At 34.9% G+C, this 72,089-nt stretch overlaps 4 protein-coding genes and 1 non-coding gene across 6 annotated transcripts; all 5 read left to right on the top strand.

Annotated features, from left to right (window-relative positions):
* Window positions 1–5,972: 5,972 nt before the first annotated feature.
* On the top strand, window positions 5,973–16,564 carry LOC146141073 (solute carrier organic anion transporter family member 4A1-like). 2 transcript variants are annotated; one of them, XM_083391169.1, is made up of 13 exons: window positions 5,973–6,069; window positions 6,229–6,319; window positions 6,589–6,720; window positions 7,135–7,410; window positions 8,017–8,132; window positions 8,281–8,371; window positions 9,438–9,650; window positions 10,976–11,148; window positions 11,729–11,890; window positions 12,718–12,893; window positions 13,409–13,624; window positions 14,183–14,353; window positions 16,132–16,564. In XM_083391169.1, the coding sequence occupies exons 2-13, from the start codon at window positions 6,243–6,245 to the stop codon at window positions 16,378–16,380; spliced, it is 2,052 nt and encodes a 683-aa protein (XP_083247295.1). In that variant the 5' UTR covers window positions 5,973–6,069; window positions 6,229–6,242; the 3' UTR covers window positions 16,381–16,564. The 2 variants fall into 2 exon arrangements, with proteins under 2 accessions (XP_083247295.1, XP_083247294.1); XM_083391168.1 differs by having other exon boundaries at window positions 5,977–6,069; window positions 6,215–6,319.
* An 8,647-nt stretch (window positions 16,565–25,211) lies between these two features.
* LOC146141072 (solute carrier organic anion transporter family member 4A1-like) lies at window positions 25,212–33,858 on the top strand. Its single transcript, XM_083392803.1, has 12 exons — window positions 25,212–25,288; window positions 25,682–25,813; window positions 26,281–26,556; window positions 26,844–26,959; window positions 27,566–27,656; window positions 28,447–28,659; window positions 29,412–29,584; window positions 30,263–30,424; window positions 30,884–31,059; window positions 31,785–32,000; window positions 32,821–32,991; window positions 33,604–33,858. The coding sequence occupies exons 1-12, from the start codon at window positions 25,212–25,214 to the stop codon at window positions 33,856–33,858; spliced, it is 2,058 nt and encodes a 685-aa protein (XP_083248929.1).
* A 2,925-nt stretch (window positions 33,859–36,783) lies between these two features.
* LOC146141070 (solute carrier organic anion transporter family member 4A1-like) lies at window positions 36,784–44,694 on the top strand. Its single transcript, XM_083391170.1, has 12 exons — window positions 36,784–36,910; window positions 37,529–37,660; window positions 38,067–38,342; window positions 38,617–38,732; window positions 38,866–38,956; window positions 39,781–39,993; window positions 40,260–40,432; window positions 40,849–41,010; window positions 41,423–41,598; window positions 42,024–42,236; window positions 43,201–43,371; window positions 44,178–44,694. The coding sequence occupies exons 1-12, from the start codon at window positions 36,834–36,836 to the stop codon at window positions 44,379–44,381; spliced, it is 2,004 nt and encodes a 667-aa protein (XP_083247296.1). The 5' UTR covers window positions 36,784–36,833; the 3' UTR covers window positions 44,382–44,694.
* On the top strand, window positions 42,338–42,412 carry Trnaa-ggc (transfer RNA alanine (anticodon GGC)). Its single transcript has one exon. It is a non-coding gene; the product is annotated as a tRNA-Ala (tRNA).
* Window positions 44,695–48,814: 4,120 nt separating the features above from the next.
* Window positions 48,815–69,500, top strand: LOC146141069 (solute carrier organic anion transporter family member 4A1-like). Its single transcript, XM_083391922.1, has 12 exons — window positions 48,815–48,911; window positions 49,471–49,602; window positions 50,488–50,760; window positions 51,271–51,386; window positions 60,245–60,335; window positions 60,803–61,015; window positions 61,648–61,820; window positions 62,948–63,109; window positions 63,845–64,020; window positions 65,332–65,544; window positions 66,359–66,529; window positions 68,518–69,500. The coding sequence occupies exons 1-12, from the start codon at window positions 48,835–48,837 to the stop codon at window positions 68,725–68,727; spliced, it is 2,007 nt and encodes a 668-aa protein (XP_083248048.1). The 5' UTR covers window positions 48,815–48,834; the 3' UTR covers window positions 68,728–69,500.
* Window positions 69,501–72,089: the final 2,589 nt, after the last annotated feature.

Below are 72,089 nucleotides of genomic sequence, written 5' to 3'. Positions count from 1 at the left end.
CAATGCGATTAGCTTAACGGTTGAAAATAGTTTTTAGGATACTAAAATAGAATATGTGATTGTTTTGTTTCAGTTCAAGTCGAACTTGTTAGTTTCGGATTTATTATTAAGGCACACGAAGGAAGCTTGGAACTAAAAACACGCCAAATTTATCTAAACCGTTAAAATAAGCATTAAACAGGCACATAAACAATAATTTAGTTCTTAAAACGAATAAAAAGTATACCTAAAACAATAATTTTTTAATACACCTAAAATGTTTCGCTTAAATGCGTTTACACTGGGATACAGAAAATTAACGCTTCAGTGATTATGACGTCGCCACGTCTGGTCAAAGCAGTTGCAAAAATGCAAGCCGCGGCACAAAATTGGTAAATGACGCAATATTGTGTTACGTCTGACAAAGGCAAAACACAACCAGTTGCAAGAAGCACGCTTAAATGTCACGATAATATTTTACTTTGGGCGGCCAAATGTGGTTCACGATACTAGCACATGTTTTTTTTACCTTTTAGGGTATTTTTAGAGGTGGATCAACCTAACCCCACGTTTGTTTAGTTTATTTTGCTTAAACAAGCAAATGCTATTTTGTTATACAAATTTTACCTTTTTTAAACATTAGGCTACATTTGTTAGGTTGTCATACGTAGCACGTCAGGTCTATGTAGGCCAAGAAGGTCTTTAACTTAAGTTAAATAGCATAAAAATGAGGCAGACATGTTTTAGCTTACCATAAAAAGCTTGACATATCCCCTTTCCTTTTCTTTTTTATCCTAATCCACAAAAGTCGAACAACAACAAAACTACAACTGACGGATGTTTATCGCACTTCTCACATACAAAAAGCTTTGTTATTTGCAAACTAACGTTAAGTTTTAGACGCGTCGCTTGACAAAACGACATTTTGATGGCAGACTTTCGTGATGCTTAGCTTGTTTCAAACTGCAACCTTTGAAATGTTTTCTTTCCTTTTGGGATGAAGTTTTTTCTCAATGTTCCATTCGTCAGTGAAGCAGACGAGGCCGTGACACGCCGTATAAAGCTATTGGAGTTTACAGATCAACACAGCCTACAGTAATGGTTGGAGTCAACTAATTCGCCCGGTCGACCCATCATGAAGTTGGACATATGCATAGACTAAGTTTGGCATTTTAGTAAAGGTATAATGAAATGTCCAAAAACTCTTAATACGACCATGTCTTTATATTTTTTTAAGTTTATGGAACTTGGGCCTATTTATACAATTCTGTTGAGCTTTTATTTCGTCGACTTTGTTCTAAAAAATGCTAATGTGTTTGAAATGTGACAGGTGTCCAGCTGTAGGATTCTTCCACTATAGCCTACATGGGAACCAAGTTACAAACTGTTTAGGGTAAAATCAGCAATTCGACGAGGTCATGTCCGAAACGGAAGATACCTTTGCTTTGAATACAAGTAACAACATTGTTTTCAAAACACATGTTTATTGTTGCCAGTTGCTACGGTAAGCAAGACGCTGGTCCTTAGGGCGAGGGCTGGCGGTTGCCCAAGTCTCTCACACGTTCCTTGTAGGTATCTGATCTCTCCAAAGGAGCAGACCGACAAATATACCTATCCTGCAGAGTCACTTTATACAGTCGATATTGCTTTTTTAATACCGTACATTGACAGTCAAATCTCAGCAGGCCTACACCAAAAAGCTGTGATGCAAGCCGTTTGTATAAAGTCGAATATCAGCATCTTTTAAACTCTACATTTAAACTCTACATAGTGTTCAGCATCTTTTAACTCTACATAGTAAAATGAAAATTAGTTAAAATGCATTCTATTACTCACGCCATTTGAAACGTCATAAAGTGTTTGTGGCCCAAAGGCAAATCGCGCTTTACAAAAGCTTGGAAACTGTACTGCACATTACTTAACTTCGAAGCTACTATACTGTGGAGTACCGCACTGTTATATTATCTACACGTTTTTTCGCTAACTCGTTTAGTTGACCGTAAACTATACTAATTTATAATACAGTTTGATAATATATTAGAGAATAGAGATCAGACAGAACTTTAGCTGAGCAGAACAACTAACATCAGAACTAATGTTTATCTATATATAACTCTTAATAAACGGTTAATGATAATATTAAAACACGTTATAGTAGCGTTAAAGGGAATGCACCGCGAACGGCCGAGAGGGTTTGATTTTGCTTCGATTGTTGGTCACACGTCAGTGGACACCGGTCACGTGCATTATGACCTTACGCTGTGCAACGCAATCAGGTTACTATTAACGAATATTCCTTGATAAAGCTTCATATGCAAATAGATAGAATCGGGGTTCAGCTTCAAATCAAACTTTGGTTCCTTTATTGTTAGCTATAGATTACAAAATTATGAGCCGAGTCCGACTCCGGTCAAATGTGCGATTTTGTAAAGTCCCGAGTCCGGCCCAAACTCTACAGCCTGTATTAAGCAATTTACGAAACTAGATAAGTTGGATATTCGCAATCCACTCATAGGGGTCTCATATACTTCATTCCTCGACAACACGTGGGTTGAAAATGATTTTATTCCATCCTATGCTGTTTGCGGCCTTATTATCAGTTTTGAAATTTGGTACAACGCATGCGTATACGTCGATCTGGGGACTCGGGTGGTTTACGCAGTCGGACTCGCGTCCCGAAGACTCCCCAGGCCTGCGGTCCGTATTAGCTGTCTTAAGAGTAACCATATCATGTTTATTTACAGAAAGTAGCCTGGGTCAAAATTTTCGATAAAGTCTGAAACTAAACATAATCAACTAAAAATACTATTTTTATTTAGTTGACACGTTAAAAAACGACATTGGTTAGCAAACTAATGTTTTAATGAAAATATTATTTATGGTACAACAGGGTAGGATAGCGACGTTCGTTAGGGCGTCCTAGATTTTACCTACACATTATAATTGTATATTGTGTCAACGCCCCTTCAGTGTTCTCTGTGGCTTTAAGCTAATCTAATGTTTGACTGTTTAGCCAAGGTTTAGCACTAAATAATAAAATAAATCTGATGCTGCAAGTCCACAGGGAGCAAATGTACTGCATAAATGATTTAGTGGTGGGGACCATTTACAATCAGCTTACACCCTAGAACGCAGCGATTATCAAATTGTGTACCATTGCAGACTAGTGTGCTTCAACAAATCTCTATTGTTCGGCGAAACTTTGTTATCTTTACAAATAACCTCTTTGTTTTACAGAATGGATAATATTAAAACATTGCCTTTCAATAAATAGAGGGCGATATTAGTTATAAAATTGTTGTATTTTGTACCGCAAACTAAAAAAGTTTGAGAACTACTACCTTAGAGGGAACACCGGTGCCCACCCTTTTTATACTTTCCCCCTATTTCATTCATTTATTCATTTAAGGGCACAACAAAACGAGTGCGAAAGAAAGAAAAAAAGGGAGAGGTAAATTACATTTCAGAAAGCGACGATTTAGCAGAGAGACATTAACATTTTTAAATTCGGAACGGATTTGGCGTACTTACAACGGTAAATAACAAAACGCGCACACAACAACAAACAATTCAACATGGTTTCAGAATGATCCGCCACTATGCCAAAGAACATATGAACAGGATTACGGATATATTAATCGCAAGTTTCGCTGAGATCCAGGCAGTTACCTCTTCCCAGAAAGTTACTACTTTGCTACAAAAATAAATACACACTATGTTTTTTTAAATCGAACCTGACCAGGCTAACTCGGCAGCGACACCTGCCGACAATAATAATTTGCCACGACACCTGGCGGCAATTGAGTTCACGACACCTGGCGGCAAAAGTGTTCGGAAAATACAAGATTAAGTCGAATAGATTAGCAAGTGGTTGTCTTTCAGTAAATCTTTATGTAATTTAATTTGATTAGATCTGGTTAAAAAAATGCCTCATAAAAAATGGTGTAATGTAAATAAAGTTGATTTTAGCCAGTCCTAGTGGGATAGGCACAATACCTGAATAAATATACTCTAAAAAACTCAATCCCAAAAGGCCGTTATTTACAGAAAAGGCCCAATTTTTTACATAATAAAGAAAAAACCTTCAAAGGGTGCTTCTGTCTGAGGCGGAAAACCGCCTTGCTACCCAACCCTAGTATGTCATTCCAACCACTTATAAAGAGTATGTCGTTGGTCATTCCAAGAGACCTAGTACATAAAACCCTTCTTAATACGTGGAACAAACCTAGGGAAAAGATGCAGGGTGAATACCCTCAACCCCTTACCACGATTTACTGGAAATGAACCCTGGGCTCTCATTGGAAGATAAGCCCCCTTTTTCCTTCTTCTTTCATTGCTCGTTCTCTTCATTTTATGTTCACCTTTTCGCTTTTTGTACGATTTTTTCGCCAATGTCACAACAGTTACCTTTTCGCATTTCGATTCATTATGAACATATTTATCTCTTTCGTTGTTGTCTTTATTTATTCATTATTGTTCGTGTTCTATTTTTTCTTTTCCGCATAATATTCACCTCGCTAGTTTATTGTTATTTTCCTCAATTAATTCGTTTTTTAATGAAGCGAATAAAAAACATTGACAAATGTAGTATTGATTGGCTTATAAGCACTTGTTAAGCGGTTTTGTTATGCGGAATGACCAGTTCTGTGATGAGCTCTTTCGATAAATAAACATAAACCGTGTAAGGCGTATCTAAATTCTGCTTAAAGAGATGTGATTTTAATGACAGTAAATAACTAAAAACACAAAGGCTACTGTACTTTCAACCTAGGTTATTTGACACAATGACTTATGAAAATAAAACTTAGTCGAATCTGCCTATTATTAGAAAAACATTTGTAAGCGAAATTTGTTGCTTCGTTGCACGATAGAAACGCATCACTGCTTTTCTTGCACGCTCCATTTGCTGAAAAAATCCCCCCGTTTGCAACCAAATATATCGGCAATGACGTCATTACGTGGGTGCGTCACATAATGACCCGTTTCCCGGGCGAAGCACGAAAAAACGTCACGTTGTTTACGTTCATCAAGGCAATCCTGTTTGCCATTTTTACGACCCATTTACGTAAAGCTGAATTCGGACTTTTAACGCAAAGTAAAATCATAGCGTTTTGCGTTTTGGGTACTTTTTCACTTCTGTCTGTTTTGAATAACCGTAATTGGAGTTGGACATATAATTTCGTGTTTTTGTCGGATGTACTTTTGCAACGTCATGCTGTCGTATAAATTTAACGTTTGTCAGGACAAAGTTGCTGTAATAATGTGTGTTCAATTATAGCTTGTATTCAAAGTTTTTGTACCGTTTTATTTCATTTACAGTGGCAGTTTAGAATTCTATATTCAGTCAATTTGTTTGTAACATTTTAGGCTTATGTACATCCCTATTTTGCTGTACAGTATTTTAAACGACAAATACTATAAACACGTCTACTGAACAATATTTTTATTGTTTGATCTTTATAAAAACAGAATCATTATGTCGCATAAAAAAAAATTGCCGCCTGTTTATTAATTCTGCCCGCAATAGGTTATGCTTTTTTGAAAAAGCAATAGGACTCTTTGTAAAATTTCTCAGAAAACACCTATAAACTGATAAAATACAAGCCAGTAGGCACTATTTACTAGGTCGCAATTTATATTTTAACTATTTCTAACATCTATCTATAAAAATACGTGTTAATCAAGTATAAAGTTAAAGTTGTTGCATTCTGTTCTAAATTTTAGTTTTCAAACCAGAATTTTTTTATTTGTAGCTAAAAGTGAGTCATAGCTCACAAACCACTAGCTATAGTAGGGCAGTGATTCATTCAAGTATCTTAAATAACAGCCCAGGGCATTTTTATTACTATAGAGCTTGAGGCCAAACATAGTGCTGAATCTTCCCTATAGTCCAGCAAACCAAAAAGTCTTTTAGTACTTTTTCAGGTTGTTTGTATGTTGTTATAGGCAACAGATGTATCAAGCCTTAACTAAATATTTTATTTATTTCACAGAAAACAATGATTATAATATACTTTTAGGAACTTGATTAGTGTGGCCATCAAATATTATTCTCAGTTATATTTTCAAAAAAACGCAAAGAACTTTCAGGTTAATGTTGAACTTTTTTAATTTATAAATGTATTAAGGATATATATATATATGTGTGTTTTACAGTTACTGTAGTGCTTTGCCTTTGTACAACTCCTACAATTATGTATGGCTCCACCACATTTATGTTTAATTTTATATATAGGCCCATTGTTTCAGAATAAACATTAAACATGACTGAAATTGATGACCTGCCTTCCGAGGAAACTTGTGGTTTTGAAATTGGATGTACTCCAAGAACTAAGAAAAGGTAAACCAGTTTATATTTTACTCTGTTTTAAAAAATTGAAACACTTCGTATAAAATATTCAGCTCAAATTTTTGTCATTTTTGTTTACTTTTTAAGACATGGTTAAAAAAAAATTATAACACAATTTTTAGGTGTTCTAGTAATGGTTTTAAGTTTACCTTAACATTAATTTTTAATTTTGGCCGCATACTTATACACAATATTGTACATACTTTTTGTAGTAAAATTTGCTTTTTAAGGTCATTATATACACAACTATTTTGTTTCAGATTTCCCACTCGTGCGTTTCAGTGTTGTGCCACTCCTGTTGGAGCTTTGTTTGTTATTTCACTCGGTGGATTTATTCAGGGCATAATTGTCAATGGACTCGTGAATGCTTCCATAACTACATTAGAAACGAGGTAACTGCAATTGCTTTATTATAGAGAAAATATTTTCTCATTGAAAAAATACTAAAACAATTGAAAATGTTTGATGTTTGTAAATATTTTGCTTTTTTATGTAGAACTAGTCATCAATTTTCCTAAATAAAATGTTTTGTTTTGCAAAACGAAAAAGATATGTTGTTTTTTAGATTTTATTGTGTCAAACTAAAAGTAGTAAAAAAAATATGTTTTAGAAATGCTATTGTTTAGTGTAGTTTTGTGACCGTGATGGTATTGCTTATCCTCTTTACAAAGTTTTTTTTTAATGCTTTTACTCTCAGTTTAGGCTTTATGGAATTAGGTATTTTCACTTTAGCTCTAACAGAGTGAGATTTTTAACCATAAAGTTTTGCTGTAACCATGTTGAACAATATTGGATTTTTTGTTCAGATTTCAGCTGGGCAGTGCAGAGGCAGGATTAATTGCAAGTTGCTACGATATTTCCCAATGCATCATCTTACTTTATGTGTCCTATGTTGGGGGTAGGGGGCACAAGCCCCTTTGGTTGGGGTGGGGTTATATTATCATGGGTATAGGGGGCATTGTTTTCTCCCTACCAAAGTTTATCGCGCCGGAATACGTGATCGCAAACGCTACGGCCGGAACCTGCAGCTCTGTTGAGGTTGACAGTGGTCTTTGCACGGATACAACCTTAAGAAGCTTCAGGTATTCATGCTTTTAAATAAAAACCTCAAACCAACTAATTGACCTCGCATATTCTGTCCGATACTTTATTTTATGATTAAATAAATAACATTTGTGCACATGCCCATATCTTTCTAACTTTTATAAAATTTGAAAAGTAATTTATTAAACAACTGAAACTTTCATATATACACTATCATTATTGATCAAGCCTTTTTGGAGTCGTACTGGCCAACCATAATGGCACACATAGTACCCTAGGTGTTTTTAACAACCTTACCAAATCATTAAGCCAAACTGCGATTTCAGTGCAAGCAAGGTTGCTACAAAAACAACTAGCCTAATGCCTAGGTTCGTACTCACAACCTCCCACCATACATAGGTTGTATGTATGAACAGGATGCAGCAGGCAATGGTGCCACATTAGTTTATTATAGATGTGCCCCCCTTGTCCAAGTATAAAATAAACTTGTGAGTTTGAACCTTATCACAGGCTAGTTGTCTTTCTAGTCTGGCCTTGCTTGCACTACAATCCTCATTAGGCTTACACATTTAGGTGAGAATTATTTTTGATAACCATATAAATTTATACTATAAAAATATTATACATATCATTTGTTTTCCTAGGTTTGCTTTCTATGTTGCAATGCTGTTGATTGGAATTGGCGCAAGTCCCATCTACACATTGGGGGTTACTTACTTGGATGAAAATGTGAAGCAAGTGAAATCATCACTTTATCATGGTAAGCTTTGATTCGTCTAACCATTACTTACTATTTTAACTGGAATCTACATATGTAATTTAGATTATGTGATTTAATACTTTATGCCCAGAACAAAACAGCAACACTAGATATTTGCTGACCCTCACATTCTTGTTTTTATTTTTAGGAATCTACTATGCAGTGGCTTTGGTTGGTCCAGGAATTGGCTTTATTCTGGCCGGTCAATTTCTTTCAATGTACACCAACTTGGGAGTTGAGTAAGTGGGCATTTTACATTGACCTGCTAGTTATTCAATTAAGTAAAATAAATATTCAGTCAGTAGTGCTACAAAAATGGCTATATTTTAGACAATAATATGTCAAAACAAAAAGTTGTTACTTACTGAGTAAATTTAAGATGTCTGAACATATTTATGTGGTAATTAATTTCAAATCTGCTTGACTGGTAAAGTAGACTATGCCCTTGGGCTTATGTATTGCAACAAGCAGGTTATAATTTACTGAATAAATTGCTATGAATGTTGGAATCTTTTAATGTGAAGTCCAGTGCCAAACAATGCTTTGATTAAATATTTGCTTCAGCAAATTTTAAACTTTTCAGCATGTTTTATTCAGTAATGCAAATGCAATACCATGAACAGATCATTATAAGTCAAACTGTTTACATTTGTTGGACAAACTGTACATTTAGTTAATTATAAAAGATATAATGTTTTATTTTATCCGACAAAACGTTTAGTCATTACTTCATTACGATATGAGTCACGTTTAAACAACTGCATTTGACAAACTTTACAATATTATGGCAATTAATATAATAATTGAATTGCCATTACATTTAGTAGTCATAAGCATACTTTTTTCTTTTTTTTGAGTATTTACCCTAAAGATGTTACAATTTAAAAGCAGGTTTTTTTACTGTTCATGCTGCAAAACTTTTACTAAAAAAACAACCATTACTAACTGGCATTCCTAATCCTAATATTTATATATAGAAAATGGCAGCATATTAGGCAATATATGGACTATTAATAAGGATACAAAACTGAAAATTGGTCCTTAATGTAAAATAGAACATTCTACTGCCACACACATTAAATTATATATCCATCAATTTGTTTTGCGTGTTAAAAAACTTATGAATACCTCAAAGCAGGGTGTCCGAAAAAGGTTTTAAGTTCCGCAACATTGATGTATAATTTTAATAAATTGATTTCTGTGCACTATCTATGTAGTCTTTTTCGAGCTACTTGACATTCCTTAAACAGGACAAAATCAACGGAGCTTGGCAAACCTGATCAAAATTTTAAACATTTTTTACAGTCCTGGAATCCCCGTTGAAAGTCCTCAATTCGTTGGAGCTTGGTGGATTGGTTTCCTTGTTTTCGGGATTTTGTTTGTCCTCTGCGGATTTCCCATGCTCATGTTTCCACGGCAACTTCCCAACACAGAAGAGGTGAGGAAGAATAGAGAGAAGGAAATGCACCAAGATCGGATCGCGAATGAACTTAAGGATCATGAGGAGATTGGAATTAAGTATGTGAAAATCAAAATTCATTTTTTAAGATCCTATTGTCTCTTTCCATGCACGTTTTCTTCTCTCTCTTTATATTTTCTTTTCTGTCCTTTCTCTACTTTTCTGTTCTCTCTTTTTTTTCTGTGTTTTCCAACTCCTTTGTGTAGGATTATACAGGTGTATGTGTCAGTGTCAATGAAAAACCGTTTAAGCAGAACAAAAAATAAGATCTGACCGCGAATGAACTCAAAGACCATGAGGAGATTGAAATTAAGTATATGAAAATCAAATTTACATTTTTAAGGCCAATCCACTTAAAACCTTCTAAGTTTCTGCGCTATTTAGCCATTTGATTGACAGACTAATACTGCAAGAAAATGGCAAATCCTCGCGAATCGCCAACACATAGATGTCTGTTTGGTAAACAAACAATAGTGTGATTTTGTAGGAAGGTTGATTCTGAGTAAAAATTGATGATCTTTTATCTATCTTCAGTCGGTCTTTGGACCCGGGGTGTCCAACATGAGGCACGCATGCTAAATGTGTAATAAAAAATGGCATGCAAGCCCCCCCAAAATACAGCCAATTGTCATTGTTTATTCACAATACAAAACAATTCCAGCAATTACGACAACAAACAATTACTTCTGATATTATAACAGTATAATGTTTTTATGTTTTGTATAAAAGCACTTTTAATATTAGAAAAAAAAATAGTTGCTAAACTTGGCACAGGAAGAAGTTATAAGATAAAAATTGGCACATCGACATGTTTGAGTTGGACACCCCTGCTGTGGACTATTAAAATTAATTGCGAAAAATCAAAATTAATTTTTTTGATCCTACTGTCTCTTTTTATGTATGTTTTCAGTCATTTTTCTTTCCTTCTATACTTCTCTTTTACCGTTTTTTATTTTTTTTATTTGTTTACCTGTTTTTCTCTATACCTTTGTGTAGTTCTTCGTTATAAGAACCGTTCATGCAGAACACTACATTTAGGATAGGAGATAGACTGCTATTACTTTTTCTGACCGATACCAATTTTTTATGTACCTGAAATATGGTGAAAATTTGATTTAATTTTGAGTAAAATACAGCTAACCTTTCAGTTTGTCTACCTATATTTATTGAACCCTTATTTGGCATGATGCTAAACATAAAAAAAAGTTGTCAAAAAAAAAATAATTGACTTGTTATGGCTTGACAGGGACTTGACTTGTTAAATTTAAAAAAAATATTTGACTTGGACTCGAGTTATTTTACAAATGACTTGACTAGGGCTCAAGCCGTTCCAAAATGGCTTGTGTACAACATGGAAATGTAGCAGTGATTTTTTTTCTTACAGAGCTCGCGACCTTCCCAAGTGCTTGTACGCATTGCTGCGAAATCCATCGTTCCTATTCATTTCGCTTGTGGCCGCCATGGAAAGCCTTCTGCTGACTGGATTGTCGACATTCGGAGCCAAAGTTGTGGAATCGATGTTTAAGCTCACGGCGTCAGACTCTGCCTTTTACGTTGGTTCGTGTTTTTTTTTATTTTTTTTTTAACAAGTTCGAACCAACCGTTTAATCGGTATATGTGACGGTTCGCGTTTTTTCCTTTTTTTAAAAAAACAATTAACACGTTGGACGCATATCTCAAAAAAAAATCTTTAAAAATCCTGGATAGTTAAAAGCAAAAATTCAAGCATCGGCTGTCGCATGTCAAAATATAAGCAAATCTTGACATCGGCATATCAACTGTTACCTGACAGTAAACTAATTGTTATATGCGATATTGCTGAGTCGAAAAGCTGAATATGATTGTTACTAGGCAAAATATCACATTGTTTTAAAAAAGGTAAATTTACCAATTCCTTGTAATAAAGCTTAACCATTCGAAATTAAATGATCACACTGTTTTAAAGAAATTAGATTTGACAATACATCTCCTTGTAATTAAGCTCAATCATTCTGCATTCCTATAATGTTGTTTTGTACACATTTCCAAAAAACTCTTAAAATAATCAAACTTACAAATGGTCGAATTTCCCAGACAAATCTTTGAAACCGAGCTCAAACGTTGGAAGTTTTTTTAACGAAATAAAATTTTCCTTTAGGTTTGGTTGCCATCTTAAGCGGCGCTGGAGGTCAATTTCTTGGAGGTTTGATTGTGACAAAAGCAAAGTTGTCAGTTCGCCAGATGCTTATCTATTGCCTGTGTATGACGTCACTGGCAACAGTGTGCCTTTTGGTCTTCCTTCAGATCTGCCCTAACGTCCGTAAGTAATCTCTGAATGCTTTTTTTCATGTTCACTTGTATGTTTTTTCGGTGTGTGAGTATAAGGTTTACCATTCAACATGCTGTTGCTACCAGGCATAGTATACCAAAAAAAAGAAGCTCTTACGATATTTATTTATTTTATTCGGTGTTTCGGCTACCTATCAAGGATGCCTTATTCAGTTTCCCTGTATAGTTTGCCGAAACGTTTAATAAAATAAGTAAGTACCGTAAAAGCTACTTCTTTCAGCAAGATTGTATCATTTTGAATAGGTTGTCGCGTTTCCTAAACTTGGGTCAATGGAACACTTCGCGCTAAACTAGTTTTAGGGGGTCCATGAACGCCTAATTGAAATATTAGTGTTTATTTTAAAAAGAATTCATTTTGTAAAAGAAAAAGTTCATTAAAAAAAAAAAAAAAATAAAATTGAGCATTGAATGAAATTTTCAGTTAACATTTTTTGACTCAAGATAGAAGGTTGATAAGATCTACTTCGTTTATAACGTCAACTCATGACGCCAGCTCTAAATAGTTCACGCCCACCCTGGCCCGCGCAAAACACCGTTTTTCGAGCAAACCAGCCTTAACATAAAACTATGTTATAAGCAACAGGACTTTAATTCAGAAATTCGATCAAAAAGAATTAAATTAACATGCAAACAAAAACTATTTTTTTAGTCATTTGGAGGCGCTGACGTCAAACCATAAACGATGACGTTCATTAAAATAACCAATATATTCATTTTAAGACAAATGATCAACTTTATCACCTTATTGTATACAGATGGCACCACTTATTTTACACGTTTATTATTTGTTTTTTACAGCATTTGCAGGTGCAAAAGTTGGATATGCAGGAAATCCAATTGCAACAGGTCTTAACGCAACTTGCAACAATAACTGCTTCTGCTCAAGCGACATATTCGATCCAGTTTGTGGTTCTGATGGTGTGACTTACTATTCTGCGTGTTATGCCGGCTGTTCAAGCTTCGAAAACAATTCCGTAAGTAAATTTTCACAAACGCTATAATCCATACTTTTTGAAAAAAAAAATATCGCGATGTTAATTCGACAATAGTGTCTGACTCGGTTTAATTTTATTATCTGAAAGTTAATGTATTTTAAAACAAAAAAAACTTTTACACGCCATGTCAAGTGGTAGTACTAGTACAATTCTAGGGCAGTAGTATCGGCGCCTTTTCGAAACCAAAGTATTGTAGGAAATTTAGGCATGATTTGCAATCATATACCCAGTGATTTCTGAAACAATAGGGTAATTACACCTTTTAAACGCCAAAGCAAATGTTGGCCTAATAACCTGTAAAAAAGAAACATTTAAGCGTTTAAATTACATCCCTTTTGCTTGTATGAGCATAGTCACAACATGGCATAAGTTTAATTTGTGTTGGGTGGCCAGAAAAAAGTTGTGAATCACACCTTATTACATCAATCAAAATTTCGATCGCAGCTTCGTCGGACAACACATCCAATATCCATCCCGTTTCTTTTTTTCCGCAGTTTGCCAACTGTGGGTGTGTCGGAGGGGGCGGGACCAACATGACCGCCACTCGGGGTTACTGCCCAGGGGAGACTTGCCCCAACGGCGGCGCCGGCGTCTTCCTGGCCTTCATCTTTATGGTATTCTTCTTCACTTTTCTCATCGCGATCCCAGGTCTGCAAGTCACCATTAGGATTGTTCCGTTTTCGCAGAGATCACTGGCGGTTGGTGTACAGGTAACTACAGATTTATTTTTGTTGTTGTTGTGGTTTTTGTTAGCTCTCTCAGGGGAATCTCTAAATTCTTTAATCTGTGTCCCCCTTTTTTGTTTATTACCTGGCAGTTGGTGTAAATCTCTAGCGATCAGTGTACACTTTACACTGTACACTGCATAGTGTACAAGTATATAAAATTTTCTGAAGGTGGTTGTATTTTTAACTCTATCTTCCTGAAGACAGTTAAGGCATGGTTCTTCACGATACAGCAACCGTTTCAATACAGTATGTTAAATAACCACAGCTGTAGTTTTAGAAGAAAGCCATATTTTCAAAGACCGTATAGAAGGGATTTAAGAAACCGATTTGGTTTTTAAAACTTGATAATAAAACAAATGTTTTTTTGGCAAGTTGCGGCGGTTTGTGGTAGTTAGTGGCTAACTTTAGCCCTATCGATTTATTTGCTGTTAGTTGGTTTAAAATTGAGAAATTATTTGACTGATTTTTCTTGTCTGCTTTTATTTACAACACTTTGAAATTGAAAAAATATAAATTCAGCTTCATATTTTTTATCCTCAGTGGTTACTGGCAAGATTACTTGGATCAATTCCCGGCCCTATTCTCTACGGGTTCGTTCTCGACAAAGCTTGTGACTTATGGGGAACATCTTGTGGTGAACAGGGTTCGTGCAACGTCTACGACAACAACCTCATGTCAAGGAATCTCATCATACTTTCGTTCGTAGCCAAGGTAGGTTTCTTAGTTGTTTTGTTTGAGAGATTCATTCGAAGCAGATATCAATATCGAACAGTGGTTTGTTCTGGGGGTTTCACAGTGTTGTAATAATTTAAGTCACTTAAGTTAAGTGTTATGGATAAACGACTTGCGCTGAAATTAGGTGTTTGCGTTTGTATTATAAAATTGGATATTTTTCTTAAATTTTGGACATAAAACGATTTTTTGCGTTCCGTTTTGTGGTATTGTTTAGTTGAGTTTCTACTCATAATCGGACTAGTTTACCAATTTTATTGGTCACTGGGTTTTCATGGATTATTAGCCTAACTGTTGATGGAAATAAAAAATATCCAAAATCTGCAAAAACATTTTTTTCGCTCTGAGACTTTAACCTTGAAATTATTGAAGTTGGACCTTACGCTTGGTAAGAGTAAACGATGACAAATTAACGATAAGAAAGTTACGCTCGACAAGCTGAACAAACATTTGTTCACTATCAAGTTCTGTGAAGGTAACCACCACTCGCATATCGCTCTGATTTAGTATTATAAATACCAGCTCTTTTTTCACTAGCTTGGCTCGTCTCCGCCGTAATCTCAGCGTAGCTCGTGCTCTGCTGCCCCTACTGGCAACTGACGACGTCACACCGTTTAATGCGAACACCTGGACACACATAACACATGGTTACATATCACAAAGATCACAATACATGCCCTTTGTCTGACCTTACAGTAGTGATACACAAACTGTGTGCTGCAGTTTAGTAATATGCCGCGAAACGATTTCGTTATTTTGAAACAACCAATTCGTATATAGTATGCGAGACTTGAATGCCATACAATGTTGTTTTACGTATATTATATATACTGTGATGCGCCCCTGTATTCTTAACTACACAAGATGGATTTGGAACGTCTTACCGAAATCAGTGAGCCTGATAAGGCCAAGCAAAAAAATCACGATTTTCGGTCATACCAGGATCATACCGGGTCCGTTTTCCTAGCCTGGCCTTGCTTGCACTATATTCATATTTAGACTGTTAGTCTTTCTTCAGTTAGATTTCAGCTAGGCATCCGGTCTATAATGTGTGCAGTTATCGTTGGCCAGTACGACCCCAGAAGAAGGGCTTGATCACAGAATATACACCATGTTCATATATATTTTGCAGTTGGAATATTATTTATTTATCAAATGTGTGCCGCGATTTTATTGTGACGCTCAGTTTACCGCAAAGTAAAGGACTGCCACAACAGTCTTTAAATGTCTTTGAATGTATTATAAATATTGAAAATTCTTTAAAAAACCTTATATTTTTTTTTTAATGAAATTTAAAATTATATTATGTCCAGATAAAGATATATATGTTTAAAAAGTGCCGTAGCAAAACCACAACTATTTGGTATTGTGTTGGTATACTTTTTTTAAAATTATATTCATTAAACGTCGAGCCATTCAATATTTAGGTCTTTATAACACTGTAAATTGTCTTTAAAAAGTCTTTTCAATGTCTTGAATATTTTTCAAAAAATTGTTGGGAAACCCTGGAACCACAGAACTACGCTTTCCGTTGTACTAAAAGAACTTTAATAAACTCTATGCTTGCACATTTTTTAAACTTAGCAAAAATGTGGACAAACGCCGTGCGGACATGAAGGCCAACACAATTTTCTTAAAGAAATAAGCTTTGGTAACCTTATGCATGAATTTTCCAACCTTAACACGAATGTCTACAAACGCCTAAATTTTGGACACAAAATGGCGTTCAAAAGTCACCATCTTCTGTTGTCCTTCAGGCGTTCACACTCGGCTTCCTTATCCTGTCTCTGGTCCTCTACAAACCAAAGCCAACCTCACCCGAAGCCACACTGGATATTGCCTTGGACGAATCAGGCCCTACTAAGAACGGCGCCACACCGCCAACTAGCGACAACAATGGGTCAAGCGCGACATCTGGCGGAGAGAATAATGGTCTCAAAAGTGAGAAAAAGGTCGAAGGTGAAATCGAACAGGGCAAGGGTCACGAAAACCCGGCGTTCGAGTGAATTTTAGGGGTTTGTAGTGTTTGTGCTTGCCTTTGACCAATTTGCTTTTTGATTTGAGTAGAATTAGGATTTTATCTTTGGGCCAATTTTATTAGCCCTGTGTGTCAATTTTAACTTTAAGTAACGTTTAGCTTTGATTTAGTTGTTATAGTTTATCGGTAAAAAAATTAGGACGGTTTTATGCTTTGTTTCCACTATTAGTAGGAAACCTAAATATATTGTGTTGTATCTATACTATTCAAGATCATTAGGGTTAAGCCCAAGGGGAAACCCCACGATTAACCCCTAATGATCTTGAATAGTAAATTATCCAAATTTCACTTGACCACCCTTAGTGTTGTTGTTAGTAATTTTGAACGATAATTACGTGAAAACATTTCAAATGAGTAAAAAAAATTCAAGTTCTAAGTTATGCAAAAGAGTGTCTACTTTCTCTACGTTTAACTTTGTTGAAAGTTTTCCCCAATGTAGCAAATAACCCGGCTCGTTGAACCCCATCAAAAAACACTGACAACACAATACGATATACCTCTTGTTGCACCAAACGTCAGTTCAGAAAGTGCCTTATATGTGAAACGCAGGAAACACGTGTAATTAGTACAAGTTTATTTATGTGTAAGGATGACTGATACTTGACGTTTCATTTTAATCCCCATACCCGATATCTGTGACGTAAAATATCGCAATCCGACCCAACAGAAAATGACGTCATAAGTGTGCTTAAATAGGCACAATAGATATACTTAAAACGTTTGAAGGTAGTATTTTTCCTGTTATAAGACCAAATTTTGCTTTAAGTTGAGTTACTCAACCTACTGTTTTTTTTTAATAACAATTTCAAAATAGGATCGATGCGTTGGAAATTATGGCCGGAATCCCTATGTTAATTTCGCTTAAGGATGGGCAGCGATAGTAACCTAGTATCGGGCGAGTATCGATACTACCATTTGGCATTAGGTATCGGCTCCGATCCAATAATATCGAACATCCCTATTTGTGTATAGCAGTATACCTTGAAGAAATGTAGCACGTCCTATTTTTATATGCACAAAAACAGACGCTCAGTCAATCAACCTCTGCGCAAATTACCCTGCTTCAATATATTGCAGTTCATTATTATGAAGAGACAAAACTTTTAAAGAGGCGAAAATTTGTCTGATTACTTGCCAGCCACCCCATCTTGCATTTTTATAATTTATTTTGGTCCCATCTTGCATTTTTATAATTTATTTTTGTACACATTACATTTACACGTGTTATTGCTTAGTGTTTAGTCCAATATTGCCACCGAAAATCGCAATATTTTTTTACATGCGATAGTTATGTGTTTCATACATTTTAATGTTTTAGCAGACGTTTTACTAAAATATGAGCAGTTTTTTGATGAAATTCAAATTGTTTTACTGAAATTGATTTCAAATAGTTTTGCTAAAATTGAAACGGTTTTATTGAAATTAAAACAGTTTTATTGTAAATTGAAACTGTTTTACTGAAATTAGAACTGTTTTACTGAAATTCACAAGTTTTACAGAAAAATTTATATTTCTCAATTGACAATTCCCTAGCTCACACCACGTTCCTTCTATATAACTTTAAAATGCACATATGCAGTTCATATTGTGGTTTTATATGCACACAAAAAGTACGGTACAATAATAATCTGTCGTTCCGCTTAGTTTGCCTCAACATATAAATTACCTGGCCTTTCTAGGTGTATTATCATTTTAATTCAACATTTACTTTAAAGAAACGATATTTTTGAATGGTGCGCTACTGCTATATTGGCCTCGTTATTTTTGCATTCCAATTAGGCTTCTTTTTACTATGTTACATGAAACTTAAATCATGCGCAAGTACACAAAAGTGAAACGGTACACACATTCCACACCATTATATTGCAATCGAGAAGCATTGTGCCCGCTTATGCAAGCTATATAGACGTGCCTTAATGTAAAAAGTACACATTATGAGTGAATTATTGTTTTGTGAGCATAATTTAACCCAACATTAATCCCGCGTTCTCATTAACGATTTACGTTGTTTTTTGTAAACGCTACTGTATATTGCACCTTAATCCTACTATGCTCTTAATCCAGTATTTAGATGTATGTCAGGTAATTTTCTTGACAGTTTTACAATTTACAATTCTTATGCTTTTGATCATTTGTAAAAGTTTATATCAGTTTTTATTTTTATTATAATTTAACATCGTTTTTTGTTTTGTTATAAATTAATTTTCTCTGTTATCTTCTGTCAAATCTTCATGAATAGAAATGCACTGAAACATCGTTTAGTTATTTTGTATAAAATGTTTTACAATCCGTTATAATAGTCATTGTTGACTGATTTTATGCATTTGTAATCGTACGCATTTGATTTTTATGTATTCACCAATAACCAGCACTTGTATTGTGTTCTTAAACCTTCAATTACCAAACAATCAATACTAATAAACTAGAAATGTTTCTATAGTTTTGTCATAGAGTTATGTGCAGTTTTAGAAGGGTTTACTATATAGACATGCTCATTGAAATTGTGCACTTATACCAGTGGTCCTCAACCGGGGTGCCGCGGCGCCCCAATGTGCCATTTTTAATGCTCAAGGGTGCCGATAGGTATTTTGATAATTTTACGAATCTGATTTTTGCTCAATTGGTAAGCTTCTTGGTACAACGAGTTGTGTGCGATTAGAGACAATTATACCAAATGACATTTTCCTAGATGTTTTAAGTTGATTGTGTTGTCCCAGTTTCATTTGTAGTAGCATTTTCAGCAAAATACTCGAAAAAGTTCCAGTCGGGTATCGAAAATCTATTTATTATTTTTGAAGGTTGCCGTAAGCCATAAAAGGTTGAGAATCATTGACCTATACATTCCAGATTTACTGACGCACGATCAACAAAAACGTGATTTTAAAATACGCTATAGCTAATTTGCACGACCACACCAAAATGCATTTTTCTCAACCGGACACTCGATGATTAATTTTCATCTAGGACAAAACATGTTGTACGCCAGCGGCATTTAAGTCTTAAGCTGTAAGTTCTATTTAGTCTTTCTTTTAGGCAATTTAACGCAATTGTAAAATAAGTGCGCCAGTGTTTAACAACCAATGGGCCGCCGTTTGACTTGGTTCGGTCATGGACTGCATTTATGCGGTTATATTAAATGAGGTATATCTGAGAAAGATTACTCAAATACTTGTAAAAGTTTGCGAAGCAATACAAAGAGGATGGTCATAACATTTAAATTTGAACTTACTTATGACATTGCCGTTTGTTTTGTTGGCTTACAGTTCAGTTAAGATAATTGTATCGCCAAACCTCGCTGTTAATCTTACGAGTAACACTGGCCTACACCGTGAGCTATATACTCTTTTTGCCGCTATAAATAAACTTGTAGGCTAATCTTCATTTGCCTATAAAGCTACGAAAAATGTTTTTGAAATTTGGCTTTATTTAATATAATTGCTTTAATAAAAAAATGTTTTGAAACCAGGTGGTACCTACTCTATACAAAAGTTTAGGATGTAACTATTGATCGACTGGTATCTATGCGAAAGGCCTTTTATGCTTGCGTATACCACTGCCTTAAAACAATAGTTACATTTATTTTTAGGATGTTTAACTTCTTGGCTACCAAACAGGCAATTTCATAATGTACGAGTAACAATATCACTTCATTTATTCATTAAACAGCGACGGCGTGAATTTTATAAGTAAATGGATGTATTCGAATTAATCTTTAATGTTGTTGCTTTAGTTAAGTATAGGAACAAGTCAGAAGGAAAATGACTTGATTTTCTTAAAAGTGTAGAAGCCATTTTGTCATATTGTGTTTACACAGAGAATTTTTGTTTTTTAATCGATGTGTCGTAACGGAAAATTTTCAGTAAAAATCTATGGCCTAAATTCTTTGTAACCATATTCTAATGTTTACGTTACTCCTTGCAGCCAATGTGCAAACGATAAGCGGAAAGTTTTCGGTAAAATTCCGTTACGTAGATTTCTTGCAACCACATAATATTTGCAGCGAATTTGCAAAAAAATTCAAATTGTTACACCAATTTTTATGCGTCAGAGCTGTATGTGATGTGACGTATATCCGTTTAATGTGAGCGCTTTGTTTTGAAATTCGCCTTATTGTCAACAATCCATTATTTTAGAATCGAACGCCAGTTACGTCGCAATGTAGATCGAAGCGCTTTTGTTCAAGCCATATTTGGACAAAAATATTATTTCCGTCTATAAGAGTCGAGAGAAAAAGGTTTAGACCACGCCTTGTTATCACGTGATATTTTGTTAAGTATTATAAGAATTAATGACGTAAATCTTTCTTTATCGCAGAAATTTTCTTAACTGATTCTCGTCTATAAATAGCGTGTTCAATCAATATAAACCGGAGAGAGAGAGAGATAGAGGCTTTTACAGCTTTGACTGAAGACAGCAAAAATTGACTGTTCATGTATCTGAACTAAAGGAAAGAATTGGACCTGAATGGCCTCACGAAGACAGGCCATCTCAAATCTTGTAGGAGTGTGGTCGATTCATCTTGGCAATTATATAAATGAAGACTCATTTAATCGGACACATACCCTCCCCTTCAAAATTGGTGCCCCGAGTGAGGAACGAACCACCTGCAAACTACTTTCCCAAGAAGACTGAAGAAACGAAGCTCAAAGAAAAAATATGTGCCTTAATCTGTATGGACCACCTACAAACGGCCGCCTAAAAACTGTCATGTTTGGAACTTGCAAGAAGCCAGCTTTAGAAGAAATTAATCTCATCGAAAGATACGTGAAGAGACGCTCCATAGCGTCAGCAAAGCATTTGCTTGGAATTCGAAACACGAAATACAAACAAGCGTTGCCGATAAAGACATCACCACTGTTTGGAATCATGGAAAACGAAACGGAATTATGGATTTCACAATAACTGATTCTGCCTAGTTTATCAGGTGAAAATCTATTATACTTTTAATATATATTAATATAATTATTAAAATACCGACCGAAAGGTCTGTAAATTGTTTATGCGACATTTTTTTGAGCCATTCAAATGTGTCCAAATTTTGCCCGCGTCAAAGCACGCGTAGCGGAAATACTTCGTAAAAGCATAGTAATGTCATTCACAAGCGAAAAATATGCTTCAACTCGTGTAAGTCTATAAACACGACTTTAGGGATAAAACCCTGCTCGCTTTCGTAATGTGTTAAATGTTTTATGTAAATGTTTTCAATGCATCGCTTGCCTTCGTGCTTTTCAAATGCAACCCCAATTAAATAGGCGTAAATCAAACAACTTCCGTAACGGCACTCTACGTGGAAACTGAACTCGTTTCCAACCGCATTTTCCCTTCCAAAAACAAACAGCGTTTCTATAAACGGATCCGCAGCTACTTATAAAACGCAAGCCAGTCAAAATGACTAATTTTAAGTGTACACTTCTATACGTCTAATATATTATATCTCATGAACCATTTTGTGAAACTCACTCGCAAAAGCTTACTATTTTAACAAGGATTGCCAGTACGCGTTAAGACACTTGACCCTACCTAAAAAGTAGCTTGTTCATCTGTAAACTTACGCCCAAGGCGTGCCTGGCTTACAAGGCTTAGTTGCCACTCGATCGCTTTTGAATATGTTGGTAAGCTAGCAACCGACAAAACCCATTAGCGGTGTTTCCGTAAGTTATCGCTTTTCAACGCCGGTACTTAATCCCTCCAAGCGAAATGTAAAGCAAAAATTCTACGTTTCCAGATAAATTTCACTTATCTTTTCAAAAGAATACATAGCATACGCATTAGTTCTCAGCGAGTGCTATAAATGTATTCCGCAAGTTACCAATGATATTCGGTAACGTCAAATATCCTATAGCTTGCTAGGTCACGAGTTTTCATCGCTAACGTGTTGTTGCTACGTTGACCCTAAATATATCATGGTGGTTAATTCTACCATTTCCACGATAAGAAAATCCCCTTATCCGACCAAGACCTATATGCGGTCGCAATTACAAAATAGCTGGATAGAATTTCTAACAACGCCTGTCCTACTTCACAAACCCTAGAGGTGCCACGCCAAAATGAAGTTATGATAAACTTCGACTAGCCAGTCGAATGACGATAACCAATTTCAATGAAAATGCACGTTGCTCGCGAAATGCCCCACAAATGTTCACTTGTTGCAAAATTGTTATAACTATAATCATTGTATGTATCGCTTTTGAAGCGAAGAATGTAAAAATGTAACCATTATGTATAAGTTACTCTATGTATCGCGTATAATGTAAATTAAATAACCATGTAATCGCTATAAAGTATATGTCATTGTATGAATCGCAAAGAATATAAATTTAAATGAATATATTGCAATAATTAATTGTCTCAAACTTTAAGTGTAACCTGTCGCGCCTATATATATATAAGTATAAAAAATATGTGTGTCTATAACCAAAATGTTAATAACCTAAGTTTGAAGTGTTGCAATAAAAATGTTCCAGGCATACGAACACACATCTGCCGAAAAATATTTCGCATTTTTCAGAATACAAAAGCACGTTGGACAGCGAAAGGTCACAGCACAGCGCAGCGCACAATGAATGGCTTTCCGGTGACGTCAAAATTACAACGCACCAAACAGGGAGTTTCCCCTGCTGCCGCACAGATCGCCTGAAAAGCTCAATCCACAGCAATGCAATGGTGTGTCAAGCACACAACAATTTCGAGCAACTCAGCGAACGCTGACATCAAAGTCCTCGGTTGCTAATTCAGGCACCAAAGAGAAAACTTTCTCGAGGAATCAGGAATCTGACTAAAACAATTGCGCAAATGCGTTATGTGATCGAACAATTTTCGCGTCCACGTGTCCACACACATTTCACAAACAAATAACCAGCTTTTAATATGCAAGCTGTTCCAAAATCTAGCGTGGGAATATTTGTAGAAGCCATTTTGTCATATTGTGTTTACACAGAGAATTTTTGTTTTTTAATCGATGTGTCGTAACGGAAAATTTTCAGTAAAAATCTATGGCCTAAATTCTTTGTAACCATATTCTAATGTTTACGTTACTCCTTGCAGCCAATGTGCAAACGATAAGCGGAAAGTTTTCGGTAAAATTCCGTTACGTAGATTTCTTGCAACCACATAATATTTGCAGCGAATTTGCAAAAAAATTCAAATTGTTACACCAATTTTTATGCGTCAGAGCTGTATGTGATGTGACGTATATCCGTTTAATGTGAGCGCTTTGTTTTGAAATTCGCCTTATTGTCAACAATCCATTATTTTAGAATCGAACGCCAGTTACGTCGCAATGTAGATCGAAGCGCTTTTGTTCAAGCCATATTTGGACAAAAATATTATTTCCGTCTATAAGAGTCGAGAGAAAAAGGTTTAGACCACGCCTTGTTATCACGTGATATTTTGTTAAGTATTATAAGAATTAATGACGTAAATCTTTCTTTATCGCAGAAATTTTCTTAACTGATTCTCGTCTATAAATAGCGTGTTCAATCAATATAAACCGGAGAGAGAGAGAGATAGAGGCTTTTACAGCTTTGACTGAAGACAGCAAAAATTGACTGTTCATGTATCTGAACTAAAGGAAAGAATTGGACCTGAATGGCCTCACGAAGACAGGCCATCTCAAATCTTGTAGGAGTGTGGTCGATTCATCTTGGCAATTATATAAATGAAGACTCATTTAATCGGACCCGCACCCCTTCAAAAGTATAGTATCGCAAGGAATGGTAGAATCAACCTTAAACATAAATCGCAAGGTCAGAAACTTTCAAGATATTAAATTATATAGTTCAAGCGGTTTTGTCGTGCTTTAGTTTACGATATACATTTATGACATAACTTTGTGACGTTTCACTAAAAGTTTTATGTGTTTCGGTAAGTGTTTTTTTCAGGGCTTTGGAGCAGTCGTAAATGTTAAACGGCTCCGGCTCCAGCTCCGGAGCTCTCTTTTATCATAGGTTAGCTCCAGCTCCAGCTCCGGAGCTTATTGATGCCACTGCTCCGGCTCCGGCTCCATTACGACAAAAACTGAGGTTTAAGGCTGAACGCTTAATTTGCAATATCTAGCGCTTCAAAATATTCACAAACGAAACACCACAATGGTTAGTTAGAAAAGGTGCGCCTAAGAGGCAACAATTCCTAATTTTGTGAAGAGTTGCTGTTAAATTATGTGAATTCAGCTATTAGTGGAAGGCTAGTAGCATATCATCTTATGAAATATATCGGGAGCCGGAGCTATTTTTTTAAACAACTGGCTCCAGCTCCTGCTCCATTTAAATTACACGTAGAGCTCCGGCTCCAGCTCCGTTAAAAATGCACGGCTCCGGGGCTCCGGCTCCACGCTCCGGCTCCAAAGCCCTGGTTTTTTCATCGTTCCAGTAAGAAATTTTTCTACTGTTACCCTTGAGTAACCAACAAGGCTCATTTTGTGGCAAGTCAGCAAACTTTCCCTCTATCCGCAAAAACACATTCTCCAGTTGAGTCCTGTCCAACAAAGACAAAAGTAGTTTGATGCTTGGGAGAATCCCCTTGTTAATTACGCAACCGAATTTGCATAATATTATCCTAAGCAATTTTAGGACGAGGATTGTAAAACAGCCTAGATAAAAGTTTGGCACTCCACTCATAAAACAATGATAGTCTTTTACAAGTCGGGTGACATACCATTAAAAAAGTGTGTAATATTTAAAAAAGCTAAATCTAATAAACTTTCAGGTTAATTTCAACAATAATTAGTTAATTACTAATGAAATAAATAGTTTTTTCGCTACGTTTTTACACTTTTAATGCTAAAGCTATTTGAAATATAAAATGACTAAAACTGAAGAATTTCCTTTGGACGAAACTTGTGGTTTTGAAATTGGATGCACTTCAAAGACAAAGAGACGGTGAACAGTTTACACTTTTGTTTTTTCATCATTTAAAAGTCATTGAAGTATTAGGCCTAATTATTAAGACTGTTTTGCGTAAACTGTAAACCGTATGTAGTCTGCATTTTATGGAACACCAAAAAAAATTTTACCGAGATCTCATATTGCATGTTTTTTCAAACGTGCAATCAAGTTGGAATCCTTTCACAATTAACCTTTTTTCCGAATGATGGTTGTACATATTACTGAACCAGGTGTGCAGCAAATCGTTTCAAATAAATTACTGATGTCGCTGCCACAAACTGTAGACTGAACCCATATTAAGTAAACAATATTCATAGGACTCTCTTAGAATTTATTCCTTCTAAGTAAGAATTTTATTTTTGACATTAGTTAATATTTTTGCCTTAGATTTCCACTCCGTGCCTTTCAGTGTTGTGCCACTCCAGTTGGGGCTTTGTTAGTTATTTCTGTTGGTGCATTTCTTCAGGGTCTTATAGTCAATGGTCTTGTGAATGCTTCCATATCAACACTTGAAACGAGGTACTGTATTCAAGTGTTGTAAAGACTTAAGTCAATTACCTGACTCAATTGCACTAAAGTCACTTTTTTTAAATGACATAGCTTAACTTATCTTGTTTTGGTAAAATGAGCTGGCTTGCTTAAAAAATAACTGGACTTTGAAAAGTCATTTCAAAATAACTTTTGTACCGTACTGCCATATGCAAACATCATTATTTTGCAACTAAAAGTAAAATATATATATAAATATCATAAAATATTAAAGTTGCATTAAGCATTTGTGTCAAAATGTGTATTGTTATATTCATAGTATTGTTTAAAGAAATATAATGTATATTCATATTATAAAATAGTAAAGTTGTCTGAAGCATTTCTGTAAAGATTGCCGTTTACACATATATAATAAGATTTGTGCTTTAAAATGTCCAATTGCAAATTATGTAATCATGTATATACAACTTTAATTTTGATTGTTTTTTTTTGTTCAGATTTCAGCTTGGTAGTGCAGAGGCAGGATTGATTGCAAGTTGTTATGATATTTCGCAATGCATCATCTTGTTATTTGTGTCCTACGTTGGGGGTAGTGGGCACAAGCCACTTTGGTTGGGGTGGGGTTATATTATCATGGGCATAGGGGGCATTGTTTTTTCCCTGCCAAAGTTTATTGCACCGGAATACATGATTGCAAATGCGACGGCTGGTACTTGTAGTGTCACAGCTGTGGACAGCGGACTTTGCACAGATACAACCTTAAGAAGCTACAGGTAACATTCTAAAAATTACAATCTGTATAAATGATAAATATTTGAAGATGTTAAAACCAAAAGTTCAAACAATTTTTGCTAATTGTTTTAATGTATATGCAGTTTGATGTGTATACCTTTAAATTCTGTTTAACTTTAAAAATTCCATATAAACTCCTTAAAATTCGATAATGCGACACCAAGACTTAAAACCACCTAAAAAGGAAATTTTAAATTGAGTTAATAAACTTGTAAATCAAGGGAAACATGTATCACTATGATTTTTACGTAATTTATTATTTTTGTAGGTTTGCTTTCTATATTGCAATGCTTTTAATTGGTATCGGAGCAAGCCCTATGTATACACTGGGTGTGACTTACTTGGATGAAAATGTTGAACAAGTAAAGTCATCACTTTATCATGGTAGGAAGCTTTAATTCATCCACAATTACTTCATATTTTCACAACTTGTTATTCTTACATTGTTTTGTTATTTTATTATGTTGGTTTTAATTTCTGCATAATATGATATACATTGGGTGTTTCATTGTCTGAAATTAGCATACAATTTCCACTAATGGCCTCCTACAGGATGACATAAACATTTATTTCCATATGTTGAAATTCTTGAGTGCATGTATGTCAATATTTACAAGTATTGTCATGGGGAATGTTCAATTGTTGACATTTTATTCCGATACCAATATCTAATTCTTTTGACAAAGGATTGTAACCCCTTTAGATACAAAACAAAAATGTTGTTACCGTGCTCAAACAGGTAAAAATGGTCTACTTTGAAATGTAGGTATTGTTTCTTTGTTGCTAAGCTAGGATTTGCTTTAACATTAAGCAATTCAGTTGCTATGTTAAATAATTATTTTTTTAAATTTAACTTGTTTGAAATTTCTATATTAACTTAATGTTGGCACAGTTCTTGTACCACCATTGTAACGAGCCAATACTGATGTGTTTTGGGGGTTATCAGCTCCGATTTGATATTATCTATTTGTCATTTGTAAATATTCTTAGGAATTTTCTATGGAATGTCAATGATTGGTCCAGGAATCGGGTTTATTCTGGCTGGACAATTTCTTAAGATGTACACTGCCTTGGGTGAAATGTAAGTATACACCTGGTGGCTAGCGCTCCAAATCCAAAGTATTAGCTGTTTTAACACTGCAGGAAGTCATATAATAAAACTTAATGGAACTTATTTTATAATGAAACTTATTTTTAATCTAAATGGTTGTTTAGTCATCACCTACAGCAGTTATTTGATTAATAGCATTCTATGAACATTTAATGAATTTGTTATTGAGACTTGTTTAATAATTACAGTTGACAATAACTCCAGTTTTTAGATATTCATCATTATTATTAGTTTACTTAATGTCACATTTCGGAAACAAGATATTTTTACATGAGCAGGCAAACCAAACATAGAACTTAAAAAGCAAGTATTTTACAACCCTGGCTCTATTTGACTTAATACACCGTACAAATGAAATATAGAAAACCATTTTCTGAGAAGTGTTTTAATGTTACCCGAATACAGCTTTTATCTATTTATTGATGCCTAAATCGGGGCTCAAGTTATGTGTTTGATCTGAAATATACAATATTGAATGGGGTCCATGAAGTTTTGCTCCAATATATTTTAGTTTAGAAGATTCTAGTAAGAATGTCAAAACACAATATAGAAGTTGGTACATATAAACGTTTCCAATATCTCAACATCATTGTTGAAAATTAATGAAGATCTAGTTGAACATTCGAAATGATCCCTACTCAAAATGATTTCCTGCTTTATTATTTTGTCTAACTACAACCTTCAACCATTAGGCTCTTTTCGTTTTGGAATTAACTCCATGTTTTTTATACCTAAAAAGACAAACTATTTTTGTTTGCAGTCCTCATCTGTCCACTACCAGTCCTCAATTCGTTGGAGCTTGGTGGATTGGTTTTCTCGTTTTCGGGATTGTGTTTGTCCTCTGTGGATTGCCGATGCTCATGTTTCCACCGAAACTTCCCAACACAGAAGAGGTAAGGAAGGATAGAGAGAAGGAAATGCACCAAAATCGGATCGCGAATGAACTCAAGGATCACAAAGAGATTGGAATCGGGTAACATTAGATGAAACTAACACTGGAACTTCCTATTATTGTCTCTTCCTTTCTCTCGTACTTTTTCTTTCTTCTCTTTTTTATTTCTCTTCATCTCGTTTATGTTTGCCGGTTGTGCGTTTTATCTTCATCTCTCCTTTTTTCTTTCTCTCTTTCTCACAAACAATGGCTCTTAAAGTGGTGTCAGATTGAAGGTATCCGCGAAATTTTTATAAATTCAGTAACTGGTAAATTGCATTAGTTTGAGGCACATCCTTACCATGAGTTTTAATTAAATTTAATGATTTTACAGGTTTTCTACGGCAAGCAGCTTGTATGAGTACTAATTTAAGTAGTTTAAGTAGTGGAACTTTGTTTTAAAATTGAGATGATCTACTTTGCAGTTTTGAAATGACTTGAAGGAAATTGACTGTACACTAAAGTCACTGTTTGTAAATGACTTGACTCGACTTACGTCATTTGAAAAAAAGTCCCTGACTTGACTTACATAGTTGGTTTATTGATCGTAATCGAGCTAGTTCACCAAGTTTAGTAGTTTAACGTTTAATTTTGATGACAAGTACTTGAGTTGGAATTGACTTGCTATATTTATGACTTGACTGGAACTTCAATTGACTTGTGCTACTATGCGATACAAACGAAATTTTTCTGCTGGACAATACATTTTTTGTAAGGCCAACAACTATACCTGTCATATCTTGATAATGTACAAATTCAAGCTTCGTGTGATCTGTGACATTTTCTTGTCACAGAGGTCGCGACCTTCCCAAGTGTTTGTACGCATTGCTGCGGAATCCGCCGTTTGTCTTCATTTCCTTAGTGGCAGCCATGAAAGCCCTTTTGTTAGCCGGTTTGTCGACATTCGGAGCCAAAGTTGTGGAATCGATGTTTAAGCTCACGGCATCGGACTCTGCCTTTTACGTCGGTTCGTGTTTTAGTTTGCCTTAACATTTCAACGATTTGTGTTTTATTTTGCCTTTGGAATTTTAAAGCTCAAAATTTGTAGTTTAAACAGTTGTATAATTTTGATCGCTTAATATACAATATTAAAATCCTGCATAGTTCAAAGCAATATCTAAAATCGAAAAACTATAATTTTATCGGTCAAAATGTTTTCCTTTATAAACGAATTTTAATCCTTGTTTGTATTTGTTTGCAGCCAATAGCAGGACTTGAAAAAATTTGTCGCGCGATTTAGATATGATAACAATGAACTGCAAAGCCAAAAAGGTCGAGTGAATCGACATCATCTTGATTAAGACGTTTCGATACGAGCTTGCATCAACTTCAGTTCAACAATTGAGTTCTATTATGTACAAGTGATTCTTGTATTACTTCTCGGTCACATTAACTGAATATGATAAAAGTTTGTATCTAAACGTTGTAATCAAGATTATGTCGATCCACTCGACCTTTCAGATTTTTTTATCAAGCTCTATTATTGATCCGTGCATAGTGACCTATTAAAACCAAGTTTAAAAAAAATAGGAAAGCGCCTAATTTTTAAATTACATATTTTCTCAGATGTTTCTTTTTAGAATAATTTATAATCTTTTAACGTGAAGACCCGGACAAACATTCCAATGAAGTATTTTCTTTTCAGGCCTCATTGCTATACTGGCGGGTGCGGGAGGTCAATTTCTCGGTGGTTTAATTGTGACCAAAGCAATGTTGTCAGTTCGTCAGATGCTCATCTTCTGCTTATGTATGACGTCACTGGCAACAGTGTGCGTTTTTGTGTTACTCCAAATCTGCCCAAACGTCCGTAAGTGGTGTGAGGAATATGTTACTTTTATTAACTTTTAGTGCGTGAGCACTCTATTAGGCTTTGCAGGTAAATTCTAATTCGTCACTTCGTGCAAACCAAATTTGACCTTGGAACGCCGAGAAGCTAAAGCCAAAGCTGAAATATTAACTTTTAAACACAACTCTCCATAAATTGATATCGTTTTCTTGCAATACCTGCCTTAGGACATAAATAGGCAATCATAATAACCCATAATCTAATAAACTAGCTGTATTAGCCCAGGCGTGGGAGTTAAGCAGTCAAAAGACCATTGAATATATGGCTAATTTAAAATCTTATTTTACTGTCTATTGCCGGCTTGATTTTTAATTGTCCAGTTTAAATTACATGAATGATAATAATATGTGATAACATTTAATAGCATAAATATGCATGGGCACCAACTTGGGATTCTACGGTTATTATTGTTTTTAACAGCATTTGCAGGTGCAAAGGTTGGATATGCAGGAAGTCCAAACACAACAGGTCTTAATGCAACTTGCAACAAAAACTGCTTCTGCTCAAGCGACATATTTGATCCAGTTTGTGGTTCTGATGGTGTGACTTACTACTCTGCGTGTTATGCCGGCTGTTCGAGCTTCGAAGATGGAACGGTAAGATTATTTTATTTAACTTAATCTTTTACTAAATTACTCTTTAAATATGTTTACAATATTTACAGTTACATTCAGATTGGAATTGGTTTACACTCGTTACATTGGTTAGGCCTAAACGTTTGCTATGACATACGTACCTTAAGTTTAATTGGCAAAATTAGATGATTTGCATTTGGACTCTGCATGCTCTTTTTAGCATATAGCTTGGCTTAAACTTACATTAACAATACCAATATGAACTGTTCCGGCTGTTTTAAATCTATTTATTGCGTTTCTATCTTACATTTATTTTTTTATTGTGATCAGCAGGATAAGAAACTCCACGAGTCAGATATCGCATTGTCAATTAACTAGGGTGATATTTTTGTTTCTTTGTTTATCAGTTATTTTTTAACTAGAGAGTCTAATCTAAACTTAAACAGTATGTCTATTTAGTACTGTTGTATTATAGTCCATTCCTCGAACTCCTGTGTCCATGCCTTAAAGTAAACTGTGCTTAACCGTACACCGTAAGCCATAACAGACTAACCGATCTGTCGATCAATGATGCAAGCAGGGCAGAATAGAAAAACAACTTGCCGGTAGTGAGGTTCGAACTCACGACCTCTGGCCATGCCGGGACCGTCGCTCTACCAACTACTACACATATTTTTATGAACTGTGCTTACCAGAACAGGAAACCTCATTTATAATTATCTGTTGAATTTATTCCTTTTCCGCAGTTTGCCAACTGTGTGTGTGTCGGAGGGGGTGGGGCCAACATGACCGCCACTCGGGGTTACTGCCCAGGGGAGACTTGCCCCAACGGGGGCGCCGGGACCTTCTTGGCCTTCATCTTTATGGTGTTCCTGTTTACATTTCTCATCGCGATCCCAGGCCTACAAGTCACCATCAGGATTGTTCCGTTTTCTCAAAGGTCGCTGGCGGTTGGTGTACAGGTAAAATAAGAATTATTGACGATTGTTTTGTCTTCTCTTTAAAGCCTGTCAAATTAATCAGTCCTTTAAGTCACTATAATATCTCTAAAGTCCCTTCATTCACATTAATATCGTTTTAAGTCACTTATCTCCCTTAAATCACTTGTAATCTGTTAAGTCACCATAATGTCCCTGAGGTTATGGTATTGTCGTTGTAAGTAAAGGTGTAAGTCATTGTAATACTTCTTTAAGTAATTAATGGATCATGGTAACGTCGTTTTCAGCTACGGTATTGTGTAACAAGTCACCGTAATAGCTCTTAAGTCATGGTAATCTAAGTAGGAATTTCAAGCATGTCGTCTTTCTGATAGGTATATACTTACATTTCACAACCCATAAAAACATTTTTCAAATATTAGTGTAAAGGTGACAGTGAATGGCAGTGCAGAAAATTTTAATCAAAGTCCAACCACAAAGTACACCTAAACCAGTAATAATGTGATTTTTTCTAGTTGTTAAGGAATATGTTTCAAATTTTGAAAAACGTAAATTCATTTAAGATAGCAGGCTTTAATGAGCCATGTATAAGAAGAATACGAATAATGGAAATCTGAAAAGTATCGTTATTATTTGTTCCAAAATAAACTATGGTATAGTTGTTTTATTTATTATTCAAATCTGCATTAGAACTTTCCTAGCCCTGCCAATTTAAAACATATAAATTACAAGTCGTTTACCATAAAAAAATGAGGTGATAAATATAAAAAATACCAGATGTTACATCTAAAAACACAATTTTGAGCTATATGAAAGTTAATTTGTCGTTTATTTTTAACCTTAGTGGTTATTTGCAAGACTGCTTGGTTCAATTCCCGGACCTATTCTGTACGGGTTCGTTCTGGACAAAGCTTGTGACTTATGGGGAACATCTTGTGGTGAACAGGGTTCGTGCAACGTCTACGACAACAACCTCATGTCAAGAAACCTCGTTGTACTAACGTTCGTGACCGAGGTATCTATACTTTACAAATATGTTGGGTTTATGTTTTTATTTTAAATTTATTGAGAAAGGGTTTTGTTATAATATTCAAGGATTGAAGAAAGCCTCTGTAATTTTTTTGAAATTTTCAGAACCCTTTATTGAGTTCTACCACCAAACCTTGCATTTATAGAAAATTTGTAAAAAGAGAAAAAAGAGCGAATTGTCCGAAATGAGAGGAAATTGTCCTAAACACGTAAGATTTCACATCAACATACTAAATAAAACTTTGTAAAGGTGCCATGAAACAGCATTAAACTTGTAAAATTTGCATTCTATATATATTTGTATACAACGACGTATTGGTGGCGAATTATGGCGCATTATTTTTACGTCACCGATAAACCACGTTTAAACTTCACAGGTTGCAATAGACGTCGAAATCTGTAGTAAAACATTAGGGGACACACTAGCTTATCCTGTGTTGTAGCATTTCAGTGTTGCTGCCTTAAAGAACGAAAACACGACGATATTCGACTGTTATGATGTCCTTTAAGAATCACATTTCACGTAAAATTTCCACCACCTGTATTTCTGACACAAAAAATGGCGATCAAAATATAATTCTTTTTTGAATTACTTCAGGCGTTTACACTCGCCTTTCTTATCCTGTCGCTGGTCCTCTACAAACCAAATCCAACCTCACCGGAAGCGTCACAGGATATTGTCTTGGACGATACAACCCCCGACAGGAATAAATCAGTCTTAACAACGCCACCTAGGGACACGCACGAGTCAACTGTGGCACCTGGCGGCGAGAAAAATGGTCTCGAAAACGAGAAGAAGGTCAAAGGTGAAGTCGAACAGGGCAAAGGTCACGAAAACCTGGCGTTCGAGTAATTTTCTTGTTACGTTTCGGCAAACCTTCGAGAACTTAGTGTAGTTTCACCTGCGTTTTTTTCCATTGCTTCCTCGCCTCGTATGCCATGTCACCTCACAACTGAGTTCTTGCACCAAGTACACAAAAATAAAACGACAAAATCATCTAATACCAGGGGCGGACCCGAGGGTTTACGAGGTTATGCTTCGACTAATTAGTTATACGATCTTTACAGGCACTATTTGTTTAATTCTAAATATAGTAATGAGGTAGCCCTGAAGCACTGTTGTGCGAAACCTTGTCGAGAATTCAATACAATTTGACCACCTGCTGATCACCCGACTTCTATGATGTTTTTGTGGAAGTATTCAGCTATTAGAACAACAGCTTGCCAAAATCATCTAGTCATATAATATAACCAAAATGTCACATCTCCTCGAAATAAAAAATTTGGCAATTTAAACTAATTAATCCTAAATATTTCAACACTTTGCCTTCTTGAACGTTGTTATAATCGATTTTATTTGCTCATTTGCACAAGAGTTCGGCCGAGAATAGAATTTTTTTACAAGTTGCTTGTTTTGCGTCAACATTATGACGTACATTTGTGACATCATCGCTGAAACAATGTTCATGGCCTTCCCCCAATCAAAAACCACGAACCCGCCCTTGTTCAACACCATTGTATTGTCACCGCGAAACATTGTGTCTGCTAATGCAAATTATACAGTACCTCATATGGTAAACATGGACATTAAGTAGTATTTTGGTACTGGTACCTCAAGTGCAAAACGTGCACAAATATTAAGTAGTATTATTGTTGTTTTTTAACGTATACTAACATTAAACACAGACCCTCTTTTTTTTACTTTATGCTTCTGTATATTGCACCTTAATCCTACTATGGTATTATCCATCGTGTGTATGTATTCTGCAATAATATTTACAGTTTATTTTTATTACAATTTAAATATATTTATACTTGTTCTTAAAATCTTACGTTAACTAATCGATTTATTCCGATATTTTTTAAAATTTAAATGCACTAAAAATAAATGCTTTTATACAGGTTTATATTTGCAAAATAATAAAAAGAGAAGCAGTAATTGAATATAAACAAAAGAAGTGAAAAATGGGGATTTTCCTTAGTAGTATGTGTGCCGTGCTTAAGTGCGCTATAGCGGAGTATTTATTCGATCTATTTTAGTAACGAAACACAATATTGGCTTTTAATATTACGTTAAAATGTCACAATCATTTTGTTTCAAAATTTCCTATAAATGTTATAACACGCGACTTGATCAAACTTATATAGAATCGTACAGGAAGTCAACCACCTAGACCTGTGCGAGGACAAAAGGCTTAACCTTATATATACTACCATCCATTAACATCCAAAAATTGATATTACCTCGCATTACATAGTGTTTTATTTTGTTTGTTTAGTTTTTCTCTATTTGGCCCTCCTTTTTATTTCCATCTCAAGGCTCATTTTACCCGTGTGTTATCAGTTGTTACGTCACTTTACTGATTGCAACGTCAGTTAGTTGCAGGAGTTGCGGCTTGTATAGTGCAGCACTTGCCTAGAACAGTTGTTAAGTTTTCATTAGCGTACTTCTTGACTTATATTGTGTTATGTTTTAGATGCTGATGATGCTTTTAGTAGCAAATTATATTTATCATATTGTGAAATCCAAACAAACGGATTTTCGGTTTATCAAGTTCTGTACTTGGTTTAGTATCTATTATTGATGTACAACCAGAATCGTTTGTTTTCACCATTCGGATTCAGGCAGATTCTGGTACTGGAAAAAACAAAAAGTTGTCATGGCCGTTCAAAACAAAATTCCTAGATAGGATAAGCGTTAATTGACACCATAGTTAGTTACCCTACATCACCGTGGCAAGCCAGTAGTCCAAGCATTGTGTTATCATACCGGTTGCAAGTTTAGGTCGACATAGCATTAAACTTGTAAAGAATACCCTACGGGCAACGCCGGGAATTTTATCTAGTTTCGAACAAAACAGTTGTACAATTCCTTCTAACTATACATTGGAGATTATACTTTTACATATTCACCAAACCAGTCATTTATTCGGCCAAAACGTTGTTGTGGAGAGATATGCTTGTTGTGGAGAGATATGCAGAGAGACTTTCTTGCCTAGTCGTACAATTTCGAATTGCAAAATCTAAATTCGAACCGGCACGATTAAGATAAAACGTGCTACAAAAACGTTTCGAGCAATTAAAAATAGTCGGCTGATTTCCTTACATTGAAATACGTTTTAGGATAGTGAACTTTTGACAGCTAAGCGACCGTTTTAACTAACCGAGCACCAAACGTCCAGGCGTAATGGGTGCTTTTCGAAAGGTTATCCATGACAGCACTAAGCCACATGCTGGGTCCAAGAAGGTTGCAGAGTGTAGCGCCCTTAAGTCTTCGAAATATCGCAAAATAGTACTAGATTTCTAGAGTCGGTAATTCTGTATAGCACTAGTCAGGATATTTGGCAGATTTTTGTCATGTAATTGGGTCGCGAGTTTCTTTTGCCCCCAAAATTCGAATTTTAATGGAGTTGTTGCAGGATGGTCTTTAGATGTCTGAAATTTTAATGCGAGAAATATGTTGGAGTTGCAACTTTGAAGAGACAGCGCAGTATTTTTAAACTTTGAATAGCCCCCGGACATAAAAAACGTTTGTAAATGTCCTGCAGATAATGTCATATTGCAGGTCAGCATACTTCTCCAATTTTTTAGATCACAATTTTAAAGGTTGTCCTTGAATTAGGTTGTGAAAAATGATTATTTACCTTAAAAACATTTTAAACGTGCCTGGCTGGAACTTGTAATTTTCACGTTTGTTTAATAAAAAGCTTTTGCTGACATATTCACTGGGTGGTAGCTAACTTACGCTAACAAATAAATTATGTCACCAGGTAATTTCTAGAATCAATTTTGTTTGTGCGGTAAGTTTAGAAAAAGGCAACGCATAAGATGCCTGAGTATAAAGACGTTCCTTTGGACGAAACGTGTGGATGTGAATTCGGCTGCACCTCAAAGTCAAAGAAGAGGTGTGTAAACTTTCCACTGGCTTAAATTAAATTTCCTAATTTGAAATTACAAGCTTTATATTTTGAGTAAACGATATATACTCCAAACCTTAGAACAAAATGATAAAACTAGCATTCTATTTGCTGTTTTTCAATATTTTCTTGTATTAAGCTTTGTTAAAAATGTGTTTGTTTTTTTTGAACAACTTAACTCTATATTTTTAATTAAAATAAAAAAAAATTGTATCTACATTTAAAAAATAGATTACTTTGTTAATTTATAAATGTGCTGCTAATTTGTTTAATTGTTTTGCAATTAATAAGAAAAAGCCTACTTTTAAAAATTAACACTAAACACTTTGTTTTAACTTTATTATAATTCCAAAAAAGAGAGCTTTATTTTTGTAAACTTAATATCTATTTATATATAATATATATTTTTAAAATATTAGTTTCATTATTTATAATTTTTTTCTACACTAGTCTAAACCTACCTAATTCTTAAATATTTAGAAATAAATCTTACTATGTTTTATTTTGGAAAAATTTAACCTATTTCAAAATGTTTTTTTTTAATAAATAATTATATGAAAATAACAATATAGACTAAAAAACAATTTCAAACTCTTTGTTCCTAAGAATACCAATTCGAGTTTTGCAATGTTTTGCTACACCAGTTGGTGCATTATGTGTCATGAGTTTTGGAGTTTTTATACAAGGAATCATTATCAATGGACTTGTAAATGCTACTATATCTACTCTCGAAAAAAGGTGAATTTTAAAGTTGCAACATATAAATTTGCCATGCAATCCTTACTTAATATAAAAAAACAAAAAAATTGCTATTTTATTTTCTTCTTTTTTATAAAAAAAATTATTAAACATTATAAAAATAATCTAGCTGTAATAATGACAAACTACAGAAAATCATAAAACAGCAGTTTATTAAGTTAAAACAACATATTAAAATTATCAACTATAATTAAATTATAAAAACACTAAACTCTATTTTCTAGAATTCTACCACTTTTTTTAAAGTAAAAAATCCAATTATCAAAATTTAAGTTGCAATAAATAAATAAATCTGGGAGAATAAACCTAATAATAATACTTGACCCACCCAAACGTTAACTTGCACCCTAGGCCAATTTTATTTTTAATGTTTATATGTTTAAAGATTCCAGATTTCAAGCGCAGAGGCGGGATTGATTGCCAGTTGCTATGATATTTCACAATGTGTCGCACTGTTGTTTGTGTCCTATGTCGGGGGAAAGGGTCACAAGCCACTTTGGCTGGGCTGGGGTTTTATGGTGATGGGGGCAGGTAGCATTGTGTTCTCTCTGCCAAAGTTTATTGCTTCTGAGTATGTGGTTACGAATGCGACAGTCGGGACATGCAGCAGCTCAACTGTAGACAGTGGACTTTGTGTTGACGCCACGCTAAGAAGCTACAGGTAGTAAAAATAATGTGTTTGTATTTTTTAGGTTGAGAATTGGTTTATCTATTTAAGTTTGAAATTATTTATAAATATATTTGTAAAGGTGTTAAGACTGTTTATGAAAACAGGTTAAGTCTGTTTTAAACCTGTTTTTATTAACAGTCTTAACATCATTAGATACGAAAGTAGGAATCTTTTTTTTGCATTTTATTGTCCGCGGGCGATTCCTTACTTTCGAAAATGTTTTAAACTATATTTGTAAAGGTAATTGTGCCTTGTTTTTTTCCAGGTTTGCTTTCTATGTAGCAATGCTTTTAATGGGTGTAGGTGCTGCCCCTGCATTTACCCTTGGAATCACTTATTTAGATGAGAATGTGAAACAAGTAAAGTCTTCTCTTTATCATGGTATAGAGCAGAGTATTGTGATTTGTTTAATTTAGTAGTGAATTATATTGGAACAATATTTGAGTTTGTGTCAAATCAACATTCAGCTGCGCTTCCAAAATTATTTTATTTTGTTGTTTTGGGTTATGTTTAGGAATATATTATGCCGTTGCCATGGGAGGACCAGGAATTGGATTTCTACTAACTGGTCAATTTTTATCTATTTATACCACACTTGGTGTAGAGTAAGTGTTGGATTTATATGAATATTTTGTTGGAATTGTTGGTAAAATTGCAAATCTCGCCTCTTCTGTTTAAATGAGGCTTGTTTTTTTGCAGTAAAATAGCATATGATTATCCTAATTGCAACTGACAAATTATGTGCAATCAAAAGAAGTAATAATTTTACCCTGTTTTGGGGTGATTACTACAAGAATAGATTCTATTCTACTTGGCCTATTTCAAAAAACAAATGTAAGGTGTCAGTATAGCAAATTCAATTTGACCAATGTTAGATCAATGACATTATAAAATGAGTTTTTGTTGCTAAAGCATGATATGTTTAGTACAACAATTTCAACTGCTCATTTGACCAAGTTTTCAACCTTTAAGGCACCGCAATGCATGTGTGGCTGTCTATGCATATAATAATAGCAAATTTGCTTGTAGTAAAGCTTTGATTTTGATTTCCTCTTTTCTTTCTTGTTATGGCTAAACCATTCAGCAACCAAACTAGCTAATCCCGAATTCACTCGCTTTTGTCCTATAATTTTCTAAGAACTCATTCATTCACTATATTGCAATACTTTTGATATGTGTTTAAGCTGTGAGTGAGCTAATTGTTTTAAAACCACAGTAATGTTGAATTTCCAATACATAAAATGAATCTCATGATCTGGTAATTGAAATGTTGAGGCAGTTTGAACACTTTTAATTGATTGGAGTAAGATTGTATGGTGGCCAGTGTCCTTTGTTAAAATATATTCACACTTAACTTTTTCACAACAATATATCCTACCTCTTTTTTTTTACTAAGTTTTTAGCATATAATTCTGATTCCTATGTACAGACCAGGTGTTCCCAAAGACAGCCCTCTATTTGTTGGAGCTTGGTGGATTGGCTTTCTTATTTTCGGTATTGTTTTTGTCATCTCGGGCCTACCGATGATTATGTTTCCTCGACAACTTCCAAATACTGATGAAGTGAGAAAAAACAGGGAGACTGAAATGCATCAAAATCGAATTGCAAATGAACTGAACGAAAATCAAAAAATGGGAACAAGGCAGGAATTTTTGTTAAAATAATTGAGTTAAAATGTTTTAGTTTAATTCGGTTGTATGCAGTTCAAATATCCTTAAAATGAAAAATGTTTATATACTTGATTTACAACTACTGTAGTAACTGTCATAAACAAAGCATTGATAAAATTTTACTAACTTCCTGAATAAAATAAGCACAAATCCAAATGATTCTTTACATAGCAAGATTTTTGGTGATATTACATTTTTATGTGTACAAATCGACGTTAATCCTTATTGTATTTTGCAGTATTAGTGAGCTACCGAAATGCTTACTAAGCCTCTTGAGGAATCCTCCATTTATTTGTTTGACGATTGTGTCTGCCATGAGTGGACTCCTTCTCACTGGCCTGTCTACATTCGGAGCAAAGGTTACTGAGTCGATGTTTAAATTTTCCGCATCCAAAGCCGCTCTCTATGTAGGTGGGAACTTTTTGTTTGGCATGGCTGCTTGAAAGCAACAAAGCATGCCAGGAACCCGGTCTACCTATTTTTTGTAGTACTTGCGCAAACAATCCGGAAGGCACCACTTATTTCATTAAAAACAAACTGTAAAAACTGCCATCTTCACTATAAAAAACATACACCAATAACCTGTTTTTGTTTTACAGAAAAAGTCAAATAGCTTGGGCAAAAGCGGCTAATTTCAAATAAAAATTAAAATAATAACCCTGAATAGTTATATTTTAAATACCTTGAGAAACTTTTATTTAATTTTACAGTTATTTGTTGAATGGTTATATTTTATTTTTAAAATACTTCAAGCAACCTAAAAATACTATTTATAATAATATCTTAGTATTTTTTGTTGTATGTAATGTGCTCTATATGTTTTTCAGGCATAACTGCTATTCTAAGTGGAGCCTGTGGTCAGTTTTTAGGTGGCTTCATCGTCTCCAAAGCAAAATTGTCGGTGAAACAAATGCTTGTGTTTTGTCTGTTTGCAACTTCAATTTCAACCATTTGTGTGCTGATTTACCTGCAAATTTGTCCTAATGTTGGTGGGTTTTAAGTAATTTTTTTTGTATAACATTTTTTTTTATAATTTTGCTACCATTTTTTACTTTAAAAATAATAGAACTGTAGTGACAAACAACTTAAAGCAATTTTGAAAATACCAAAGTTTTATTTTGAATATTTATTTAAAATCTTATTTATATTTGCAACTTTTTTTATTATTTTTCTCAGAGATGTTATAGTATTAAATGTTAAAATGTGGGTGTGTATAAATTATAATAAGCTTTAGAATTAGATAAGGTGAATATTTTATCTAAATTCGCATAAATGTTTGCAGGAATCATGATTAGTAAGTATCAATAAATAGAACACAAAATGAGAATTTTAAACTGAGTAGAATGTTTAACCCCCAAAAGGTGTATTATCCGTATTTATGGCTAATATTTTTTCTTACAGCATTTGCTGGAGCAAAAGTGGGATATGCGGGAAGTCCAAATGCAACAGGTCTTAATGCAGCTTGCAACGAAAACTGTTTCTGTCTGAGCGACATATTTGATCCAGTTTGCGGTTCTGATGGTGTGACTTACTACTCTGCGTGTTATGCCGGCTGTTCAAGCTTCGAAAATGGGACAGTAAGATATAATAAATTTGATACCGATCTAAATTACTTCTCCAAACCATACTGGGAGTCTTTTTCACTCAACATTATGCCAGACCTGATATTTTCACTTTATTTAAAGTATACTTGACCAGTTGACATGTCTTACATAAGGCGGACAGCATATAAAACATGATGTCAAAAGAACTAAAATAAAAAGAAATTATATTATGAAAGAATACACATAATAAACCATAACGGAGTATTGCTTTTCCAGCGGTATTAAATAATACTGCTGGAAGAGCAACACTCTGTTTTATATTATGCCTGGCAGCAATAGCTTATTTCATAAAAAAACATGATAATCACATTGTTTACACTTGCATATTCGGGCGTATTCTAGACTAGAGTAAGATCTTGCATAATTTTTTAACTAATTTGAAACATACAAATGTTTAGTTTGTCAACTGTGGGTGTATTGGTGATGGAGCGAACTTAACTGCCACAAGAGGTTATTGCCTTGGTGAAACCTGTCCATATGGAGGAGCAGGCCTATACCTAACCTTCACCTTTATGGTGATCTTCTCCACGTTTCTTATTGCCATGCCTGGATTGCAAACCACACTTCGAATAGTTCCTTTCTCACAAAGATCCCTCGCGATTGGAGTCCATGTAAGTCGTTTAACTGTTTATTGCACACAGTTTTTAGTTAACAGCTGTGAGAATGCAGCAAGCATTGGCGTATGGTTGTTTCTCGACTCGCTCCCTTTTGAGCCTGTGTAGCTCAATTGGTAGAGCGACGGTCCCGGCATGACCGGAGGTCGTGAGTTCGAACCTCACTGCAGGCTAGTTGTTTTTCTAGCCTGCCTTGCTTGAATCTTTAACGATTGAGTCGGAGACTATCTCTTTTCAGGACTGTTTTTCTGTTACAATATTTAGTTTTATTTTATTTATATTTACAACTAGCCTACATCCCAGGTTCGTAGCTTTCACATTTTAACTGGCAATCTATTTTTGCTGTTGTAAATAAGTCGTTTATAACTCAAGTCCCAGTCAACCTATTTAAAGTCTTTGTCATGGCAATTCATTTTCCATAAAATAAACTGTTAAATTATTAAAATATATAAGCTCGTATTATGTTGAGCGATATTTGGCTTTGGATTAAACAAAATATTACATGTAGCGAGCAAATTCACAGGCAGAACTGAGTCAATTAAATAACTTTACTTTGTATCAACAAATTTACAGTGTGTAATTATTTAATTATTGATTTGACTTAAATGCACTCAAGACGCTGTTTTTAAATTTAGATAAATGTCTTGCCTTGGACTTAAGTCATGTTTTTTTCAAGACTTGGCATGAATGAAGATGCTTTATTTAATCTAATATATACATTTTAGTGAAATGAGGTTTTTAACAGCAAATATTTTTATGTAATAAATGAACACGCTGTTTGTTTTTGATGTTTACTAGCTGAAATATTGCTAAAATGGACCGCGATAACCGAAATTTGTTAGGTTGTTATGTCTTTGATTTGATATTTGTCAAATATGACTTAACTTGAACGTAAATGACTTTTTTACAACCCTTTGAAATTTGAAAATCGAAATTAACCTGATATTGTTTTAATTTTAAGTGGTTAATTGCAAGACTGCTTGGTTCAATTCCTGGCCCGATTCTCTACGGGTTCGTTCTGGACAAAGCTTGTGATTTGTGGGGAACATCTTGTGGTGAACAGGGTTCATGCAACGTCTACGACAATAACCTCATGTCAAGAAACCTCGTTGTACTTTCCATCACAGTCAAGGTGTGTGATTAGATTCACTTTAAGGGGTTTCGTGCGATCTATAGGTCAGGAAAGACAACTAGCTTGCGGCGAGGTTCAAAATTACGACACGGGACCGTTGCTCCCCCAACTGATCTACAGTAGGCAATGGTGGTATGGTTGTTTCTCGACTTGATTATATAGCTCACAGCGCAGCACGAACACGCCTCCATAAGTAATGCGATCAAATAGTTGGTTGTTTTCCTCGCAACCCAAAGAGTTAAATAGGACCTAAGCTGCTAAAAGCGCCTGCGTCAGTCGCCGACTGGATTCGCAAGACCGGTCAAGCAAGCAAACGAGAATTCAAAGGCAAATATAAAGCACCAAGCGAACATGCTGTAATCAAATGCACAGAAATCCAGATTTGCATAGCCGTTTTACAACTTTTCATTTAAAAACAACCAATGTGTGCTTTTACTTAATTTACTCTTTAGCTTTTCATGTGATTTTGCATTAAAGATATGTGGCTTTGTAATCGACGACGTTGCAGTTGTTTTAAGTGAGAAAAAATATAACTTTTTTTTTGGTATCATCCAGAATTAGATCAGGGGTGTGCAACATTTTAAACCGACAGGCCAAATATGTGTAACCTGAAGAGATTAAACTGCGGGCCAATGGGGTTGCGGTTTACAAGTATATTATTGCTTTTATGATTGCGCCTGCGTGTCAAGTGAAAAACAAAATTCGAGATAAGCCCCTTTTACTTTCGCAGTTGCTGGATTTGTTTTGCTGCCTAATATAGCAGAAATGACTACAAAGTTTTATAACCGTATTTTACATCACGCCAGGTGGTCACCATGATCTTTCTGGCCCTAGCTCTTGCCTTTTACAAACCCAAAGAAGCTTTAGTTGAAGAAAACGACGACATTGCACTGGATGACGTCACAAACAATGCTGACTCAACCACGACATCTGGCGGAAATCAAAAAAATGAAAATATGGAAATAATACCGAAATCTGTAAATGGCAAAGATAATCCAGGATTTAAATGAAAGAAGATGCATTCCCCAATCTAAAAAGAATGTGATTCTTCAAAAGACAACAATGCTGCCAGAAGTGTAATTTCTTCCTAAATAGAACCATTTTTATGTTCACAGTCATCCCTAAGTAAAACCAACTAAATATACAACGGTACAGATAAATTATTTCGTTCTCTTTGAAGAGTTTTTTTACTATACCATTATTTTTGCCAGCAACCTGATCAGTGTTCATACGTCTGATTTCGAGCAACTATTTATTTAGATCGCTTAGCACCTATTTCTACTTTTTCGTGCACTTTGTTCTAAATGATGATGTATTCCTCATTTTAATAGCTCAATATTACCTTCTGTTTACGGTTTGTTGTAGTGATGTAGAGATATTCGCAACACCAAGGCTTTTTTAATACAACAGCCTTTTTTGCGCATAAGTTTTTCGTGAATTAGTCTAATTTACCTTAATTTTAAAATGTCACAAATAATGAGAATTATTGTTTGTCGTGTGTTTTATCGCTTGTTTGAACAAACCTATCTCGATAATACATTTACTCCATTCAGACGTGTATAATTTTAGGATTTAGGTGACTTTAAAAAAATGTTCGGTAATTTATAAACAGGCACAGTTGCAAAAATTCAAACAAATGTTTTTTTTAATTTTTCTTCGGCAATCTTAAAGACGCGCTCCAATATACAACTAACTTGACTGAACTTAAAACCGAGGTTTTACAAAAAAAACAAAAAAAAAAAACAGAATGGGCTAAAAGATTAAAGCACAGATATGTTCTGTGTTGTATCTGTAGGTTAGCGCATTTATCTCCTTTTTGTGTCGTTAAAATTTTGCGTGGTGTTGTTACAGTCACTGATGGCATCCTGGATAGATAACAAACAAATACCGGAAAAACCTATTTTCAGTACCGTATGGTAGAACTAGCCTATATCGATTTGTTGTGGGCATTTTTGTACTGTCCGACTTTTGTAGGTTTCAGCCGATTGTCGCTTAATAAGGCTTTGTAAAACTTTTTTGATTGACGTAATTGCATCAGTTTTAGAGAGCTCATTTATATAATCTGATGCAGACCTTCATTTGTGTTTTTTTTGCTCCAATAGGCGCCTATTTTTGTGGACCACGCAGACACCAAATTTCCTATTTCGCCACTACCGTATATCGAATGTTGCTGTTTCTGAATGATTGGTATTTTGTAGTCTACTGACTGGCGACATTACTTTCAGCGACTATACCCTTAGTTGCATTGTAGCATGCGACACGTGATTCATGCTTGGCCTATCATATCGTGATAAATAGACCCGAAAACTTTAGTTTTGTACAGTAATTTCTATAGGAACGTTCAAAAAAGCGATTTTGGGCGTAATAAAATACTTGTTAGATAACAATTAGTTAATAATAATTTATAGTTAGGTGCACTTAGGTTTAAGCTTGTATCTAGCCCTTTTGAAATTGACATCATCTTAAAGCCAAAAATCATCCCAATGTATGCAATATGTCTAAATAGACAGCACCCTATACCATACTCCTACGTTAAGATCAAGGCCATGAAACCAATCAAAACTATATGTAAATAAAAAGTTGTGTTCGAAGAACTCTGGCAGTTTTAATAATTTTATTTACATTTTTTTTAAGTCTACAAGAATGTATAGCCCTGGGGCGAAAAAGAAACTGGCGATATTCAAAGTGATCTGTTAAATAGCCTACGTTTTAATAGTACAAACCGCAAACATTTTTGCACTGAATATCTGTAGGCCAAAGCGGTTTAATAAGCCAGTCCAACCAGCTTCAATAAGAAACGTGGAACGACCATCTATAGCAGTGTTTCTCAACCAGTGTTTAAAGAAAGGTTGTCAAAAAGTATGTTCTTTAAAGCTGATGCAAACAAAATTTATGTTTTTAACTTATTTGAGGAACATTGAAAAACTAATTTGTGGGTGTACTTTCAACAATGATTGGTTGTTTTCATAAAAATTACAAGCCGCGCAAATTACTATAGCCTTCTAAAATAGTTAGTTATATTAACTTTATTTTCCGTATTTGCCGCTGGTAATATACTGACTGAAAATCTGCTTATAACTAAAGCGCAAAACGATTATTTCAACTCTTGTGCGGTCGTGTATTGTTTTGTTCTCGTTGTTCGTTCAACGCTGCTCGACAGAATAGGCTACAGTTTAAAATTATAGCAAAATTCAAACTTGTTTATGAATGCTCTTTTCGCTTTCGGGTTATGCCATTAAGCATAGTTTGTATGCTACTCGTACTTGAGAAACAATGCGACTATTGCGTCGTAAAAGTTCGATTTTGCTGAACGTTAATTGGCTGTGTCTGATTATTTTGTATAACGTCATTACTAATCACCATTTTATGACGTCATATTCATTGACGATAGACGGAAAATAGGGAAATTCTCTTAAGTAAAAAATTCGAGACCATCTTTTTAATTTTCTGGACACACCCCTGCTCGTAATAAACTACTTCGGTGGTTTAGGCCAGTGCTTCTTAAACTTTTTTAGTTTTGTTCACCCCTAGCATCTATATCCAGATTTCATTCACCCTTGTCTCATGATATGATAAAACTATCTCGTCTATATATAACAGCACACCTGGAATATCCGCCCTGCTAGCAAGCTATCGTCCATTTCTACAGGTTCACCCTTATTTACCCCTTTTGGTTGGTTCGCCCCTGCAACAATTTTATCCACCCTGGGGTGAAACATTCACCAGTTTAAGAAACACTGGTTTAGGCAACACTTAAGATTTAGGAGTGCTATTTTTTCTCATTAAAAAAGCCACGTATTGCGTCAAAAAATTTAACGCACCATTGTTTTTTCTGCAACGCATCAGTTGCCGAGAAAATCCCCTCGGCTGCAACCAAAGAACGTAAAATGACGTCATCGCTAGTCTGCCACCCGTTTCCGGTTTGGAATTACGCAAACATTGTCATGGTATCAGCTAGTAATTGTCACGCATATTAATGATACAGGTTGTTTTATGTTATTAAGGAAAACAACAGTTAGTACTAGATTGGAAACTTTGGATATTGCGCGGATATAATCAATGTACTGCACTTGTATTAACATTGTTTTGAAATTTTGCGTCGCTATGAATGAATTGCATACTATTGAAAACTGTACAAGCATGAATTGGGTATTTCGCATTTTGCTGACTCCAATTTGCGCAGATGAACGAATTTCACGTTCCACGAAATGTGCTGCGGCTGTATTTGTATGCCGGGAAATCAGCGCTGATCTAGCATCTTGCCAAATTTTTGTCCGGGCTTTTATAGTGCTAACAATACTTTGGTTAGGTTGAGATTTAGCGTTTGAGTTCGGGTGGGCCAAGTTTTATTATGAAACTTATTCTCCCTTATTCATTTACTTCTTCTTTGCAATTTGATATTTGACAACTCGTTTCTTTATTCTAAATCTAAACAAACGTGGTAGGATTTTAGACAAGCGCCGGAAAAAAACGGACAATTTTCCGAATGAACTAGCCTACTTAGTACTGCCACAGATCGAGATGTTCAGCATGTTAAATCACATGCTCAGTTGCACTCTCAGCCCAAACTCGCATATCGTGAAATACCACCATGAAATGCATTCAGCCGCGTAAAGTAACTCAAACGCGAAATTTCAGTCGCGTTTTTTTACTGCTGCGCATTTTTATTTAAGCAGGCTAAATGCATAACAGCTGCACTAATTTTAGCTATAACTTTATTACAGCCGCATAAACATCGCCCCGTGACAGTCTGCATGCATTTAAGCAAACCGAACACCCGATTAAAGAAAATCTTTTTTTTGAAAAAACTTTGTGTGCATAGCTGAATTAGTCAATTGCACAACAATATTTCCGAAAAGGTTGAGTTGTGGTAGGAATCCCAACCTCCGAAAAACAGATTACACTCCTCAAAATTTGGTGCTGCACTCCCAAAATCTTGGCAATAAGTGCCATGATAATGCAGACTTCTAACTCAGAGTTTACAACAGTCTGGTTTGACTAAAGGTTGTCCATTTCTTAAGTGTTGTTATTGTTTGTACTTGCATTGCAACATTCATATAGTGATTTTGGAACATAAAGGTTGGAGGTTTTACTTCAGGAAGTGGCAAATATTTTATGAGAAAACAGCAAATGGATGTTGAATACACTTAATACAACTGTGATTAATTTTAATAAATTTGAAATATTCTTGTTTTGGCAAGATGGTAAGAGTAGAAATAGGCATTCTGAAATTATGAAGAAAAAAAAAGGCTTATTATTAACTGAAAAAGTTATTTAAAATGAGCTGCGGGTTGAATTATATCTGCCCAGGGCTGCTTTAGTTAGATGTAGTAGAAATATCAAAGCTCATAGAGAAGTAGGTATCGTGTTTAATGTTTCAAATGTCTCTATATTCATTTATATCAACAAAATCATGATTTTACCTTTAAATGTTTAAAAGAAACATCCTTCAGGAAATTTAGGATGACTGAAAATGCTGAATGGCCTCTGGAAGAGACATGTGGCTGCGAATTTGGATGTGTTGCAAAGACAAGAAAAAGGTTAATACACTTTGTACTGGTTTTATCTTAAGGCTGTACCACACTTCTAATATCAAATGCTAATTACGATTTTATGCAATTTGTGCATTTCTGTCTACATCTGTGGCAGTTTGTAGATTTTTTCAAGTCTTTTTTTGTAAACAGCTCATTTAGTAAACTTCGCACATTAGATATTTTTGCTGCCCGGCTGGTATAACACACCTGAGGCCTTAAGGAATGCATAAAACCTTAATGGCACATTAGCAAAGGTACATCTGAAATCTATAAAAAAATGCAGACTGGGTTTTATTACCAGTTTTTGTATAAGAAAAACTATATGTAAAATATTTCTTTTCTATAATGTCAAATGTATAATCTAAATATTTTAATTTGATCCTGCCTAATGATGCAAATATTATATAAAATAAGAATCGGTAAAAAAAAACAAACTGTGTTACACAAAAAGTATATGTAAAATATTTGTTCTGTGTAATGTCAATTGTATCTGAAAAACAAACTTTAAACATAAAAACATATTTATTTTTAGCTTTTGTTCATTGAAGAGATTGTTTTGATACAGGTACCCAGTCCGCAGTTTGCAGTGTTGTGCGAACCCTGTTGGTGCATTGTTAGCAATTTCTATTGGAGGATTTATTCAGGGGCTAATCATCAATGGACTTGTATCAGCTTCCATTTCAACAATAGAAACCAGGTGCTGTCATGAATGTTTTTTAAGATTACTTTTACAAAAGAAACATCTCTATGTATGTGTTGTGTTCACTATTTGTTATTTTTCTGTACAATGAAGAGCAGACTTGGGAATAGGTGTATTTTAGCTTTCTAAAAAATTAGATTAGAATTTAACTTGATACGAAATAATTTTAATTTTTCAAAAATCATTTTAGTTTTCAAAAATTAGATTAAAATTAGATTTACTGAATTCTTAAATTCTAGATTCTAGATTCTAAAAAAAGAATCACATTTAATTAAAGTAATCAATTTAGTTTAAATTGCCATTCATTCTCATAATGATGTGAATGGAAAATATTCCTGTGCTAAATTTGATATGTTTTGATATTGCTTTTTCATGCTTTAAAAATCATACATTTAAATGCTAGTATTTTTTCACATAATTAAACATTGACAAAACTAAAATATACCTTATTTTTGGCTGAAAATTTCTGCCGTGATTAAATAATTTACAGATTTTTCAGCATTGTGTAACAGTTTCCATTCTAAGATTTTGAAAAGGCGGTCAGGACAAGACCAAATATTATTTTACTGTTTCAACAAAATCTTTATAGCTAGAACATTTTCATTTGATACCAGTGCTCTCTTTTCATGTCAAAAACAAATAAAGTATTATTCAAAACAGTCAAAATGTGCTACCAACTTTCTGTATTCTGTGCCCTTTGATACAATTTTTTAACTTCCAACAGTGCTCTATTTTGCATGTTAAAAAGAATTAATAAAGTATTATTCAAACAGTCAACCAACTTCTGTATCAAACAGTCAAAACATGCTACCAACTTCTGCTTCGATATTTCTTCTGCACCCTTTGGTACAATTTTTCTAATCTCAACATATTTGCCTTTAGATTTCAGCTTGGTAGTGCCGAGTCTGGTTTGATTGCCAGTTGCTACGATATGCTGTGCATCTTTCTGGTGATTGTGTCTTTCGTCGGGGGTAGGGGGCACAAGCCCCTCTGGCTGGGGTACAGCTTTATGTTGATGGGCTTGGGTGGAATTGTTTTCTCCCTGCCGAAGTTTATTGCACCGGAATACGTGATTGCAAATGCGACGGCAAGCACCTGTAGCTCTACAGAGATTAACAGTGGTCTTTGCACAGATTCAACCTTAAGGAACTACAGGTTAGCACAGGGATGGGCAATTTGTTTAGAAGGGAGGCCTCATAAGAAACAAAAAAAGTCCAAAAGGGATTTGTATTACCGGTGTAAATATTATGGTTTTGACATGCTAGTAAAATTTTTTCGTAAGGAATAAAAAAGTCAAAAGGGATTCATATTATAGTTGTTATTGCCGTGGTTTTGACAATGTGGTAAACAATCCGTAATGAATGGGGTTTTCTGTACAAGTGTAATTTATTCAATAAAATATTTAAAAAACAAAGACATTGCTTGGTAAAGACTGGTTTATGAAAAGTTAGCAGCTGGTGGATTGAATTGCTTGGCAGGCCAGACTTAGCCTGTGGCCTTTTGTATAATTTTTTGGCCTTGTATAATATTTGTAGAATTGTATGTGTCTAAAAACAATTTGTGCATATTTCAACGTTTTTAAATGGTAAAGTGGATTAGCACTTTTGGTAAACACATGTAAGCCTACAAATATTGGATTTTAACATTTAGGTCCTTAATTTATAGGTTTGTTTTCTATTTTGCGATGCTCTTAATTGGTGCCAGCTCAAGCCCGATATACACACTAGGGTTGGCTTATTTGGATGAAAATGTCAAACAAGTAAATTCATCACTTTTTCATGGTATGTAGCTACAGTAAAACTATTATTCTACCTGCACAAAAGGCTTTGTTGAGAAAACAATCAAATTCAAGCGTAAACAAAGGATTGGAAAGTGTAACAAACGGTTAAATTTAAACGTAAACATATCAAACATTAAGAAATCACTGATTTAGGGAGCGTTAATTAATTATATTTAAATAACTTTAGATGATTAATATAATGCAAAAACAAACTGCATTTTAATGACCTAAAGGTAAGGGTTATACCATTACACGGTATTAAAAACAACGTTGTGTTCAGGGCATTAAATGATTAAAAAAACATAGATTTTCAGGTTCTTTGGTTTAGTAGACACGAGTGTGCTAAAATTTATAAATTTTTCATTTAAAATTGATACAATTTAGGGCTAAGAATAATACCTTTTAGGAAAACAATAAAACTTCCATTTTATAATTTAAAAACATTTTTGGATTTTTGGGTTAGTACATAGGAGTGTTGTTACGTGTTCATCAACACTTAAACACCTAAATTAATTAATTGCCATAAGTCAAATCTTAGAGTTCATATTAATATTAAGTTATCTTACGAATTTTTAAATAGGGCTTTAGATTAGCGCGTTCTAGCTTTCGCATAATCAAATGTATTGTTGGTTGAATAATATAATATTTCATGATGTAACGTTTTCCGTATTGCGTTCTCTCGCCTCGTTTCAAACTTGACATGTAACCTTTAATCTCGTAATCTATAACTGTCAGTCTTGCAGGCGGTTTTCTCACGTTCCGCAAACAAGCCACTTGTTTCGCTGGCGTCTGACTCCCGCTGCAAATTGGCCTTAGAATGGCCGCTGTAATGCCTAGCCATGTTTTTAGAGTGCCGGCCAGTCTTATTGGCCAAATATGACGTAACTTTCGTGTTCTTTTTCTTCCTACGTATTGGGTATATACACGTCGTTTCTTAGCTGTTTTGAGCTTTTCTCTAGAGAAGTCTTTTGCGAAGTCTTAGCCGACAGTCGCTGCAATAGGCGGTGGCTGTCTGTCTCACATTAACTTGAAAATAACGTTCACTAATGCTATTTGATAACGTTTTAATTCGTTGTAACAATATACTTTTGAATGGAATTTTAGTTGTGGTTATGACAGGTAGCATATCTGACCAGCAACCTTTGCAAACAACAAGAACTCACGCGGTTGCGACCCGCCGGGCAACTGTATGTGGCCAGGCCCCAGTGCGCAGGTCGCGGCGGGGGCGCAACAAGTGTGCTGCAATTATATGGGCCGAAAATTTATTTTCGGGACATATCTTGTTTTTGCCGTTATTATATGGGCCGAAAATTTATTTTCGGGACATATCTTGTTTTTGCCGTTATTCTTTTTTGGTTTCCTATGGTTTCCTATGGTTTCCTATGGTTTGTTTCAGACCGACTTTTGTCCGAAGCTTTATAGAAAAAGTAGACATCGTAGAACCTTCAAATTTTCAGACATGGCGTAGAGTGGTATGTAGGTGCTTTGTAAAAGTTTATGAGGCTGCACTCCCAGGGGCCTTTGCTTGGGGGGTAAAAACCTGAAATATTGCGTTTTAGCACTTTGTAGCTAACGACAGCCATCTAGCAGCAGAAAAACTTTAATACAGAATTCGTTCATATTCGCTTGCTTTGTCCAGCTCGCGTCGCGACGAGGCGGCTGCTGGCATCCCTGCTGCGCCCTATTGTCCCGCGCGTGCAACATTTGTGTTGGAAGTGGCTTGCCTAGTAAAACTATGCACATGCGACTTGCCTTTCATAAAGAGGCCTCTCTAAGTAAAAAAACCTATTGCTCTTACAACACAAAATATTTTACCACCGCAAATTTAAATGCGAATACTACAGGCAGTGTACACATCTCTGTTAGCACATGTTGTAATTGTTGCACCATTCAAACATATCAACACCAGGTCTAAGCAAATATAATTATACAAGGGCCGCAACAACAAAAAGCTTAAGTTTAACGCATTCTTAACGACGACGTTACAAAGCTACGTCATAACATGGCGTCATAAATAAATAAATCTTGCGTTTATTGGATTTAAATTGGCAAAACTTTCAATATAAAACGTGGCTTATTAGGCACATAAACGTGTTTGCATATTGCTCAAAACTACAGATTTAAACTCTGTTTCAACAGTGATTGCTCAGACCAAGGCATGGTAAAAATTTACACAGTAAAAGTTGGAAAAAGTATAGCAAACCATAGACGTTAAATCATTTAGAGAGAATGAAAATATTGACTTTTTAAACATGCTAGCTGACCAAAATGTGATAACATGGCCGTAAGCATTATCTACTTAAATTTTTATTGATCAAATGTATGTTTCGATCATTTGCCAAAATCTACGCCATATTTGAACCCCCTTCGCTTCAAAGCCATAAGTTATTATATTATTATACACAACTTATAATTGTGTGTAGATATGTTGGATTGGAGTAACATACAGAACAGGTGCAAATAGCAAATATTCTCCAAATACGATTTTTCCAATATTCTCCAAATCGTATTTCATCGTATTGTCGCGGTAATACACAAAGAGGTAAGGCCGTGAATAAAGTTTCACCCACCGTACAATTAACAGAGGGAAGCATTGCGATTAGAGATGTTCAAAGCAGAATATCGGCGACTCATTTATAATGCTTGCTTTCAATGCGGCGTTAGTTTTTTTTCGGGCGACCAATTACTTCGCGATAATCTTCGCCTAATAATTATGTGTCAATAGGGTGTATTTACCGCCGCAAGTTTAAATGCGAAATCTTAAGGCAGTCTACCCTCTCTGTTAGCACCTGTTGTGCATCTTGCTCCAACCAGCATACTACCAACATCCGGCCCAAACATCTAGCAAAACTTTCGATTTAATAGTTTGCGTATTGAGAACATTATAGTGTTTTTCATATTGTTTGAAACTACAGATTTAAAGCCTGTTTTAACAGTGATTGCTCGGACCAAGCTATGGTAAAAAATTACCTAGTGAAAGTTTGCAAAAGTATAGCAAACCATAGGCGTTAAACCATTTTTAGTCTTTAAGAGAATGATAATATTTGATTTTCAAACACGTAAGCTGGTCAAAATTTAATAAAATAGCCATATGCATTATCTAAGTAAATTCTATTTATCAAATATATGTTTCGATCATTCCCCAAATTCTACGCCATATTTGAACCCCTTTCGCATCAAAGGCGCCGCAAATTTAAATGCGAAATCTGGTGGCAACTCTAATCCAACATATCAACACCAGGCCTACACAACTTAAAATTGTGTGTTGATATGTTGGATTGGAGTAACATACTATACAGGTGCAAATAGCAAATATTCTCCAAATACGATTTTTCCAATATTCTCCAAATCGTATTTCATCGTATTGTTGCTGTAATACACAAAGAGGTAAGGCCGTGAATAAAGTTTCACCCACCGTACAATTAACGGAGGGAAGCATTGCGAGTAGAGATGTTCAAAGCAGAATATCGGCGACTCATTTATAATGCTTGCTTTAAATGCGGCGTCAGCATTTTTTGGGGCGACCAATTACTTTGCGATAAGCTTCGCCTAATAATCAAGTGTCAATAGGGTGTATTTACCGCCGCAAATTTAAATGCGAAATCTTAAGGCAGTGTACGCCTCTCTGTTAGCACCTGTTGTGCATGTTGCTCCAACCAACATACCAATATCAGGCCTAAACAACTAGCAAAACTTTCGATTTAATAGTTTGCGTATTAGGCACATAATAGTGTGTTTCATATTGTTTAAAACTACAGATTTAAAGTCTGTTTTAACAGTGATTGCTCGGACCAAGCCATGGTAAAAATTTACCGAGTAAAAGTTTGCAAAAGTATTGCAAACCATAGGCGTTAAACCATTTTAAGTCTTGAGGAGAATGATAATATTTGGTTTTCAAACACGTAAGCTCTGGCCAAAATGTAATAAAATGGCCATGTACATTATCTACGCAAATTCTATTTATCAAATATATGTTTCGATCATTCCCCAAATACTACGCCATATTTGAACCCCTTTCGCATCAAAGTGGGGAAGTTTTCGGCCCATATCTGTTTTTGCTTGCAGAAACAAGTTAAGGAAAATGAAAAACAAAATATGAAATCTATAATATAAAATACACAATACAAAATACAAAATATTAAAAAATAAAAAGTGTAAAATAAAAAAAATATTAAATAAAATAAAAATAAAAAAATGAATATGAAAAATAAAATTGAAAAAAAATAAATAAATAAATAAAATCAATTTCAAAAAAAAAATAAAACTAAATAAAAATAAACACTAAGCCCTGACAATATACCCCCTGACAAAATATACAACAACCGCACCCCCGTCTAGTTCTTTTTTGGTTTCCTATGGTTTCCTATGGTTTCCTATGGTTTGTTTCAGACCGACTTTTGTCCGAAGCTTTATAGAAAAAGTAGACATCGTAGAACCTTCAAATTTTCAGACATGGCGTAGAGTGGTATGTAGGTGCTTTGTAAAAGTTTATGAGGCTGCACTCCCAGGGGCCTTTGCTTGGGGGGTAAAAACCTGAAATATTGCGTTTTAGCACTTTGTAGCTAACGACAGCCATCTAGCAGCAGAAAAACTTTAATACAGAATTCGTTCATATTCGCTTGCTTTGTCCAGCTCGCGTCGCGACGAGGCGGCTGCTGGCATCCCTGCTGCGCCCTATTGTCCCGCGCGTGCAACATTTGTGTTGGAAGTGGCTTGCCTAGTAAAACTATGCACATGCGACTTGCCTTTCATAAAGAGGCCTCTTAAGTAAAAAAACCTATTGCTCTTACAACACAAAATATTTTACCACCGCAAATTTAAATGCGAATCCTACAGGCAGTGTATACATCTCTGTTAGCACATGTTGTAATTGTTGCACCATTCAAACATATCAACACCAGGTCTAAGCAAATATAATTATACAAGGGCCGCAACAACAAAAAGCTTAAGTTTAACGCATTCTTAACGACGACGTTACAAAGCTACGTCATAACATGGCGTCATAAATAAATAAATCTTGCGTTTATTGGATTTAAATTGGCAAAACTTTCAATATAAAACGTGGCTTATTAGGCACATAAACGTGTTTGCATATTGCTCAAAACTACAGATTTAAACTCTGTTTCAACAGTGATTGCTCAGACCAAGGCATGGTAAAAATTTACACAGTAAAAGTTGGAAAAAGTATAGCAAACCATAGACGTTAAATCATTTAGAGAGAATGAAAATATTGACTTTTTAAACATGCTAGCTGACCAAAATGTAATAACATGGCCGTAAGCATTATCTACGTAAATTTTTATTGATCAAATGTATGTTTCGATCATTTGCCAAAATCTACGCCATATTTGAACCCCCTTCGCTTCAAAGCCATAAGTTATTATATTATTATACACAACTTATAATTGTGTGTAGATATGTTGGATTGGAGTAACATACAGAACAGGTGCAAATAGCAAATATTCTCCAAATACGATGTTTCCAATATTCTCCAAATCGTATTTCATCGTATTGTCGCGGTAATACACACAAAGAGGTAAGGCCGTGAATAAAGTTTCACCCACCGTACAATTAACGGGAGGGAAGCATTTCGAGTAGGGATGTTCAAGGCAGAATATCGGCGACACATTTATAATGCTTCCTTTAAATGCGGCGTCAGCATTTTTTGGGGCGACCAATTACTTCGCGATAAGCTTCGCCTAATAATTAAGTGTCAATAGGGTGTATTTACCGCCGCAAGTTTAAATGCGAAATCTTAAGGCAGTCTACGCCTCTCTGTTAGCACCTGTTGTGCATCTTGCTCCAACCAGCATACCAACATCAGGCCTAAACTTATCTAGCAAAACTTTCGATTTAATAGTTTGCGTATTAGGCACGTAATAGTGTTTTTCATATTGTTTGAAACGACAGATTTAAAGCCTGTTTTAACAGTGATTGCTCGGACTAAGCTATGGTAAAAAATTACCTAGTGAAAGTTTGCAAAAGTATAGCAAACCATAGGCGTTAAACCATTTTTAGTCTTTAAGAGAATGATAATATTTGATTTTCAAACATGTAAGCTGGTCAAAATTTAATAAAATAGCCATATGCATTATCTAAGTAAATTCTATTTATCAAATATATGTTTCGATCATTCCCCAAATTCTACGCCATATTTGAACCACTTTCGCATCAAAGGCATATTTTAAGTGGGGAAGTTTTCGGCCCATATCTGTTTTTGCTTGCAGAAACAAGTTAAGGAAAATGAAAAACAAAATATATAATATAAAGTACACAATACAAAATATTAAAAAAAAAATTAAAAAAAAAAAATTAAAATAAAGTAAAAATTGAAAATAAACACTAAGCCCTGAAAATATATCCCCTGACAAAATATACAACAACCGCACCCCCGTCTAGTTCTTTTTTGGTTTCCTATGGTTTCCTATGGTTTGTTTCAGACCGACTTTTGTCCGAAGCTTTATAGAAAAAGTAGACATCGTAGAACCTTCAAATTTTTAGACATGGCGTAGAGTGGTATGTAGGTGCTTTGTAAAAGTTTATGAGGCTGCACTCCCAGGGGCCTTTGCTTGGGGGGTAAAAACCTGAAATATTGCGTTTTAGCACTTTGTAGCTAACGACAGCCATCTAGCAGCAGAAAAACAATCATACAGAATTCGTTCACATTCGCTTGCTTTGTCCAGCTCGCGTCGCAACGAGGCGGCTGCTGGCATCCCTGCTGCGCCCTATTGTCCCGCGCGTGCAACATTTGTGTTGGAAGTGGCTTGCCTAGTAAAACTATGCACATGCGACTTGCCTTTCATAAAGAGGCCTCTCTAAGTAAAAAAACCTATTGCTCTTACAACACAAAATATTTTACCACCGCAAATTTAAATGCGAATCCTACAGGCAGTGTACACATCTCTGTTATCACATGTTGCAATTGTTGCACCATTCAAACATATCAACACCAGGTCTAAGCAAATATAATTATACAAGGGCCGCAACAACAAAAAGCTTAAGTTTAACGCATTCTTAACGACGACGTTACAAAGCTACGTCATAACATGGCGTCATAAATAAATAAATCTTGCATTTATTGGATATAAATTGGCAAAACTTTCAATATAAAACGTGGCTTATTAGGCACATAAACGTGTTTGCATATTGCTCAAAACTACAGATTTAAACTCTGTTTCAACAGTGATTGCTCAGACCAAGGCATGGTAAAAATTTACACAGTAAAAGTTGGAAAAAGTATAGCAAACCATAGACGTTAAATCATTTAGAGAGAATGAAAATATTGACTTTTTAAACATGCTAGCTGACCAAAATGTAATAACATGGCCGTAAGCATTATCTACGTAAATTTTTATTGATCAAATGTATGTTTCGATCATTTGCCAAAATCTACGCCATATTTGAACCCCCTTCGCTTCAAAGCCATAAGTTATTATATTATTATACACAACTTATAATTGTGTGTAGATATGTTGGATTGGAGTAACATACAGAACAGGTGCAAATAGCAAATATTCTCCAAATACGATGTTTCCAATATTCTCCAAATCGTATTTCATCGTATTGTCGCGGTAATACACAAAGAGGTAAGGCCGTGAATAAAGTTTCACCCACCGTACAATTAACGGAGGGAAGCATTTCGAGTAGGGATGTTCAAAGCAGAATATCGGCGACACATTTATAATGCTTGCTTTAAATGCAGCGTCAGCATTTTTTCGGGCGACCAATTACTTTGCGATAAGCTTCGCCTAATAATCAAGTGTCCGCTGCAAATTTAAATGCGAAATCTTAAGGCAGTGTACGCCTCTCTGTTAGCACCTGTTGTGCATGTTGCTCCAACCAACCTACCAACATCAGGCCTAAACAACTAGCAAAACTTTCGATTTAATAGTTTGCGTATTGAGAACATAATAGTGTGTTTCATATTGTTTAAAACTACAGATTTAAAGTCTGTTTTAACAGTGATTGCTCGGACCAAGCCATGGTAAAAATTTACCGAGTAAAAGTTTGCAAAAGTATAGCAAACCATAGGCGTTAAACCATTTTAAGTCTTTGGGAGAATGATAATATTTGTTTTTCAAACACGTAAGCTGGCCAAAATGTAATAAAATGGCCATACACACTATCTACGTAAATTCTATTTATCAAATATATGTTTCGATCATTTCCCAAAATCTACGCCATATTTGAATCCCTTTCGCATCAAAGGCTTAAGTGGGGAATTTTTCGGCCCATATCTGTTTTTGCTTGCAGAAACAAGTTAAGGAAAATGAAAAACAAAATATATAATATAAAATACACAATACAAAATATTAAAAAATAAAAAGTATTAAATAAAAAAAAAAATGAAAATAAAAATAAAACATAAAAAATGAAAAATTAAAACAAAAATCAAAAAAAACTAAATAAAAAAAATAAATAATAAAAATAAAAACATTAAAAAATAAAAATATTGAAAAATAAAAATAAATAATTAAGTCAATCAAAAATATTAAAAAAAAAATTAAAAAAAAAAAAAAATTAAAAATTAAAAAAAAATAACACTAAACCTTGAAAGTATACCCCCTGACAAAATAAACAACAACCGCACCCCCGTCTAGTTTTGTTTTGTTTTTATTTAAAATTTCTGCAAGACTGGGCTATAATAATATTAACCATTTAGGAATCAAAATGAAAACGTTATTTTATGATTAAAAAACATTATATATTGGTTTTTAACTTACTGAATAGCTTTTTCAATTTTAATATTTTAAATTATTTTATTGAAAAAAAAATTCTTAAAGTTGCTTTTCATTTATGTTGTTTATTCAAATTGTGAATTGGTTGCAAATGTTGATTAACCAGAATGTTTATATTCAGGAATCATGTTTGCTTTTTCGTTGTTTGGTCCAGGGATTGGATTTATTTTGGCTGGACAGTTTCTTTCAATGTACACGAACTTGGGAGAAAAGTAAGTAATGTTTTTGGAAAAGCCTGATTTAATAAATGTAATATTTTTTTTGCTGTTTAGTAATGGTTAGTTTACCACACATCGTTGATAGCTATGTAAACAATATTTTTTTACCTTGCATCATATTTTTAAGAAAAATGAATATTTAATACACAAATTTATATTAAAAAACATTGGAGAGTTAAGAACTATTGATTTCCCGTTGTTTTTGTCATACATTATTAAAAAAAAGTTATAATACAATTAGAATTCGAATCTTAGGATCCTATATTCTACTTTGAACATCCCTCCCTATAAATTGGCTTAAAACACATTGCAATGGATTCCCAAACTTTTCACCTCCCTCAGTAGTGACAGTGTTCAACAAAACATTTCCCACCTTCGAAAGGAATTAAAACTTTTGACCTAAAGCCCTGGCGAGCCACACCACAATGAATATCTCTAACGCTAAGACTTCGTTTTTACAGTCCCGGACTTCCCATAGACAGTCCTCAATTCGTTGGCGCTTGGTGGATCGGTTTTCTAATCTTTGGAGTCATCTTTGTGATTTGGGGATTACCAATGCTCATGTTTCCACGGCAACTTCCAAATACTGAGAAAGTTAGAAAGAATAGGGAAACAGAAATGCATCAAAATCGGATCGCGAATGAACTTAAGGATAATGAGGAGATTGGAAGAAGGTACGCGAAAGGAAAGCAGACTTCATGTCTCTAATGTATCCATCATTCCCATTATTCTACAGACCAGTGTTGTAAACAAGTCATTTTGAAGACCCAGTTCAAGTCGTCAGTTACTAAAGTTAACTCCAAGTCAAGTCCTTGTCATAAAAATTAAACTTTAAACTATTAAAATAGGTAATTATGAGCAATAATTCAACTAAAAAAATAACAAAAACGCAACATATAGTAAGCTAATTGTTTTATGTTTTACAAAAATTGCTCAATAAAAACATTTGATTGCAACCAAACGAATTTGTCAAAAATACGTAAGTCAAGTCTAGTCATCTTATCCAGTCAAAATATAATTTTAATTTTTTCGACCGGTAATTTTCTGTTTACGTGAGATATTTCCTTTTAAGGTAAACAACGTTGAGTTAAATCACGAACCATTGACTGAATTGCAAAAATACATGCAATTCTCAGTGTTCTAATAACTTATAAACAAAATTTGAAACTAAACATGTTTTTCCACAGCCTCGGCAACATAGTAGGTCTGATGCTGTTGCGCCTTACGGTTCTTTCAAAAACAAATTCGGAGCAGTGGAGCCCAAGTCGGAAAGTTTGATAATAATCACTCTTTTAAACCTTTACAGCGTTCGTGACCTTCCCAAGTGCTTGTACTCTTTACTGCGAAATCCATCGTTCGTCTTCATTTCCCTCTATGCCGCAATGGAGACTTTGCTGCTGACTGGTTTGTCGACATTCGGAGCTAAAATCGTCGAGTCAATGTTCAGGATCACGGCATCAGACGCTGCATTTTACGTCGGTTCGTACTGCTGCTAGTTTACACGAATAAAACACGATTTTGTCTGTGAAAACAGTTCAACGTGATCCCTTTAATATTAGGTTGCTTGTACCAACATAGTGTAGCATTGGTAGAGTCTGTGTAGCTCAGTTGGTAGAGCGACGGTCACGGTATAACCGGAGGTCGTGAGTTCAAGCCTCACTGCAGAGTCTGCGATAGCTTTCAGTGTACTAATAATCGTTTGTCTAAAGGCTGCATTACAAGGGCTAGATAACAGTTGTTGAACACATATGTGTGTGTGTATCGTTCATTCATTTTAAAGTAAATTCAAATAGTTCGGTAATCAAACTTTTATGAGTTACAAACTCTTTAGTTGGCTAACAAGACTTGCTAACCCCTTGCTCGCGGAAAATGCCTCGCGTATTTTTGGAAAATACCTCACGTTAAAAGAGAGGTCTCTAAAATCTTAATGAAAACGAGAAATTTGAGTTGAATTGGCTTATAATTAAAAAATATATAATCGTGGGGCCTGAAGACTTCTCTCTCCTCGGTTGCAAGTGAGAAGTTTAATACAGCCTTCGAAAGTCTTAACCAGAGGTTACCAAACTTTTTTCAAAAGGGACCGGAAGTCTATAAAAAATTGAGGTCGCTTGCCGAATATAAAATTTTGTGTTAGATGTTATTTACTCGATCATCATAAAAAACAAATTTTACATAATTTGTATTTGGATCCTACAAACATCTCCAGTAAATCATTGAGCTGTAGAAGGAATATCAAAGCCCATATAAAAAAGGTTATCTCTTGATTTATTTTCAACATAGTTAACCGTGTATTTTGAAAATACATTTTGGGCCGGAAGAATTTACCCCAGGGGCCGTAGTTTGGGGAACTCTATTATTTGTCTAATTCTAAATAGAGGAATCGGGCGGTACTGTATTAATTTTTTATTAGCTTTCGTACAACCGTGTGCTTCATCAGGTCAAAGTATCAAAGGGTCAAAGCATATTACTACTTTGACCTGATGAAGCACGGTTGTGCGAAAGCTTGTCGCGAATTAATACATTTTGTCTTTATATAGTCCCACCGGATTCCTCTAGTCTACTCTATATACGTTTTTTCAATATTTACAAATGTATATTTTTTTCAGGTCTAATTGCCATTTTGGGTGGTGCCGGTGGACATTTTATCGGAGGTTTCATTGTGACCAAGGCGAAGTTGTCAGTTCGTCAAATGCAGATCTACTGTTTGTGCATTTCAGTGATTGGAACAATCTCGTGTTTAATATTTCTCCAGATCTGCCCAAACATCCGTAGGTTGGCTACGAAACTGTTTGTTTTATTTTTGCGTTTGAGCGCCAGTTTTACTTTTTGCTGTACATTTGCCACTATTTTGTTGCTGGCATTTAAATCAACCTGCCAAAAAACAAAAATAACAAAAAACTTGCAGTTTATTTAAAATATTTTCTCAAGTGCGAAATTCGCTAGATTAACTAAAAAAGGTGGACTGATTTTTTGGGGGTAAGCATTTGTTTACAAACAACGTACGGTGCATTGTTATTTAACTTTACGAATTACGAAACATTAGGATTGGTTTTAAGAATTTTGGTCCGTAATTACTTTGTTCGTGGTAAGACACAAACAGTTCGGTATACCGAAAAGTGATTTGTTTTAACGTGATTAAGTCTTCTTTTCGCCCACCAATTATTAGTTGTTCTCTCGTCTCGTACTTAGATCCATACTCGTGCTTTTTGTGGTGAAGTGTACAATTGACGATAATTATATAGTCACCAGACTTTATTATTTGTTATGTCCTCATCCTCGTATACAAACTCGTGCTTTTCTTTGGTGAAGTGTGGTTATATCATGTTAACAAACTTACAATGGACGATAGTTATATAGTCACTAGACTGGATGAGAATTTCCGACAGAATACAACTTCGATAAAAAATAGTTTTATATGGGCCAAAAATTTATTTTCAGGACTGATTATTTTTTTGCCCGAATTTTCTTTTTAGTTTCCTTTAAAATTACTTTGTTTTTCACAGCATTTGCCGGTGCCAAGGTTGGTTATGCGGGAAGTTCAAATGCAACAGGTCTTAATGCAACTTGCAACGATAACTGCTTCTGCTCAAGCGACATATTTGATCCAGTTTGTGGTTCTGATGATGTGACTTACTACTCTGCGTGTTATGCCGGCTGTTCGAGCTTTCAAAATGGAACAGTAAGATATTATTTTGTCCACGTGGATTTGATGTTCATTCAGCGGTGTTTTAATGACTTGAGTGCACTTAAGTTACTGTTTTTAAATAACTTGACTTGACTTCAGTCCTTTGGGTGAAATGACCTGACTGAAGTCATTTACGAAAAAACTTTAGTTATTTACTGAAGTTATTTTGCAAAGGACTTCATTGGGACTTAAGTCATTTTGTGGCATTCAGTATGTTAATATCGGCAAAACACTCTTGTTATTACATTCAAAAATTATAATTGACTCCTGTTAGCCTTACTGTATCTTAACCTCTTTTTTAGATTTGATAAAATATATAATATACACTTTAAACCAGCGCTTCTAAATGTCCACCGCCGTTTGGTAGGCTTTACATTTTTTACTGGTGGTATTTTACTCAGTTTTTTGAAGAGAAAACTAAGCCTTTCAGATAAACATTTTAATATAACATTTGGTGTGAAATAATATGTCGCCAAATCCTTAATACCAAAAGTCCTTTTTAATGTTAAGAGGTGTACTAGCTTGGCATCAGTATTGAATTGGATTTCTGGTTAAAAGTTTGCAGCAGCGACATTTAAACTTAAAAACATTAAAAAGAAGCACCGTTTAATGACTTTAAATGATATTTGAAACCAAAATACTTTCACCTGGTGTTGTTAATGTTCCACATACATTTTAATATAATATATGTGACTTGGTCTGAATAAATATGTCGCGGCATTATTATTGAATTGCATTTCTGGTTAGTTTGCGGCAGGGATGCGTAGTCGGGACTCGAGGAGCCGTTTATTTTTGCTGGAGTCGAACTCGGGACTCGAGTAAGACCACGTAAAACTATCATAGTCCCGAGTCCGACATGCGCAGTGCCAAATTTTAAACTGATATGGCCGCCAAATAGAAATTGTAAAGGTGGATAGCATATGGTGGAATATTTTCCAACCATGTATTGTAAGTGAATGAATTACACGACACCCCTATAAGTGGATTGCTTAATGTCCACGTTATTTTAGTAAATAAGCGGAATGCAGGCTGTAGATTCAGGGCCGTACTCGGGACTCGACGAAATCGCACATTCGACCGGAGTTGGACTCGGGAGTGGGAGTCGGGTTATTTTTAACCGATTCCGAAGCCCTGGTTTGCGGCAGCGACATTAAAAAATTAAAAAGGACCTCACTCATGACTTTTAATGATATTTCAAACAAAAATACTTCCATATGGTGTTATTAAGGCTGTTTAAAACTCGTACGTTAAACATTTGTACCTCATAACAATATCAGCACCTGAACGGCCTGTTTACATTTGCAGTATGCCAACTGCAGCTGCATCGGTGACGTTTCGAACATGACAGCAACTCGTGGTTATTGCCCTGGCGAGATCTGTCCGTTTGGAGGAACGCACCTCTTCCTGGCCTTTGTTTTTATGATTATTTTCACGGCGTTTCTCACGGCAATGCCAATCTTGCAAACGGCCATTCGAGTTGTTCCCTTTTCGCAGAGATCACTGGGACTTGGCATCCACGTGAGTTAAAACAAATCAAACACAGACGGATCTGAGATTTTTAAAAACCTATAGCATAGCTTTCGTTTTATTTTCTAAAATGTGACACCGTTTTGAAATGCACGATGGAAGGTTGAGCCATTACATTTATGCATTATGTGTTTTGTTTAATTCTTAATCAAAGTCGGTCATTTTGTTATCAAAGTCGGTCATTTTGTTGATATTAGAGATTGCCTCAAAAAGTCATTGTACACAGGGCAATGATGAGCCCAAACCAAAGGGGGAGGTTAGCACATTGCTAACCCCACTACCCCCTGAGGTACCGGAGCTCGCAAGAAAAAAAGTCATTGTCTACATTTATTTGATATCTTTTTTATAAACATGCCATTGTGTTTTTTCTTTACTTTGATAACACTGAATAAATCGTAAACACTTCAAAACGATAAATCATTTAAACTACATAGTAGGAACAACATTGTGTTTTTTTCTTTTCAAGCTGGCTCACCATTGTAAAATCATGATATCAACAAAAATATTAAGCAAGAAATAAATGAAAACTTTTTTCTCTGCAACGAATGTGTAAATTCAAAACAAAGTCTGCCCGACAGCAAAAACTCTGCACATTCTAGTTAGCAACAAAACCAATTTTTTTTTATTTTATTGTTTGTCTAGTTTTACATGTATATATAATTTTTTTACATTGCCCTGAAGAAGATCGCCCTAATAGGTGATCGAAACGTTGGCACTTTAAAAAAAATTTGCCGGAAGAACAATTTTACAACTGAAACAATGCCTGGCAGGAACAGCATATTTGATTTAACCTATTTTTAACCAGGGTTTGTGTGCAAGAATTTTTGGGTCGGTCCCCGGCCCTGTTCTCTACGGGTTCGTTCTGGACAAAGCTTGTGATTTGTGGGGCACATCTTGTGGTGAACAGGGTTCATGCAACGTCTACGACAACAACCTCATGTCAAGGAACCTTGTTGTTCTTACAATAGTAGTCAAGGTGCGTTGCAATGGTATTTACTTTGCCTAGAGTTTAGAGCAGCCGTAGACCCCTAAAATTTGTTTTGACGTCACGTGGACCACGATAGGCAAAACTTTGAAAAATGACATCATAAATTGCGTCACAATGCAAATAAACTTCATAAATCTGTTAATTTTGGTATGAGTGGAATGGATACAGTCGTGCCAACCGTTTTGTTTTTAAATAAACTGCTTTCTTTGTGAAAAAACGATTACTTTTCAAATTTACACTAATATTTCAATTAGGGACTCCCTAAAATTAACTTACGTTTCATGGACCCCCTGAAACTAACTTACGGACCCCACGGGGTCAATCGACCCCAGTTTAGGAAACCCTGGTTTAGACAGTGCTCTGCAACCTTTGTTTTATTTGCGAAGCACTGGCAAGGTTCAAAATGTTGGTGGGAAAAGTACAAGCGTAAGCGTACGCAGGGCGTAACAATAATAATAGTGACGTTTTATTTTCTTACTTTGTCTTTTTTTCGTTTTTTATTTTCCAAAAATGTAAAACCAATAAAAAAAAATATAAAAGCCATAATATTTGATAAAAGCGACATTTCGCAATTTACAGACGTTTCAGCAATAACTCATGCCATCATCAGCGTAAAAATCAAGTGAAGATAAAAGCGATAAAACGTAAAAAGAAAGGAAAAAAATAGCAGCGAAAAAAAGGCGATGTATTGGTCAGTTCATACTGCTAGGTGTAAAAAAAGGTATAAAGGTGCCGAGGTTGTATCTATGTTGAGTTCTGGTTTATGGTGTTGGATCATCAGCGATTCCAGCAAAAAAGGCGATATTTGTCATGCCGTGAACCCAATATTAAAAAAAGAGCCACTCAAATTCACGATTCACAATTTTTCGTATCATGTGTTTCATGTGCACAGAGCGCACAAATTTTGAGGTTTTATCCCAGTATTTGTAATGTTTCGGTTTTAAGTCCTGAAAAATGTAACGCCGCTCGAAATCCATGGGCTTCGGTTAAGGCCTTTTGATATCCAATTAAAAAAAATGTTTTTTTTTATGATTTTTATTTACAATTATCATATGGATTCGAGGTATGTATTGAATAGTTTGAGGTATGTATTGAATTCTTGGATTGCGCTATCGTAGTTTATTTATTTCACTGTTACCTCTTTGAGGAGATTGATCGTAACATATACAAAAAAAAATAATTACTAAACATCCATAAATTTTCACGTTGGATAATTTCTCGCTAAATTTTCACTTTTAATTTTGCTTGCTGATAAAATGCGTGATTTTATCTTCGTTTCTCCAGTTAACACTACGAACTATTCGACAGTGAGGCAGATATAACTAAGTTTCCTCACTCAAGTAAAATAAAAACTTTCGGCTACTCATTGTGGCAAATTGCTTTAGAACAGGACTGCCATTGAATAATGATATAAAACAGTACGTTTACTCTTTAAAATATAAACAAATAGATATATTCTGTGGCTGCTATAAACAATGACAGCATATCAAACAATTGAATCTATTTTGACAAACCAACTAAAATCGTATTTCTGCTAACAATAGCTTACATGACCCATATGAAGTGCAGAACTTATCTTTAAATAGGTTTCGAATCGATAAATCATTTCTAGTTTGAATTACAAACCCTGTTACCACAAACATCGCTATACTCGCCCATACAAAGATTGGAACAATAGAAAACGTATTGATAATAAACTGAGGACTTATTTATTGATGGTTTGATTACTGTTCGAGCTATTGGTTTCATGTTTTAGAATAATTTAATTGGCCTTCGCCCCAATAGCTGCAAATTAAAAATTTAATACGGACTTTTGTAATCGATAATTCACGGTATTAAAAAACAGTTTTCGTATCCCGTCTAACGTATATGCCAGCTGTACAAAAACAGGACCAAACGTTATTCCAGTTCGACAAGGATTGTTGCAATACCAAAGGCAAAGTAAGCTTTAACGGTTAATATATTTTTCGTTTTAGGCCTTTTCAATTGCATTTTTGATAACATCACTTGCCCTTTACAAACCTAAAGCTGCTTCAAACGCTGACGACGATATTACACTGGATGACGTCACAAACGAAGCCGGCTCAACCGCGACATCTAACGGCAATCAAGATGGCGGTAATAAGGAAAATAAGAAAACCGAATTGGAGCCTTCAACAGGCATCGAAAATCCAGCGTTTTCGTAGATGAGCAGTGTACATTATAATCACACCGACCGAAATATCGGTTTACCGATAATATCGGCCGATATTTTACTATGAAAATTTGATTTTGTTCTTCCTTAAAATCAAATAAATTTCCTAGATTTGAGGCTTTTTTGGGGGGGAACATTGTTTTGTTTAGCATCATGCAAAGGTAATGTGCAAAATATTATTATTTCAAATATAGGTAGAAGCTTATTTTGATCCTTCCATTAATTCAAAATTTGACTATATTACAGGAAAAATCGATATCGGGTATCGGTTGGCAACGTAAAAAATCGGGTATCGGTCCGAAAAAGTGATATCGGTCGATTTCTAATTATAATTGCGTTCTATTAATGAACTATTAGTTCGCAAGTTTGCGGTGACCTAGCCTTGCTGCACCGGCCTAAATTGACGGATTATCTGTTACATATCAATCATATTTGGCGATTTCGGTAACCGTGGTAAAATGCACCTGAGTTTTCTGGAGCGACATTACTCCTGCAAACCGTTTTTGAACACTTGTGTACACATTCTTTTGAACTGGAGATTGATGAATTTTTTATATACGTACATTACCTATACATAAAAAACGTTTCTTTAGATTTCAGTTGATTAATTATTGCGCCACTTATCGTGTTTTTTCAAGTGTTTTTATCTAACGAATGCAATTGTACGCTGATTTGTTTATCTATTTTATGCATAATATTTGTTATATTACGTTATTTCAAGTTGAAGCCTATATACACATTCGCATAGAGCCTGTCAATCAATATGCACTTACGTCTGCTTCAGTTGTTTTGCCTTGAATTAAAGTAACAACAAGATTGTTTGCGCTTTTTTTTCGTTTTTTTTTATAAATTTTTCGAAAATATATATGCCATTTTTGCCTTGGATTTAAGTTAAGTGGAAATCGGCGTTTAAATCATCTTTGGGGGTTTGCATCTGGGTCTATAAATTCTTAAAAGATAATAATAATCACATTGTTTTAAAATAAAGTTGCACACCTTAAGGATTTGAACATTTAAAATTGTAAGCTTTGCTTGGCCATGACCCACAAAAACAATTTTATGGGCTTCGATACTGTCTATCTTTTATATCAGGGGTTCTTAAACTGGGGTCCATTACCCCCTTGGGGGTCCGTGAACTAGTTTTAGAGGGTCCATGAAGGCCTAATTGAAATATTAGTGTATATTTAAGAAGTTTTTATTTTTTCAAAGAAAACAGTTTAATTAATAATAAAACAGATTTGCACTGTATGTACCTAGACTCCATTTCACTTTCACATTTTTGGACCGAAATCAGCAGATTTATTAAATTTATTTGTATTGTGACGTCATTTTTGAATTTTTTCCCTACCGTGGTCCACGCAAGGCCCCCAAAAAATTGTAGGGGTAAATAAATTTAATAACCCCTGTTTTATATACTTAACTATAGTTCTGTAATGACTTCAGTAACTGTTTTCAAATGTCTTGACTAACGTATTTTAGACAAATGACTCGACATATTGTAAGGGGCTTTAAATAAATAACTTTAAAACGAACAATTTTGGCTTTATTTAAAATGTGGTAATTTAAACCAACGATTAAATGTAATAAATGTGAACTTGCTTCCGTTTTTGTGTTTGCTTTGCAAAAAATTTAGTCAGATTATAACGTGTTCATCATATTTAGAAGTTTAACATGCCTAATCGTAACTTTAAAATTTAACGAAAATATTTAAACGGGGATAAGGGACACACCAGTATTTTTAGACGTAGAACGAATAGCAAAGCTCATACACAAGTCAGAAGCGTTTATTTGAACGTTTCGAATAATTCTTTATTCATTTTAAACATTTGTTCGACGTCCAACTACAACTTTCAGCCACTATGCCCCCGTATTTTATAGATCTACACATATTAGGTTGTAAATCTGTATGGTGCTTCCCATTTTACGAAAATTTTGGTGGGATAAAATTTTATTTTAAGTGCAAGATGTCACTTTTGGCAAAGCTGTTAATGTTGAAAGTCCGACAGATAAAACCCGAACCAACCACGGATCAATTATTATTAACCGTTGTTTGTTATACAAGCTGCTTGCCTAGGCTTTCTATTATTTAGGGGAAACAAATTATTTTGAGGGCCCATCACAGGACTTTTAGCATTTATTTAATTAATTGTTTGCCATAATCGAAAACTGAGTACAAGTTAAGTTTTAAATACCAAAAAACATACAACCATCGTGCAATTGTAAACATACCAATACTGTAAAACAAGGGTCGGCAACCTTTTTCCAGTCGCAGGCCAAACCAAACTTAAAAAGGTCTCTGCGGCCGCACAAAATGATAACTGAGAATTGTGTTATTAAAATGTTAGAAGAACTGTGAATCAGGCAGGCCTTGGATATTTTTTTGCACTCAAAAACGTGTTTAATTACATTTACAGAGGCAGTAAAGTGTTGACGCAAAGCGAATGAAAAGTGTAATAAAATTACTTTGAGGGAACGCAATAACATTTAAAGTTAATCTAGCTCAGTTTTTTTACCTGTTTGAAGTCAAGACGCACCTGGCGATCGAAGCGAGAGCGATTTGTTTTTTGGTATACCGGTATTTATTCTAAATTTAAGTTTTTATTACATTGCAGAAAGTAAAAAATAAAAAAATGTTTAAAAATATATATCCAATATTTTTTAATACTTTTTCCCATTTTGCGCTACGCACTTGGCAGCTGTCCACGGCGCAACGGTAAAGAATCGCTGATCTAGTTGATAAGGCTGCATCAAAACGTAAACAAACCGGACGTATAATGAACATTCGCACGAAGCGCGTAAATTTTTCGCAATTGCGTAGTTAAAATAGTCTAAAAGTATGTGAAATAGACCAGTGTCTAATTTGTCAAAGAGGCGGCGGGCCGTAGGTTGCCGACCACTGCTGTAAAACATAAATTCTCGAGTGTTTCGAGAAATTACCAAGAAAAATTTTGTAATTTAGAAAAATAAACTATTTACACAAATTATCATGGAGCAAAGCATCTGACACTTGGATGTGCATTACCCATAAAACAACTGATAAGATTATGGTACTTACTTACTAGCTTGCCGTGTATAGTTTTAGAGTAATAAAGTTAGAGGGTTTTGTGGAAAGTTTGACAAGAATTGTCATTTTTATTTTAGTGTGTAGCACGCTGAAAAAAATCAGGAACCACTGCTTTAAAATGCCGGACTCCAACGATTTGAAATGGCAGTGGAAGTGTCAAAGCGATGAGGTTTCCTCGGACAGCGCGTGGGAAACATCTTTCCCAGATTGGCTTTTCTATAACCAGGTTTATTGCGCGGATGACTTTCTCCGTTTTGTGAAGGAGTGTCCAACTAAAAGAAGGACACTTA

Source organism: Ascidiella aspersa, chromosome 6 (assembly GCF_963924565.1).
Source record: "Ascidiella aspersa chromosome 6, kaAscAspe10.2, whole genome shotgun sequence".
NCBI classification, from domain to species: Eukaryota; Metazoa; Chordata; class Ascidiacea; order Phlebobranchia; family Ascidiidae; genus Ascidiella; species Ascidiella aspersa.
This window is presented reverse-complemented; position numbering and strand designations above follow the sequence as displayed.

What these genes read in the sequence shown, in the direction of transcription:
- LOC146141073 (XM_083391169.1), top strand. Translation starts at nt 6,243, where the DNA reads ATGACTGAAATTGATGACCTGCCTTCCGAGGAAACTTGTGGTTTTGAA. An exon ending in CAAGCTTCGAAAACAATTCC is followed by an intron (nt 12,894 to 13,408) that starts GTAAGTAAATTT and finishes TTTTTTCCGCAG; the next exon opens with TTTGCCAACTGTGGGTGTGT. An exon ending in TACTTTCGTTCGTAGCCAAG is followed by an intron (nt 14,354 to 16,131) that starts GTAGGTTTCTTA and finishes GTTGTCCTTCAG; the next exon opens with GCGTTCACACTCGGCTTCCT.
- LOC146141069 (XM_083391922.1), top strand. Translation starts at nt 48,835, where the DNA reads ATGACTGAAAATGCTGAATGGCCTCTGGAAGAGACATGTGGCTGCGAA. An exon ending in TACACGAACTTGGGAGAAAA is followed by an intron (nt 60,336 to 60,802) that starts GTAAGTAATGTT and finishes TCGTTTTTACAG; the next exon opens with TCCCGGACTTCCCATAGACA. An exon ending in CACTGGGACTTGGCATCCAC is followed by an intron (nt 65,545 to 66,358) that starts GTGAGTTAAAAC and finishes ATTTTTAACCAG; the next exon opens with GGTTTGTGTGCAAGAATTTT.
- LOC146141072 (XM_083392803.1), top strand. Translation starts at nt 25,212, where the DNA reads ATGACTAAAACTGAAGAATTTCCTTTGGACGAAACTTGTGGTTTTGAA. An exon ending in CCAAATCTGCCCAAACGTCC is followed by an intron (nt 30,425 to 30,883) that starts GTAAGTGGTGTG and finishes TGTTTTTAACAG; the next exon opens with CATTTGCAGGTGCAAAGGTT. An exon ending in CGAGCTTCGAAGATGGAACG is followed by an intron (nt 31,060 to 31,784) that starts GTAAGATTATTT and finishes CCTTTTCCGCAG; the next exon opens with TTTGCCAACTGTGTGTGTGT.
- LOC146141070 (XM_083391170.1), top strand. Translation starts at nt 36,834, where the DNA reads ATGCCTGAGTATAAAGACGTTCCTTTGGACGAAACGTGTGGATGTGAA. An exon ending in ATATCTACTCTCGAAAAAAG is followed by an intron (nt 37,661 to 38,066) that starts GTGAATTTTAAA and finishes ATATGTTTAAAG; the next exon opens with ATTCCAGATTTCAAGCGCAG. An exon ending in AAAGTCTTCTCTTTATCATG is followed by an intron (nt 38,733 to 38,865) that starts GTATAGAGCAGA and finishes GGTTATGTTTAG; the next exon opens with GAATATATTATGCCGTTGCC.